The sequence below is a fragment of a genome, unplaced genomic scaffold, assembly GCF_019419815.1.
Source record: "Pyrus x bretschneideri cultivar Hongxiangsu unplaced genomic scaffold, Pyrus_bretschneideri_v1 Contig21, whole genome shotgun sequence".
Classification (NCBI taxonomy): Eukaryota; Viridiplantae; Streptophyta; class Magnoliopsida; order Rosales; family Rosaceae; genus Pyrus; species Pyrus x bretschneideri.
Window position 1 is genome coordinate 312,057 of NW_025999513.1, and position 72,089 is coordinate 384,145.

The 72,089-nt window shown below is 38.0% G+C and overlaps 4 protein-coding genes and 1 pseudogene across 9 annotated transcripts; 2 read left to right on the forward strand and 3 right to left on the reverse strand.

Moving 5' to 3' along the window:
• The first annotated feature begins 7,889 nt into the window (after window positions 1-7,889).
• Window positions 7,890-18,818, forward strand: LOC103948691. The gene is given in 5 exon segments (XM_048584228.1): window positions 7,890-8,604; window positions 15,690-15,976; window positions 16,872-17,108; window positions 18,037-18,163; window positions 18,257-18,818. Coding segments are annotated over 5 exon segments (1,581 nt in total). The 3' UTR covers window positions 18,472-18,818.
• A 2,992-nt stretch (window positions 18,819-21,810) lies between these two features.
• LOC103948692 lies at window positions 21,811-26,043 on the forward strand (annotated as a pseudogene).
• Window positions 26,044-27,688: 1,645 nt separating this feature from the next.
• Window positions 27,689-31,481, reverse strand: LOC103948693 (CRIB domain-containing protein RIC7-like). Of its 3 annotated transcripts, none has more exons than XM_048584597.1 (6): window positions 29,891-31,481; window positions 29,460-29,661; window positions 29,075-29,175; window positions 28,869-28,944; window positions 28,206-28,734; window positions 27,689-27,906 (listed from the first exon to the last, which is right to left on the reverse strand). In XM_048584597.1, exons 2-5 carry the CDS (start codon window positions 29,515-29,517, stop codon window positions 28,250-28,252), a joined length of 720 nt encoding a protein of 239 aa, XP_048440554.1. In that variant the 5' UTR covers window positions 29,518-29,661; window positions 29,891-31,481; the 3' UTR covers window positions 27,689-27,906; window positions 28,206-28,249. The 3 variants fall into 3 exon arrangements, with proteins under 3 accessions (XP_048440554.1, XP_048440553.1, XP_048440552.1); XM_048584596.1 differs by having other exon boundaries at window positions 27,689-28,071; XM_048584595.1 differs by having other exon boundaries at window positions 27,689-28,734.
• Window positions 31,482-31,626: 145 nt separating this feature from the next.
• On the reverse strand, window positions 31,627-34,409 carry LOC103948694 (glycolipid transfer protein 1). Of its 4 annotated transcripts, none has more exons than XM_009359750.3 (8): window positions 34,248-34,409; window positions 33,955-34,087; window positions 33,695-33,750; window positions 33,341-33,471; window positions 33,100-33,235; window positions 32,736-32,867; window positions 32,203-32,283; window positions 31,627-31,939 (listed from the first exon to the last, which is right to left on the reverse strand). In XM_009359750.3, exons 2-7 carry the CDS (start codon window positions 34,070-34,072, stop codon window positions 32,248-32,250), a joined length of 609 nt encoding a protein of 202 aa, XP_009358025.2. In that variant the 5' UTR covers window positions 34,073-34,087; window positions 34,248-34,409; the 3' UTR covers window positions 31,627-31,939; window positions 32,203-32,247. The 4 variants fall into 4 exon arrangements, with proteins under 4 accessions (XP_009358025.2, XP_009358026.2, XP_048440555.1 ...); XM_009359751.3 differs by having other exon boundaries at window positions 31,627-31,994; XM_048584598.1 differs by lacking the exon at window positions 31,627-31,939 and having other exon boundaries at window positions 32,039-32,283; window positions 33,955-34,082.
• Window positions 34,410-36,753: 2,344 nt separating this feature from the next.
• LOC103948695 (dCTP pyrophosphatase 1-like) lies at window positions 36,754-38,610 on the reverse strand. Its single transcript, XM_009359753.3, has 2 exons — window positions 38,254-38,610; window positions 36,754-37,093 (listed from the first exon to the last, which is right to left on the reverse strand). Exons 1-2 carry the CDS (start codon window positions 38,395-38,397, stop codon window positions 36,869-36,871), a joined length of 369 nt encoding a protein of 122 aa, XP_009358028.1. The 5' UTR covers window positions 38,398-38,610; the 3' UTR covers window positions 36,754-36,868.
• Between the last annotated feature and the right edge of the window lie 33,479 nt (window positions 38,611-72,089).

Genomic DNA, 72,089 nt, shown 5'->3' on the forward strand with positions numbered 1-72,089 from the left:
CCACTCATCGGATCTTGGGACTTCCCTTTTCTGTTTGCTTCCTTTTGCTTATATCTTCCCGGGGGCCTTACAAAAGAAGAAGTTGGGGGGTCATTTGTTTGACACCTTTATTGACACCTTCATTCGCACCTTCATTGAAATCATTTGGGGGCGGGGCTTCACTATGAAATAATCTTCCCCATTGTTGGTGCACATCGGTTCCTCACCTCGGACAATCTTTGAGGATGTTCCAAGCATGATGCAACTTAAAAGCTTGATTTTTTGGTGTAGTTTTTGTCTGGTAAATTGTCATTGCTTTGTCACCTTATGCAACAAATACATAAAAATAATTAGTTGCAAAATACTATTATGTACATGACAAATAAAATATCAACAAAGAAACTCATAATTTCTGAGGCACCCCTTCCACTAGGCATGTCAACCATGGCTCTCTCCAAGCTTCCCTTCTACAAAGTCCATGCTTTGTTGATAATCTTCTACTGATCATAAACACCACCAACTTCCCTTCGACCAGCATTGGAGTTTTCATGGAACTTAGTAACCATTTTACCCCACAAAACCTTTCTATTTTGATTCATGCCGACGACATCATCTTCGCTAACAGAAATCCATGCCAAACATAAAGCAATATCTTCATTAAAGGTCAATTAAGACCTCTAACATGCTCTTTTGCCATCTTGAAAAATTTGGAAATGAGAAGAAATGGTAGAAAGAAAAATTGGAAGAATTGTAGGAGAAAAGTGAGTTTTGTGTGGATGTTTGAACAAATACATATGTATTTATACAGTTTTTGGTTGAATTTTGAGTTAAATAATTTTTTTTTAAATTATTTTAGCCGTTGGATTTAAATTTGGACCGTTATATCTTTTTTTTACCGTTAGATTTGATTATATTTGATCTAAACCGTTGGATTCAATAAATATATAAATATAAAACCAAAAAAAATATATATATTTGAACGTGGACCATTGGATTAACCAACGGTCCAATTAAACTGATCGTTTGATGAAGAAAAGTAACTGTTGGGCTACAGTGAGACTGGCACGCAAGGGGGACAACCCCACTGTGGGTGGGTCTCGGCTAGAAAGGGTTGTGGCGCGTTTGGGCGTCTAGGTTTTGGGGTGTGGACTTCACAGCCCACTTTTCACTCTCACTCGTGGGTCCCATTTCAATTTGTGGGCTAAATTGTGGCCGATATTTAGCCTTCCTTTTAGGTTTTAGGTTTGGTTTAGGTTTTGGATTTGATTATTTAGCTTCCTTTTAACTAAAAGGACTTCATATTTAATTATAAGGACAAAACTAATCTATATCAGACCCACAACCATTTAACACACATGGAATAAACTAAAAACCCAAAACGAAATGATTTTTTTTCCACCTTTGCCCCTAACGGCAATGTTATTCTGTCAGCTAATTCTGTTAGGAATAAATTTCCCTTTATTTACAAGTATGTCATTATGTCAACCAGTTCTTTCTCTCTTTCTTTTTTCTTTTGGCTGTTTGTTCTCTCTTCAGGTTTTGGTTTTTTTTTTTCTTTCTTTTCTTGTTTTCTTCTTGTCGTCCCCCCTTCCTCCTAAGGACCTGGATTGTCTGCCCTTCCATCTCATACCTTTCCAATCCCCTTCTATTTTTGTGGTCACGGTTAGGCCACGTCAACATTTTATATTCCCATTACTTTTTGTCTTATTATTTCTTTAAAAAAATCAATATAAAATGTTGACATGACTTAACCGTGACCACAGAAATAGAAGGAAATAAGAAGGGTACGAGATGAGAAGGGTAAACAATCCAAGTCCTCCTCCTAAAAGGGAGGTAAAACTCAACGTGGGTGAAGGATTGTGGCCACCTCCTCAAACCATTTTGCACGTTTAAAGAAAATAGGAGCAATTGCTTCCCTAATTTCTTTTATTATATATATATATATATATTTTTTTTAATTATTATTATTTTATTAGTATATTACTTATTTGTAATTAGGTGGTTCAGAATCTTCATATTCTTTTGTTGATCAATTTCCACCCTTAATTTTGCTTACCACTTAGAACCCACTTTCCTAGAATGCAAGAGCCACTTCCATTGGAAATTATTCCAGTTTCATTTTCTGTTTGTGAGTCGTTGTAGATTTGCCAATGGAGTCTCGACTCTTGACGGATAAAACAATGGTCTTGTAAATTTGCTCGTAAAGCTCCAGTATTTTCATCAGCTCAGGTGTTTTCAACATCCAACACATTTTCCTTGTTATTTGCCTTTACCGGTAGTGTTGTTCGTGGCTTTGTTCTGTCCCAGCAACAATCTGAAAACAAATCAACAAAAAATGCATTAATATCGTACTAAAAATTTGATACTTTAGGTCTTCAAGTGAAAAAAAAATGATTAAATAACTACAATATTTCCCCAAGTAAACAAAATTATCAATTATAAACATTGAACACTAACTATTTCTCGAATTGGATAGGAGTACCGATACTATTTCTTAAATAGAACACTAGTACTATTATTATTTCTTAAACTGAACACTGGCACTATCATTATTTCTTAAACTGAAACTCACTATTTCTTAAACTGAGCACTAGTACTATCATTATTTCTTAAACTGAACATTCACTATTTCGTAAACTGAACACGAGTATTATCACTATTTCTTAAATTGAATACTCACTATTTTGTATACTAAACACGGGTATTATCATTATCTCTTGAACTTAACACTAATATTATTACTATTTCTTAAACTGAATAATGAGTATTTCTATGTTGAACACTAATTATTTTTAGAATTGAACACAGCTACTATCACTATTCTTAAACTCAACACTGACTATTTTTAGAACTGAAAACTGAATATTTATTAAATTGAAAACTTGTATTATCATTATTTCTTAAGCTAAATACTAACTATTTTTCGAATTGAACAAGAGGTACTATCGTTATTTCTTAAACTGAGTACTGAAGTTATCACTAATTTTTAAACCAAACACTATTTCTAGAATTGAACATGTGTATTGTCACTATTTCTTAACTGAACACTGCTATTATCACTATTTCTTAAACTGAAAATGGGTATTATCACTATTTCTGAAACTGAATACTAATACTATCATTATTTTTAAAACTGAATATTAGTACTATCACTATTTCTTAAACCGAACACTGACTATTTTTAGAACTTATCACTGATGATACTACACTATTTCTGCAACTAAACATTGACATTACCACTATTTTTACAATTGAACACTGCCACTATTTTAAAACTAAGTACTAACACCATTTGTAGAACCAAATTTGAAAGTATCAATTTTGAAGAAGCACGGAAAGAAAGCGCATGAGGAGAGGATTAATCTTTTCTTTTGGTTGGAGAACTAAAATTTCGTAAATAGTGTTAAAAAAAAAAAAAAAAACTTAATACTCTATATAATTATATGCAACAAAATAACTTAAAAGTGACGCTTTGATAAAAGAAGGGACATTATCTGTTTGTACACCAACATAAAGGTGTCGTTTGGTATGGATGGGACAACAGACCGGAACGATCGAAGCAAAAACATGGAACAAGGAGGAAAAGAGGTTATTATTTTGTGTTCCCGATGTGGACGAGTGTCAGGGGGTAAGTGAACAAAAATCACCAAAATCGCCTGTGGAAACTGTTATCTATTTAGCAAACGTGGAGAAACGCTACACTTGTTCTCCGTCCCACATACCAAACGTACCAAAGTGTGCGATTGTAACTACACCAATTTTCAGAAAGAAAATGCCTCTAAATCTCATCTTATGCAATATAGTTCTACATAGTATGTATGGATCTAATCCATTTATAAGTAGTAAAAGGCCAGTTAGTAATTAATTAAACTCCCTTGCTTTTGGGTTTGCATATATTAATTAATCCCTTGAGCACTCATCATCTTATGTGCAAATCCAAAGATATATCTTCATCAACGAGTTCAAAAAAAAACAAATTACTTTGCTTTCAAACAATTAGGCGTTCGCCTAATCAACACGGGATGAGATGATGTCTGCTATTCTGCACACTTGTGGTTTAATCAAGACTTGGATCCACAAAAATAAGCAATAACAAAGTCATCAACAACGTGATTTGAACATAAAACAGTTTGATTTCGGAAAACTCACCTCCAACAGCAGTAAATGGTGGATGAGACGCCAGAAGGCTACTTTTTGGCAGCCCGAGAAGAAGACACAGTTTCACACGAGGAGGCTACGCATTGGCAGAGCCACAGAACCAAAAGCCCTTCTCTCTCTTCGTCTAGAGCGAAACAGAGTAAATAAACGGGCTAAAGCTCCAACTAGGGGCAAAATTGGAAAACCGTCTAGTTATTTTGCTTGGACCAATTTTATTGGGCTAGTTGAATATTGAGTTTTATCCTAACTATTAAATAAAGTTATTTGATGGTTTTTTGTTTAAATTTAATGTTTTGAAACCTTTTTCATTTTTTTTTAAAATTTTATAGGTTAGAAGTCGGTTCAAACTCATCGATGATTAATCTAATATCTAATGTAACCAAATTTATTATTTAACAAATAAAAAAATATAGATGGCTCTATATGCACCCAGGTCCCAGCCGTCTGATCAGTGCTGTGCACCCAAATACTTAACACAAAGGAAGCAACTACCAAACCATGGTTCTCTGAGATGGGTCCCCACCTCCCTTTTAGATGGGATTACCTTGAAGCTTCTGTCACATATTCTAATACGTAATGTACTCCATATTTAACTGTTTTATGGCATGTTTATGTAATTGTAATAGGAATCAAAACGGGAAATTGAGTTCCAATTATAAGATACTATAATGTTTATTGAACTATTGGAAAATCAAAAGGTTGGTGGGATCTACATGAATTTTGGAATCCAACTCCAAATTTTAGAGGAATTGAATTGTTAATATCCCATCCTGAAATTTGTTTATTTATTTAATTTACATTTTGGAAAAAAAAGCGATTTCAATGGCTTTTTGGTCATATTTTAAATTTCGCTTTAGTGTTTGGAGGTAGGTTTGGAATAGATGGATAGAATTCGAACCTATGAACATTTAGGCAAAACCTATTTGCGAATTGGAATTGAAACGAAAAAGTTAGTGGAGTTATAAGTGAGGAGCATTTTGGACTTTTAGACTTACTATAAATAACAAGTTTCCAAAACAGAATTTGCCAAAATTAGACATTCCATTTCTGGAAACTGAACCCAGACAGCCTAAAACCCCACCGACCCAGAACCCAGCCCATCGATCCACCAACCCGCGCGATCTTCATGTCTTCCGACGCAAATTCTAGCCAACTTAGAATGAACATGACCGTGCTACCCCCACCTTCTTGAAACTCGTACTTCCCTTTACAAAATCCACCAAAGTACCATCCCATTGACCATTGTACGTGGCGGTTCTATGCCACGAAACCAACATGTTTTAGAGACTCTTTTCCATTTTTTGGCGAATCCGCAAAGCAGCGACCAATGCCATCCCATGATTAAAACCAAACCAACCCCGACGTCGTTGGACCACCGTAGGCGAAGAATCGACGTCGTAGAGTTTTGGATACTTATCGCCTTTATCAACAAAATTGACCGTCTTTCGTTCATTTTTAGACTTTGTCGCATGTATAAAAGTTTGTTCCACTTGTTGAGCTCTGCATGCGTATAAAATTGGTGTCCTTTGGAGGTAGATGAAAAAATGGGTGTCATTCTTATTAAGTTTTCTATCGGAGCATTGTTGGCTCATCGAGACATATGATGTCTCGGTGACGTGCACATCGTTTTGCATGACGACTCAATTGTGTTGATTCTAGAAGTGTGTTGGATCTAGGTAAGTTGATTTTAAGATTATGTGATAAGTATTTGCATATGAAATTCTCTTGTTATATTCTTTGTGTGCATAGCATGGATTTACAAATGGTTATTACCCAGTCATCAATATGCTTTATAAAATGTATATGTATGTATATTTGAAATGTTTGTGAACTTAGAGGGCTAGTAGAGGACTAATACCTTGTACACTTCCTTTCTCGTTTCATGTGTAGATATTAAATCCCTAGTATGTTACCTTTCTTTATGATTCCATGAGTGGTTTTGAAATCTTGCTTTCTTTCTTCAATAGGTTCCATGAGTGGTTCTGGAATGCTACATTTGTCATGGTCCATGACTGATTATGGGACCTACATCCTGTCGGATTTCATGAGAGGTTTAGGAACCATGTGTATAGTTTATATTCGGTTCCATGAGAGGTTCTGGAACCCTATTTTGTGTATCCTTTGTTGTTCGATTCCATAAGAGGTTCTGGAACACGAAACTTGATGATGTTGTTATAGCCCTATGATTTTAGTAAATGTATGAAACTGATGATTGGATGCATGTGTGGAGTCAAACGAGATTTATGAGTGAGGATATATATATAGGATTGCAAACTATTGATTTTAAGTCACATATATGGTTTGTCACTCACACGACCTTCGTAGCTTATCCGGATTTTGCTTTGCTCGGTGCTCCCTTCCCACGACGTATGATCGCATTGGAAAGTAACAGGTAAAGGTTAGAGAAAAGGTTTCAGGGGGTATAGCTGACATGTGTAGTGCATTCAAAAGTAGGTTTGTTCCCTTTGTTCTAATTTCGTTTTCGCTGAATATCTGATGTATATTATGTATGAATTCCATCTGACTCTATGTATTTGTTTGGACCCAAATTTACGCTATCGGCCTGAGCAATCGAGACCGTAGAATGAGTAAAATTCTGAGCCATTGGATTGGAAGAAGGTTGAGATAATTGATTAATAATTTGTCTAGATAATATTATGATTTTAATAATCACAATATTATCTGGGGAATTATTAAGAAAATTATTTCTAAAAATGTGGAGATAATTGAGGAGTCCAAAAGATTAAATGCTACCGGATTAGAAGATCAAAGGTGGCTTCAATGTCGTGCGGCTATGCATTTTCAAAAAAGGTGTTTTGGATTTGTGCATGTGGTTGGAAGAAAAGGATGTGGCATGCATGGTTGCACGGGCAAATAGGTGGTGATAGGCTTTGGCCTATCATGAGATAAGGAAATGGCCACGTGGAATGCATCCAGAGGATAAGGAAGGAAAAACATGGGCTTTTTGAAAAATGGTGATAATACCGAAGCAAATTTAGGAGATGATGGCTTTCAGTCAGTTTGAATTGAAATCAAATTCTACTAGTGAAGCCGCACCATGCATTTGCTTCTATAAATACAAGGCTGCGAACACCATTCAGAGGACCTCCAATTAAACACACAACTGCCCTGCGCAAAATTTCTCAAACATCTTGAGATTTTTTATTTTCTTTTTTCCGCCGACACATCTTCAGTTTGGATAAACAGCACTGTGAAGGCAACCGGCGAACATCTTCAGTTTGGATAAACAGCACTGTTGCCGTAGAATCAGCCGTTCCCGAAGCACCTTCAGTTTGGATAAACAGCACTGCGTCGAGGTCGACTGGTTATCTATCCAAGTCTCGGTCGAGAAGGATTTTCAAATCCTTATTGGCAGAGGTCATCTCATTAGCCTTCTCGGCGAAGTGAGGTGTTACCAGGTTACTACATTCGGCACCTTGGGAGCCGAATTTGATATTGAACTTCGTAGAACTAGCAGCCTTGTCTTCAGGCTCGAGAATCCAAAGGCCGAGATTTGTTCCTTCCTCGGCCGCAGTCGCAAGATAAAGAAGTCAACAACGCGCTCAACGCAACATCAACAAATTTTACTCCTCGGCCGAGCTCGGCCGACGAGTTGGCACGCCCCGCATTCAACCGAAGGACGTAGTTAGCTTATTAGTTACTCGGCCTGCGCGCCACGTAGGTTCTGTAATTTTTGTAGTCAACATTTTGGCACGCCCGGTGGGACCCAGTGCTAGAACTACGAAGTTCATATGATATATCAAGATTCCAATCTGGCTCAACGTAGCCGATTGTACGAGCGCCTAGAGGAATTGAAAAAACACAATGAAGAACGAAAGAGATCTTTGGAAGTGGAAAAAGTTCTTCGTGGCCATAAAGAATTGCAAAAGTCATTCGCTTACATGTTGAGAATAAAAGCTCATGTTACCCTGCAAGAGCAATGGGTAAATGAAGACAGGGATCGATTTAATGCCTGGCTAGATGGAAAATATTTTCCTTACGTTTTCGACTACAAATCAATTCCATTTGAGGAATGGTTGGTTGAAAAGACTGGGGGGCAATTTTCCGCTTCGGCCGTAATCAGACATCGGCCTAAGAAAATTGTTAATTTGGTCGAGGAACAAAGGCCACCTATCTTTTCGGCCGAGACTAAAAGTGTGGTAGGCCTAGAAGAAAATGTTCAAGTTTCTGAGCCAAAAATTGACTCAGAAAATGATTCTTTAGAGGAGTGTTCCAATGACGACCAATACCGATACACGACTTCAGACCATAAAACCACATCAATTGATATGGTAATTGGACACATGGTTTTAGATGCCGAAACTACGCCAATCAATATGATTATTGGTGATAAAGCCGATAGGGAGAAATCCCATTCGGCTAAGTTGTTCGAGTTGAAAGCCGAAATTGGCGAAATTGTTATGCCTGGGGAGCATAATAATTGTCCAACACATTTGGCGGCCGATGGTAAAAAATATTTCACCAAGTCAAAAATATTTGGAGAAAATTCTTTATTCGGCCTAGAGCAAAATCAATTTGAGAATTTTGATATTAAAAGATCTCAGCTTGGAATAAAACATCGTTGGCCTCCTCCTGATTATGGTTCGGCCACTTTTATTTCCATTTGCTAAATTATTTTCTTAACCATTCGGCCTCTCGGCCGATACTTAAGAAAATCAGGGGGGCAACAGGCATTAAGCCCTTGTAGAAAGCTAACCAATGACCACCATGTTTATTAGACACATAATAAGTGGTATGCTCGGCAAATGTCCTTGGTTTTTTAAAAAAAAATATATTTTTGCAGAAGGCCACCTGTGCTAAGTGGTAGGCCTTCACGTGGTTGGATATTTCCAAAAAAAAAAAAAAAAAAAAAAAAAAAAAAAAAGAGACAACTCTCGGCTGTCTAAGCCGAGGCCAAGAAAATCAAGAAGATGCTGATCATTCGGCCTTTCGGCCAATACTTTAAATGGGGATCGGTCGAAGAACTTCCAAATGACTTCGGCCTGCTTCCACCAAGCCTTGGTCGAGAAATATATATATATATATATATATATATATATATATATATATATAAAAGAGGTGATAGAAATATGCATGCCCGACAACATCATTCCAAGGCCAATGGGCCAAGTTTTGATTTTGTTTTTTGTGGTTTTGGATTCATATATATGTGATGATGGTCTTCGGCCACTTTAAGACCTCGGCCGACAATGAAGTTCCTCGGCCACGAAACGTATCTAGCTAATGTTCCTCGACCACTTTTATTAGTTATATATAATTAGTTATGTATATATAGGCAGGCCGAGCTCCAGGAATGGTTTTCATCGTCTTCGACCCTAGTTCTACTCGGTCTCGCCCCCACTTTATCCTCGGCCCACTTTACAAAACTATATGGCCGAATATATAAAAAAAATATATATATATATATATATATATATGTTTTGGCCGAATGGTTTGTGTTCGCAGTTCCAAGACACGAATAGTGAGATGCTCATTCGGTTAATAAAAGGAGGCCGTTGAGACTGGCATGGAGCCCATTGGTGGAAAACATATGAATTTCCTCAAAGCCGAGTGATGGTGGTTTTGATGATGTGACTTTAACCCAATGCTTCTTGAACTCGGCTCATTTCTCTCGGCCCCATATGGTTTAGCCACTTTTACAAGTCACTAACATATATATACACGAACACACATGCCGAGCTCGGCGAGATGATGCTCGGCACAGGTTTGTTTTATGTGTGTGTGTGTTTGTGTGTATGTGTGTGTCTATATATATGTATATATATATATATATATATGCTAAAGGCATGGCAGACAAATCATATCAGGCAATCAACTACCCCTATATATATATATATATATATATAAATTCCGAGTTAGATGAGAAGCGGTGGCCCATTTGGTGAAACATAATGAATTTCCGTAAGGCCGAATGATGGTTATTCGGTGGTGGTTTTGATAATATTACATGGGTGTTATTGCCAAAAAGCAAAGTTTCTTTTTCAGTGACACGATGAGATTTTGTTGGCTACGAACAATTAATTTCCTTGACCATTCGGCTTATGAGCCGAAGCTCAAGGAAACTGGGGGGCAATGTTTGGACCCAAATTTACGCTATCGGCCTGAGCAATCGAGACCGTAGAATGAGTAAAATTCTGAGCCATTGGATTGGAAGAAGGTTGAGATAATTGATTAATAATTTGTCTAGATAATATTATGATTTTAATAATCACAATATTATCTGGGGAATTATTAAGAAAATTATTTCTAAAAATGTGGAGATAATTGAGGAGTCCAAAAGATTAAATGCTACCGGATTAGAAGATCAAAGGTGGCTTCAATGTCGTGCGACTATGCATTTTCAAAAAAGGTGTTTTGGATTTGTGCATGTGGTTGGAAGAAAAGGATGTGGCATGCATGGTTGCACGGGCAAATAGGTGGTGATAGGCTTTGGCCTATCATGAGATAAGGAAATGGCCACGTGGAATGCATCCAGAGGATAAGGAAGGAAAAACATGGGCTTTTTGAAAAATGGTGATAATACCGAAGCAAATTTAGGAGATGATGGCTTTCAGTCAGTTTGAATTGAAATCAAATTCTACTAGTGAAGCCGCACCATGCATTTGCTTCTATAAATACAAGGCTGCGAACACCATTCAGAGGACCTCCAATTAAACACACAACTGCCCTGCGCAAAATTTCTCAAACATCTTGAGATTTTTTATTTTCTTTTTTCCGCCGACACATCTTCAGTTTGGATAAACAGCACTGTGAAGGCAACCGGCGAACATCTTCAGTTTGGATAAACAGCACTGTTGCCGTAGAATCAGCCGTTCCCGAAGCACCTTCAGTTTGGATAAACAGCACTGCGTCGAGGTCGACTGGTTATCTATCCAAGTCTCGGTCGAGAAGGATTTTCAAATCCTTATTGGCAGAGGTCATCTCATTAGCCTTCTCGGCGAAGTGAGGTGTTACCAGGTTACTACATTCGGCACCTTGGGAGCCGAATTTGATATTGAACTTCGTAGAACTAGCAGCCTTGTCTTCAGGCTCGAGAATCCAAAGGCCGAGATTTGTTCCTTCCTCGGCCGCAGTCGCAAGATAAAGAAGTCAACAACGCGCTCAACGCAACATCAACAAATTTTACTCCTCGGCCGAGCTCGGCCGACGAGTTGGCACGCCCCGCATTCAACCGAAGGACGTAGTTAGCTTATTAGTTACTCGGCCTGCGCGCCACGTAGGTTCTGTAATTTTTAGAGTTAACATTTTGGCACGCCCAGTGGTTACTCGGCTGTCTAAGCCGAGGCCAAGAAAATCAAGAGGATGCTGACCATTCGGCCTTTCGGCCAATACTTTAAATGGGGATCGGTCGAAGAACTTCCAAATGACTTCGGCCTGCTTCCATCAAGCCTTGGTCGAGAAATATATATATATATATATATTTATATATATATAAAAGAGGTGAAGAATAATGGTGACTCAGTCAAAGAATGTAGTACTGGTGCTCGGCTATAGCAGTTTAGTAGTTCCATTCGGCCTATACACACATTTGGGACATTTAGTCACTTGATTGAGACAAGAGGAGGAAAAGTGTCAGGCAGTCCACTTATTAATGAAGACCAGGTTGGGACCCCATAATGAGGTTCGAGATATAGAAAATGACCCACTTTTGGTGGCCATTCGGTGTATGCAAGCTACATCCTTTCTTGGTAGTAGAATGTGATAGAAATGCATGGCCGACAATTCATTTCAAACCTTGGTTTTAACGTCATTGGAAAAAACAAAAGTTTTTTTTTAGGGCCGAGCTCGGCCAACTCGTCGGCCCACTTTACAAAACTATATGGCCGAATAAAAGAAAGTTTGGCCGAATACAATGGGATATATATATATATATATATAGTTTCTACACCCAATTCTTTTTGGCCTCGGCCTCGGCCCACTTTACAAAATTATATGGCCGAATACAATTCTTTGGCCGAATAAACGAAAGTTTGGCCGAATACAATGGGACATATATATATATATATATATATATATGTATGTATGTATATGTATATGCCATTTAATGTTCAGCAGAGGTAGGGGCATTTTAAGTATTCTATTTGGTAGAATTATGAAGTGCTGTTACGCTTAGTTTCCTTAACCATTCGGCTTATGGGCCGAAGCTCGAGGAAACTGGGGGGCAATGTTTGGACCCAATTTTACATTATAGGCCCGAGTAATCTAGACCGTTGAATGAGCATAGCTCTCAACCGTTGGATGGCAGAATTGTTAAGATAATTGAAGGATATATTGTGGTTTTAATCATGATATTATCTTTATATTTCCTTGAAAAAGATGAGGTGCAGATTATATCTTCAACTTGAAAGTAAGCAGTACAGTTCAATTCGATTGGGGATTCTTAGCATTTAGACGTATGCTTGGAGTCGGTTAACCATGCGTGAAGGTTATCTTTTTGTTAATGGTGATGTCTGATGGTCACAAAAAGATAATGGTGCGGCATATTCCGAGTTGGGATGATTATTAGCACATAATTTTATGCTAATAATTAGCATATTCTTCAGGGCAAGCACGGCATGGGCTAAGGTGCTTAAATTTTGATGATGCATGCACTTGGATGCAAACATGGGCCTTAACATTGCATGGTTCCTCAGGAAGATGTTATAGAAAGAGTTTCATGTGCATGCAAATTGGTCTGATTCCATCAAAATAGCCAACGAGGATGGGTCACTGTTAAACGGCTAAATGGGATGGTTATCAAGAGTTTTTATTTGTATTAAGTACTTATCTTCGAGAGATTCAAATTGTGGCCAGCTACGGATGTTCCACGGGAAACACATATAGAACCACGTACTCGTCCTTATAAATACAAGACATTGTGCAACATTAGGGGAGACCTCCAATTAAACACACAACTGCCCTGCGCAAAATTTCTCAAACATCTTGAGATTTTTTATTTTCTTTTTTCCGCCGACACATCTTCAGTTTGGATAAACAGCACTGTGAAGGCAACCGGCGAACATCTTCAGTTTGGATAAACAGCACTGTTGCCGTAGAATCAGCCGTTCCCGAAGCACCTTCAGTTTGGATAAACAGCACTGCGTCGAGGTCGACTGGTTATCTATCCAAGTCTCGGTCGAGAAGGATTTTCAAATCCTTATTGGCAGAGGTCATCTCATTAGCCTTCTCGGCGAAGTGAGGTGTTACCAGGTTACTACATTCGGCACCTTGGGAGCCGAATTTGATATTGAACTTCGTAGAACTAGCAGCCTTGTCTTCAGGCTCGAGAATCCAAAGGCCGAGATTTGTTCCTTCCTCGGCCGCAGTCGCAAGATAAAGAAGTCAACAACGCGCTCAACGCAACATCAACAAATTTTACTCCTCGGCCGAGCTCGGCCGACGAGTTGGCACGCCCCGCATTCAACCGAAGGACGTAGTTAGCTTATTAGTTACTCGGCCTGCGCGCCACGTAGGTTCTGTAATTTTTGTAGTCAACAATATTATAGTACCGCTAGTTTCAACTGCCACGCACTATTCTACGGCGCTAGGCGGTTGGTCACCGTCCCGATTAATGCCTATGCGTTTGAAAATTAAAAAATGGCCCATAGACCTACTGAGGCACCCGCCCAGACTTGCCTAGGCATCAACTCACTTAGGCAGAAAGTTGATAACTTTCATTTGCATTTTATTTTTTTTCAATAAATTATAAGAGTCTTGCTGAATACTTAAATGAGCATACATTATATGTTTGTTCCCTATGTTTTCATTATGTTCCAATACTTCATAATATACGTGTCATTCTATTTTGTAGTTTATGATGAAATTATATATATTTTAAGTATAAACATACACTTATTTTCATGAAATATAATGGATTTAGTTAAATCCGCCTAGTCCGCCTAGGTGCCCACCTAGACCCTGCCTAGCCGCCTAGGTGTTAGGCCCCAGCTCGCCGCCCGACTAGCGTCTAGTGTTTTTTAGAACCTTGCTGCCTCGTGTTGATCCTTAACATATCTTAGGATCAAGGCGTGACATGAGTTCCCTACATCTATGTGGGAATTGAATTCTGGGTTGCTGGGGAAATCTAGAATAGATTCTTCCTCCCCATTATCCCCTCACTTATTTCTAAAATTTCAAAATTACCATTTGCATTAACCCAACACCACCAACTGGCTAGTTTAATATGAAATTTAACAATAATTAAAATAAAATAATAAATTAATTTTTGTGTGTTTAGTATTTGGTGAATAAAGGCATTTAACATTTTTTTTCTATTAATTAGTATATAAAATTTAACCAAAAAATTAGTATATAAAATAATTTATTTCAACCAAGGGTATTTTAGTAATTATATTGATTTCCATTCTGATTCAGGTGAATTAGTAAACAGTTTATATAAAATCTATACCCATTATATTCCAATTCCAGAAGGTTTTACTAAACAACTCCAACAAAATCGAATTTTGACTCATCTCTATTCCAACTCCTTATCAATTTCATTTCTCCTCAATTCAATTCCTTCTATTTGATTATAGATTAGTAAACGAGCCGTGAAAGTAATTATAAGTGTACAGTACATGAGTGTGAGAATCAACACGCTACAATTAATTGTCAATATGTCGAGTATCTTAAAGTATTATGTTTGAAGATTTTGCGTTATATTATCTATATTCAGTACATCACTTGAAACAATTTAAGCTCACTTGAGCTTTAAAGATGTTGGAACTCACATGGCACGCCAACAGCTTGAGCTTGAAAAAATGTTGAGAAATGCTAAGGAGACTTTCAAAAGATGAGACTTTCTATATAATCTCTATCATCTCGTAGTTTAACATCAATTGCCCTGCTAACATGATAAAACATTATGCAAAAAAACATGTGACAGAGAATCTAGGAGAGTCCCACTTTTTTTTATGGGCAAAATAAAACTTTAAATTAAGATAAAGAGAAACCCGGGGACACCCAAGGCCTCAACAGTCAAACAACAAAGCATTTGAAGCTTGTTTAGGAATACAACCGTCCCAAATGAAAAGGTTTTTGCAGTGATGTCCAATGGCATCTGCAGTAAAATTTGCTTCTCTAAAAATGCGGTTCCACGGGATTAGATCAAATGAGGTGGAGAGCCATCTCATATCTTCCAGAATGGCATGAATTCTCCAAGGAACAACACATTTCCCTGCAACAATCCCCTTCAACGATGATCTTCCTGAGCCCACAAATTTTGCAAGATGCAGGGTATCCCTCAAAGCCAATGCCTCAGCAGTGGTAATTTGGAAGTCTGCATTTCTTTCCATGAATGTTGGACGCGGTGAGCAATTGGTTGGATTGCGCATAGAATTTCCCATCGTATATTCGATTTGAGCAGGATTTTTTTTGTTTTTTTTTTGGACCGTTGAAATTTGCAATCGTAGGGTCAAAATTTATGAAGCTTCCAGTTCCATCCATTGTGCGTTGAATAATTTACTAGAAGACAGTACAAACGCGCGCACTCATGCTAGCCACGAATCCAATGGCGTTGTCTCAAAACAAACAAATATAAACTCTCAAAAAAGCCAAGACCTTTCCTTTCTAGTTTCTAGCGATGGCCATGGCTTCTCTGAGCTCTCTCCCTCACTCTCTACATTCCTCGCCTTCTACTTCTTCTGCAAACCATGTTATTCCAAGCAAACCACCCTGCCCAAAACGCCTCCGTTTTCGTTCGTCAAATCGCCGTCACACCAAAAGCTTTGCTCTGAGAGCAGCTGTGGACGAGGTTTCTGTTCTCGAACCGCCGCCGTCTTCCGGAAGCAAAACCACGCCCAACCCTGAACTTGTAGCGTCTTTAAAGCTCAAGCTATTGGTATGTTCTCAAGCTATTGGGCATTTTTCTTTAGCTTGCTCAATTTTTTTTTTTTACAGTTATGGATTTGATTGCATTTGGTACAGTAATTTTATTCTATTTTGGAATTTGGAGGCAAATCTAGTAGTTGGTAACTTGGTGGTGAAATCATTGTGCTTTTGTGTAACTGTTATCGGTATCTCATTACAAATTCTCTGCAGCATGCTGTTATGTTGAAACATCCACATCGATCGCATCTATGTGAAAAGAAGTGTTTAAATATCCTAACTGCACTCCAACTAATACCGAGGCCTTTTGTGATAAAACCCCACACCTGACGGATTGTGCAGGTGCCGGGTGGTAATTACCAAGGGGACAATATCAGTGTTGTTGGAAGTGGTGTCCTTCAACACAAGGATATCTCTATTTGGTGTTGTTGGGTTCCTTTGTACTTCCCTATGATTATATGAGTTTTTCGCTTTGTGTCGAGTATTGGTTTTATGATCAGAGGACAACAGCAATCATGTTTGTGCTTAACAATTGTGAGTGAAATATTTTGTAATGAGTATATGAAGGCTGATATTACTAGTATAGGATTTCAATAGAGGCTCTTGAAAAGCCTTTTTAAATTTTTGGTCACCTATGTTTGTAATTCAGTTTATTAACTCTTCTTAGAAAGTTGATTTCGCAACAAGGTTCTTGATATACGGATTCATCAGTAATTTCCTATCTGTGGAGCAAAATCAAATCATGTCCTCCAATTTACATCTCTTTTATATCACAGCTTCATCTTTAAAGTATGGCTTTAACTGTTGTCACATAAAATGGCAATGTGCACATGCGCGCTTGCGAATGTGAATTTAACTGTTCGTGCTTTCTACCATCGTTTTTTCAATTTGTGTCTAATCCGATGCAGAGTGCTGTTTCTGGGCTAAACAGAGGTCTTGCAGCATCGGGAGAGGATCTACAAAAGGCAGAAGCTGCTGCCAAGGAGATTGAAGCTGCTGGAGGTCCAGTGGATATCTCAACTGATCTTGATAAACTGCAAGGGAGATGGAAATTGATATATAGCAGTGCATTTTCTTCTCGTACTCTAGGTGGGAGCCGTCCTGGACCTCCCACCGGAAGGCTACTCCCAATTACCTTAGGCCAGGTACTCATCTACTATATTCCTGGACGCCATTGATATACTTTCACCCATTTGCATGTTTGCTAACTATGAACAGCAATTGAAATATTACACAATATATGAACACCAAATGACTTTACCTGATCCTTTTTAGAAACTCAAATGCCCCAAAGCGCAGAAAGTCTTTTAAGTTTTTAACCATTGAGTCTGCAAAACCATTGCAGATTGCATCATTAGTTTGAATTTCCTTCACCATAGCTTTAGGAAGTTGATCATTTGTACTCTTTATTAGTGTGGATCTTTTTCCGTTTACCTCCTTCCCATATCCTGTTCGCAGTGCCCAGCGAGTATGAAAACTTTTTCTTTGGTAAGGAAGAAACCTTGCAGGATAGAAAGCCATAGACTAATACAGAAACTTCACTCGGAAAAATACAGAGGCTCTACTCTCAGTAAACCATATTGTATAAATGTGCGGAGGATTTCGTGAGGAATCCGTTTGAACCTGTCTTTCTTTTGTAGTTAAACTGTCCATCGTAGCTAACGAAGTTCTGAAGTAAAACTTTGGAATAGTTCGTTTGAAATACATTAAATTTGTTCGACCTCAACTTGGGCCTAGGATTTCAAATAGCAGCAGCATATGTCTATGTATCCCTTGACAATACGCGTGCCCGCACGCACAACATACGAACAGTTGGAAGGGGGAACGTTTAAGATCTGCTATGTGAAGGTGTAGTAGATCATCTGGAACTTAAATTAACAGTTTTATGAATTAAGTAAACTCAGATAAACAACCTACGTTGTTAGAGTTTAACTGGTTAAGATCTTCTGTCTGACCCTATGTTGTTTAGTCCTTGTCATTGTCTTACATCATACCAAAATTTACCATGTATTGAATATTCGTTATTCGTTGATGATTTTGCTGCTCCGAAAGTAACATATGTTATGCAAATAGGTATTTCAACGGATTGACATCTTCAGCAAAGACTTTGATAACATAGTGGAGCTTGAACTAGGTGCTCCATGGCCCCTGCCGCCCATTGAAGCAACTGCCACTTTGGCCCACAAATTTGAACTCATAGGTACTTATGAACTCTCTTATTTGGTGTATTTTGGTTTACGTAGCAACTTATGAATGTGACATAAACCAACGAATGACCTTTTAATAATTACAGGATCTTCCAGGGTTAAGATCATTTTTGAGAAAACTACTGTGAAGACTACTGGAAACTTATCGCAGCTTCCTCCATTAGAGTTACCTAAGTTACCAGAAGGACTACGACCTCCGTCTAACCCAGGAAGTGGTGAATTTGACGTAACCTACCTTGATGCTGATATCCGCATCACCAGAGGAGATAGAGACGAGCTGAGGGTTTTTGTTGTTTCATAGTTTTCCTCGCGTCTTCTTGGTGTCGTTTGATCATATGTTGTTACTTCCAATTGTTGTATGCATGAACCGGTGGATGGAGGTTCCGGGAAATGTTCAACGAGGAACAACACTGTTTACGTGTAAATTTTGTAATCGATAAAGTGAATCGTCTTTGTCACTTGGATTGTATCTGCATTGCCCTTTCAAGTGATATCTACAGGAGTTTATAGGCACACTGGCATTCAGCAGTTTTGCTGCTGGTTTATCCAAATTTTGATGGTTGTGGCCCTTGTGGGGTGTTAGATAGGAGTTTTAGCTGAATCTTGACATGTTTAACACAACAAATAAAGACATTACTTTTATCAACATTTGAGGGGAGTATTGAATTGTGTTCTGTAGATGTGGTTGTTAAATTAGGCAACATTTTAAAGTGCATTGCTATTTTATTGAATTTTCTGCATTTGCGATTGAGGGTAATCAAAGTACAAAAACAAGATGCAGAGCTAGAAAGGCCAAAAATTAAAAGGGTGGTTGAATTTGTGTGTGACACTGGACAACAAGTGTATTTAGAGTTAATTAATACTTTTTTGGATAAATGATTAGATTAGTTACACTAAATTTATCTAACTTTCAATGAGGGGGAATAATTTTGAACCCAAGAAACAATGAGTTGAAGACAACTTGTCTCTTGGTTGAAATGCAAAATTAAACCTTTGAAATAAATGCATTTGGCTGAGTAGAAAACCTCAAGTTATGCTGTCACTCCCTTTTTATTTGGGGCTAGTTTGAGGTGGTTGTGTGTGTGTGTGTGTTTTTTTTTTTTTTTTATTTATTTATTTTTTTTTAAATTGTTTGGTGTGAGAATAAATAACTGTGAAAAAAGCAAATAAATGTTTGGTAAACTATAGTGTTAAAAGTGTTTTTAGCAAAAGAAAGATGGGGTAGAATTGTCAATATGAAAGTTTCACTAATTGATATTGTTCATCTGCCTCCAATGAAAAAAATGTTTTAAAGCTTATTCTACTTTCTACTGTTTTGAATCATGATTTCGGAAAAAGGAACTTTTTTTTTTCTTTTTTTTTTTTCATTTACCAAATATATATAAGACCTCAACTTTTCTAAGAAGTTGGCTTTAAAAGAATTTAGTCAATTTCAAACCAACCCTTAATGCCTTGAGAAAGATATGCACCTCTAAGACCAACTCCAATGGTTGGGCTAAAAGCCAAATTTTTTAGCCCAAAAAATTTAGCTTTTAGCCCAGAAATAGCTTTTCTATTCCAACCATTCTGAGCTAAAATTTTAGCCTGGAATTATTAAAGAATGAACTTAGGCTATTTTTTTTCTTAAATTAAATTAAATATATATATATATATATATATTATCGTAAATTAATTTTATAAACATTTTAATCTAAAAATATTTAAATTCCGATAAATATTGAAAAATCACTAAATTTTTCACAAAGTAAGCCTTCAACTTTCACCAATCTTTCAACCCTGGGCTAACTTTCAATTCACTAACCGTTTAACACCAAATTTTCTACATCAACGTGTGGAATAATAAGTACAATAGTTATTAAAGGCATCTAGATTAATAGAAACAATAATTAATAAGACATAAATTTAATAAAGTACATAAACCACATAAACTTAATACAACGGATAATTCATAAACCACATAATTAATAAACTACATAAACTTAATACAAACGATAATTAATAAACTTAATTAATAAAGCACATAATTCATACACTACATAAACTTAATAATCATATCCACCATCTTCACTTGGTGATGGACTTCTTACAGGACTTGGGATATAGGGTTCAGAGGATTCATCATCTTGAAACATACTCCTTTGGGCAGACTTTCACACAATTTCCTTTTGCTTACCACGTAAGAACTTCCTCCTCTCTGGAGTGTATTTGCTGAGGTCCTCCATTTTCAAACCTAACTCCCTCCCTATCCGAGATTTCCTTCATTTGCAAACGCATTCAAGCCGATTCTTCTTGGCGAACGCTATGGGTTTCGTTCAATTTTGCAATTCCGGTAGCAAAGTGTCCACTCATTGGATCTTGGGACTTACCTTTTCTCTTTGCTTCCTTTTGCTTATCTCATCCCGGGGATGCAAAAGAAGGAGATGGTGTCATTTTATCGACACCTTCATCTCCAGCATTTGTCTGTGTGGCTTCACGTTGAAATAATCTTCCCCATTGTTGGTTCGTATTAGTTCCCCACCTCGAACAATCCTTGAGGACGTTCCAAGCATGTTGCAACTTAAAAACTTCATTTTTTGGTGTTACTCTTGTCTTGTAAATTTCCATTGCTTTGTCACCCTATGCAAAAAATACATAAAAATAATTAGTTGCAAAATAATATTATGTACATGACAAATAAAATATCAAGAACAAAACTCACAATTTATGTGGCACTCCTTCCACTAGCCATGCCAACCACGGCTTTCTCCAAGCTTCCATTCCATAAAGTGCATGCTTTGTTGATAGTCTTCCACCGATCATAAACACCACTGTCGTCTCGCCTGCCGCCATTGCAATTTCTTGAAACTTTGCAATGATTTTATCCCACAAAACCTTGTTATTTTGATTTGTGTCAACTGTACCATCTTTGTTAACAGAAACCCATGCCAAGCATAAGGCAACATCTTCCTCACAGGTCCAATTACAACCTCTAATATGCTCTCTTGCCATGTTGAACAATTTGGAAATGGAAATAAATGATAGAAAGATAAATTGGAAGAATTGTAGGAGAAAATTGAGTTTTGTGTGGATGTTTGAACAAATACATACGTATTTATAGAGTTTTTGGGTGAATTTTGAGTTAAATAATTTTTTTTTAATTATTTTAGCCGTTGGATTTAAATTTGGGTCGTTAGATCTTTTTTTTACCATTAGATTTGATTATATTCGATCTCAGCCATTGGATTCAATGTATTTTAAAATAACATATTCTAAAAAAAAAAAAAATTTGAATCTGGACCGTTGGATCAACCAACGGTCCTTAAACCCCAGCCATTGGATATCAATTATAGTTGTTGGGATGATGATGCTAGTCAACAACCAGTTGACTGCGGGGCCCACCCCTGTCGGGAAAGTATTGCAGGCCCCGTGCATGGGGCACGTACGTGTGTGGGCAGGCCGAGAGTGGCCCAAGTTCCAGCGAGTCCATTCGCATGGGGGGGGGGGAGGGGGGAGTATTTGGCCCAACTTTGGTATTTGGCTTTTAGCCCAAAGATTTAGCTTGGGTTAGAATAGGTTTGAGGGGAAAATAGGAGGAGAATTTGGTATTTAACCCATTGTTGGAGATGATCTAATCAAAAATCATTTTTATGGACCCAAAAATACAAAAAAAAAAAAAAAAAAAAAATTAGATTCGCCCCTTTTGTTTATTAAAAGGAGCGTTGCGGATAGTCCCAATGTGAAACGATTTGCCACTCACAAGTCAATTTTGAAAAATAAAATAAATTAAAATAAAAAATAAAAGAAGAAAACTAGACGTTACAAATGACAACGGCTATATTTTTGTTTCAAAGTTTGAGTAGAATTCTGAAAGCCCCTCATTTTCAAATCACATTCCTTTCCAAGACTCTTCTTTTTCATCTTTCTCTTTCTCTAGCTTCCTTTCTCTCCCCAGTCTCATCGACTCTGTAAATCCAGATCAAATCTTGAATTCTTGAACCTTACAAATGGCTCCGACGCCGTCTTCTTCCAAATCAAACCACTCTCACACAACCCAGTTCAAGACTCCGCTATCCAAGCACCGCCTCCAGTTCCCGAAAGTGCACCCATCTCCGAACCCAAACTCCGCCGTAAAAGATCCACCGGCGGAGCACCCGGTCGAAGTTCTAGCCCGAATCCGAGACCACCCAGATCGAAAAGAACAACCCGCATCGGTTCTCCAGATCAATCCTCAGAGGCAGAGTATTCGTGTCCGGGCCGATTTTGGGTACAGGGATTTCACGCTCGATGGAGTTTCGTTATCGGAAGAAGACGATCTGGGGACGTTTTACAGCAAATTTGTCCAGTCAAGGATTGACAGTGTGAAATTGGGAGAAAAATGTACGATCATGATGTACGGCCCAACTGGGTCGGGCAAGAGTCACACCATGTTCGGGTGTTGCAAGCAGCCTGGGATCGTTTACAGGTCGTTGAAAGATATTCTCGGGGATGGGGAAAATGCCGGCGGTGCCGCGGTTGGGTCGTATGTGCAGGTCACTGTTTTAGAGATTTACAATGAGGAGATTTATGATTTGTTGCCGAGCAACAGCGGCGGGGGATTCGGGTATGGATGGCCAAAGGGCAATGGCTCCAATTCTAAGGTGAAAATTTTAGCTGGGTCTCTCTTTTTTTATCGAGTTCTTGATGATTTATGACTCTTCCATCAAATTTTCTCTCTGTAGAACTGTAAGTTTGGATTTGGAAATGGGTTTTCTGCAAGTTTGAATTTTTAGATTTGTTTGTGTTGGCTCACTGTAAATTTCATTAAATTGGTTGTGTTGGCTTAAATTGGAGAGAACTTATTATATCACTCTTAAGACTGTCAATTTTTAAGGATAAATTATTGTGAACTCAGTGTAAATTTGGTTAAGCTGCTTGTTGGCTAAAATCAAGGGAAATTGCTCCAGTTCTAAGGTGATTTAATTTGGATTTCGAAATGGATTTTCAGTCAAACTTTGGATTTTTAGCTTTGATTGTGTTGGCTCACTGTAAGTTTGGCTAAGTTGGTTATGTTGGCTTAAATTAGTGAGAACTAATGTACAAATCTTACGGGCTGTCCTTGTTTGAAGGTACATAGTTTCGCTGCAATTTTCTGTACTAATACTTGTGTCTGCAGCAATTTTCTGTACTAATACTTGTGTCTGCAGGTTAGGCTTGAAGTTATGGGGAAGAAGGCAAAGAATGCAACCTACATTTCTGGAAACGAAGCTGGGAAAATTTCAAAAGAGATTCAGAAAGTGGAGAAAAGAAGGATTGTTAAGAGCACCCTTTGCAACGATAGAAGTTCTCGAAGCCATTGCATGGTAGATTCCCTTGAACTTTCAACTATATGGTAATTCTTTCCGAGTATTGTTATGTCACCAGTTGGATGTGACTTGCTTTCTATTTCTGCACAGATAATCCTTGATGTCCCAACAGTGGGAGGATGCTTGATGCTTGTGGACATGGCTGGATCTGAAAATATTGAGCAAGCTGGCCAAATTGGGTTCGAGGCAAAAATGCAGGTAATTTCTCGGTGGTGGTGCTTAATCTATGCTTGCATTGTTGCAACAATTTCTTTGGCATTGTAACGATTGCTTATTTTTGCTTACATTGAATTCACAGACTGCAAAGATCAACCAGGGAAACATAGCTCTGAAAAGGGTGGTTGAATCCATTGCCAATGGTGATTCTCATGTGCCCTTCAGGGACAGCAAACTGACCATGCTTCTACAGGTAACTTCTATTCACACTGATGCCGGTTACTAAGGTTTATACGGTGCCTACCTTGTAAGAGTATGTGGATGATGGTTCTTACGTTCTTTCTGTACAGGATTCTTTTGAGGACGACAAGACAAAAATCTTAATGGTCCTGTGTGCAAGTCCAGACCCAAAGGAGATACACAAGACAATCTCCACCCTTGAATATGGTGCAAAAGCAAAATGTATTGTCCGCGGACCTCATACGCCAATCAAGGACAAAACTGGGACTGAAGATTCATCTGCAGCTATTTTAGGATCAAGGATTGCTGCCATGGATGAATTTATCCTAAAACTGCAAAGGGAGAATAAGCTCAAAGAGAAAGAGCGGAATGAAGCACACAAGGAGCTAATGGATAAAGAAGAAGAGGTTGCTGCATTGAGATCTAAACTTGAGCTTATGGAAGGGAAGGGATCAGGGGCAAAGGAGGAAGAAATCAACTTGAAGGTGAATGAAGTGGCCCAGACTCTGAAAAATGAGTTGGAAAAGAAGTTGGCAGAATGCCAGAGAATGGCGAATGAGTTTGTTGAACTCGAGAGAAGGAGAATGGAAGAAAGGATATTGCAACAGCAGCAGGAAGTTGAAATGCTGAGGCGGCGGTTGGAGGAAATTGAGCTTGAACTTTGCCGCTCAAGCTGATGGAAATGGTAAGGAAAGCGGGTCAAAGGAGCCTGATGGAATGCAGTTTGCCAAAAGGTTGTTAGGAATCTATGCCAGTGATGATGCAGGAGGAATGGTAAAGTCAATGGATTTAGACATGGATGATCAAGAAACGTTTGCTCGGGAGATCAAATATGTAGGAGTGGTTCCTGGGGTTGCTTATGCATCTGACAGCAATAATGTAAACACTGCACACATTGATTCTTTTGAGCCAAAATATGCTGACAGGGTATGCCTGAGCACTGTTTTTGAGGAAGAAGAAATGGAAGAAGAGGAAGGAGCTAACAAAAATATGGAAGCTGAAGAGGTTGAGAAAGAAGTTATAGAGGAAAAGAGAGTGTGTATGGTTGATGGATCTAGCTTCAGGAGTAATTATAATGTGGACTCCCTGACATCTTTACCTCAGGATTATCAAGATACACCAACTGTGCTTCGGCAAAGCAGAAATCCAGAGGAAGAAGATAACAATGGAAAACCAGATGATAGGCTTGTCAGAATCCGCAACATATTTACACTCTGTGGAGATTACAGAGAGATCTCTCAGCATATCCCACGTCCAGCACCTACTGTTGCATCAGTTAAATCAGAAAATGAGCAGAAACTGGCAGAACCAGAGACAAACAAAAGCCGAGTGTGTGACGAGACAGCATTGGCCTCCAAGGAAAACTACGACCCTTTAAATGAGGGCACTGACTCGGATACTGCAGAAGTGTATGTGAAATGGGAAGCTTCAAAAGAAAATCCAGGGAAGTTCATTACAACACTTAAGGTTGTAAAAAACGCAACCCTTGCTGAGCTCCGAAAGTTGATTGAAATCTATCTTGGTGCAGACAATCAAGCATTCACTTTTGTCATGCTTGGAGTTGGGGTAAGTCTCAAACCTCTTAACATGCTAGGCTACACGGTCTATTTTCTCTTACAATTGTATCCTGATAAATTTCCTATCATCCATAGAATGCAGCATGATAGGTTGCAACTTATGCAGTTCATTAGTATATTTTCTGTTTTCGATAGAATGCTCAAACATAGAATTCTTTAGCTGATTGAGGAACACGAAAAACTCCATCTAACTACTCTGTGGATACTTGACGCGCAGGACCCTAGTGGAGCATCAGGTAGCGAAGGAGAAGGAAGCAGCAACTCAGACAACAAAGCTTCCCCTACACAACAATCAATCAAATTGGTACCTGGCCTGCTTGAGACCACTGAAGGGAATGCAAAGCCCAAGTAGGCTTCTCCCATTAAGTCCCCTACCATTGAAATTGCTGGAAAACAGGCTACCAGTCACTCCGACTTCCTGCTTCTCAGTCCAAGGTGGTGATTGTACGACACCCAAAGTAGCACCAAACTTAGGTTCTACTCCATATGTTACTGTCAGAAGACAGTAGTAGTACTCAGACAGTGCAACTTTTGTAATGAAAACGCACAATATATTATATGAATGTGTTTCTTTTGATACATATTACTGTTCTGATTACATCATTTGACCAAAACTGTCGTGCCTAAGATTACGTGACCACTGAAGGTGCCTCTCTCTGACCAAAATTGACCTATACACCGCGACTCGCTAAAACCATAAAACCTATTTTTAATGAATTAAATTCATGAAAACATCATAAGAATGTACAACGGACAATTAGATGCAACAATTAAGGAGTTGGCACATCTCAACTTCTCTGCCACCTGCTGATCTATCCTATTGTGTCATGGACTCCAGCCAAGGTTCTCTGAAGACCAAAAATCGACACAGGTTGGTTGCCATTCTTGTTCATTGTTGTCGTGGACGGTGGATCCCTCTCAAGTATCGAGATGGCATCAACGTATTGCTGTATTATTCCACTTTTATAGTGTAATCTAGTTGGTGTGAGTACATGTTTTCTGACGAGTGACAGAAAGAGAAATGAACTTCTTGAATCTTGATGGAATTAAAGACTGTTTGAATGGTGGAATAGACGATCAAAAGCAACAAACAATTTTGCAGTCAACCAAAAGGCATTTAATTGCAAGCAAGCAATAGATTTGTAGCTTCAACAAGTTATATTTCTAAAGGAGAAATCAAGGAACTGAACATTAAACATAAAAGTTGATCTAATACTAGAAAGATTATTACCAGACATTGGCGTCACTTGACATTCGGACAGAATCAACCCTTTATGTGATTTTCAATCGAAGAGATGTGATGTCGATTTTTGTGAAAACACCAAGTGGAAAGATGGTTAAATTTGAGGTTAAGGTCTTGTAAACTGTCCGGGATGTCAAGGCAATTGTTGAGAGCTTTATAGAATGCCTTGGATTTCTATGACACTCCACTTTAGAAGTTTTGCCCCTCTGGTTTCAGATATTCATTAAGATGTGGAGTGGGAAAACCATTACACTTGATGTGGCACGAAAGAGCACTGTCAGAGAGATGAAGGACAAGATATTTTGCAAGGTTAGAGTGCGAGTTCGTGTTCAGAGTATTGTAGTTGCCGGTAAATGCCTTGATGATGAATGCTGTCTTTCAAGTTACAACATTCAGAAAGGCTCCACTCTCCACATGGTTTTGGGTTGGCGAACCAAATTCCCCTATCATTCATCATTCACAAGAAATTCAAGATAGAGTTGAACTTCTGTCAGGTGCTATTCGAATCTTTTCTTTTGGTTTCGATGAAGATGTATAGTGTTTACCATTGAAAGTTGTATATAAAATAATCTCCATCTCATCCTATATGTTTTGCAACAGATTTTACTGTTTTTCTTTTCTCATATTTTCAGATTACAAAATTAGATAGATAAAATCGATCCAGTCAGTTATCAGTCAAGAAATATAGTGTTCAAATAGTAATTCATACGGTCGCATATAAGAAAAAACGATCTAATTTGAATGCTCTCACTTTCCGCAACACACAGGCTTTGTGCTGTACTTTTATCATTAATTATAAGAGCATTCTGTTGTTGCTTACAAGGTTTAAGTACTTACATTTGGCTCTGGAGAAAAGGATCTTGTCAAGTTGATCTACAACCGGCAGCGTAAGAATGCCTTGATTCACAAGGAACAAAATTTTGGAAACAATCTGAGTTCTCTAGAACGAATTTTCGTTAGAACGATTAACATTCAGATATATGAAATAATTTATTCTTGATTCTTTCATGAAATCTTTTTTTACAAGAGGAGGTTTTACAAGAAGAGTTGCATAAAAATTATGCATAGCAGCACTCAAAGTCCTTCGGTGAATGAGATGAATGTCCGCCGGAGACTGAATCTGTTTTTGACATAAATTGGAGCATGGATCCCCTCTTTTATTGTGGTGTTTTTGACCTCAATTGCTTCCTCTTGTCAAACTGAATTTTGAGATGGCAGCAGAATAAAATCTTTAGGCTGGAGAAGAACCTCTTACGCGAGTTTGGAAACAACATGAACCAAGAAAAAATCCTCTGATAGAGTGAGAGAATCAAACACCGGGCTGTCGTAGACTCATTCGACTCTCAACTTTGTTTTGACGTATTCTAGACGCAGTAAGAGTGCATAAATTGGAAACCAAACTTCTCAAATCTCACTTGCAGCTTTGCAAGTCACAGCTATCAACATGACAAATGAAAAATAAAAAATGATCAATGAAGTAAGCAAGCAGAAGTCTCACATTTTTGGTTTCGAGGGTTTATGTTAAGCCCTCAATTTGTGCATTTAGTTCACGTTATTCCCGCCAGAAAACCCCTCAGAACTTTTCGCTTCTGCCAAAACGGGGTGCATTGGACTTTCGGTACTCTTGCATGATCCATGCTCCGAACCTTCCAATGAAATATCGGTCATAGAATTCTGGCCTTTTGATCTGTTTGCCCTCCTTGATGACCTCGATGACCCACCTTCAGATGACCCCTTTTTCCTCCTTTGCTTTGGTATTCCAGGACGGTCTTCTCCGGGTGATTCCGATCCAAGATTGTTAGAATTCCGGCTTTTTCTTGAATGACGGCTACTACCTTCTTTAGACTCATGAGATGGAGTACCCATTGCTCCTTCCTTGGAGCGATGGCGCCTAGAATGCTTCTTTGACCCATCAGAGCTCTTCTTGGTTTGGGAACCTTCAGATTCACCTGTGGAATGGTGCCGAGACCTTGGAATGTCATTTTGCTGCACCAATTCTTGGGCAGCAAGGCTTGTTTTATGCATATCTGCAAAAGACAGTGATCAATGTTAATGTCGCGTCAAAATTTTGACATACTATGTTGTCAGATTGTCAATCTGAATAGGCAAGGCTAATACTATGAGGTGGAAAAGATATGTAGTGTTAGAAAAACTGGCAAACCTTGGGAAGCCAGTTCTTCAACAGTCAATTTCCCCGTGGATGGGACTTCCGGCGAAGCACCTTTGAAATCATTCATCTGCAAGATGAATGTCATATAGTCACAATTTTATGTAAAATGGGAAAAATGTGCATCAAATTAAGAATGATCAACTGGTGTGCTTGGATGTTTAAGATCGAGAGACAGGGAGAGAGAGAGAGCGACTTACCCAGCTCGGAGTACTTTTTGTAGACGGACCATCCCATCCAATGTGCGCAACATGCTTAACATCTGTGGGAAATCCAATTTGTATGTCATCATCTTTCTCATCTGCAAAATTTGTAAAACTTGGTCAATCCCCTTGCCCTTTCTTTTCAATTTCTGGTAAAAGATTATTCATATCACCCTGAAGAAATTAAGCAAAAAAAAAAAAAAAAAATCCTCCAATATTTTATTTTGCACTGTTAGTTCTCTCTGACGACAGGAACTGCATGCTAATTTCACCAAGAACATCTGTTGAAATGAGACACTGCACAACTATATAACCAAAACTCATGACAAGAAACCAAATGAATTTAATTAATGTTCGAAAAATCAATTGAGATTGCACGTACCAAACATTTGCGAAATGTATCTGAGACCTTTCAAGAGGCCCTTCACCTTGGTTCCCATTTTGTTGGTTCAAGTGCTTCAGGACATGCACTTCCGAAGAAATCTTCAGGCAGGAAACTAAGTTGCAAGTGTAGTGCGCACGGACAGCAGCGCTTATTCTGAACGTCAAATGCAAAGAAAGCAACAACGTGTATGACAAGCTCCCTAATCATGAAAACCACAAAAAGGAGAGAAGAATCAATACTACCACAGCAAATTGGAAACTCCACTTCCCAAAGAATATTCATTAGTTGGTAGTTCCCACACTGTTTGCGAAAATTTCCTAATTGATCCCAATTAACGTAACACAACAATGTCGAACCCACCTCCCCGTTGATCCAAAAGTATGTAACACGAAAAATCCAAAACACAGAAAATATGTAGGGTTTGGTACCTTGAGAAGAAAGGCATTCAGCATAGTACATCAAGGTTTAGCAATGTGAAGCAGACATAATTATAAATGTTGCCAAGCCAACACAAACAACCCAACTGGGCAAAGAGAGGTCTCATCTCTTCTCCAAAAACCAATTTACAAATTCAGATTTGCAAATGTGGAATGTGGTGCCATGGGGCCTGAACTAATTTTTTCCGTGAGTCGGAAAATCCGAAAAGAATCAGAATTGAAATGAGAGCACAGGTTTTGTTGGATGATCCGGCGGCGATGCAGCGCTCGTTTCCGGTGGCAGGTCATCAAAACCTATAGCTCACCGGATTTTCGGGTGCGAAAGTGAGAGAGAGAGAAGTAGAAATGGCCAGAACCATAGGCTAAATTTGGGCGAGAGGGGGCCTGTTAACAGTTTTTCAGTGAATGCGCGGCAAAGGCGGTTGGGAAAAACAATTGTGTGGCGGTTGTGGAATTGTACTAGTTGCTCACATCTCATTTATCCTCCTCTTCCTAATTTTTGGAGTATCTTTTAATTCATCCACAACAACTCACTACAATAAATCATTTGTATAATAAAAGAATAAAATTTGCAAATTACCATGTCTTCCTAATTTTTTTTTTGAACAAACAATATTTATCTACACTGGTAAAAATTCTTCCTTGGTGAGAATCAAATCTAATACCTCTTATTTATAAGTGAAAAGGAATATCATTAGACCGTAGTGCTAAGTGACTCCTAATTTATTTATTTATAGGTACAATTGAAAAATTTGTTTTATGACATGTTTACTTGTAAAGTCATGAATTGGGAAGGTTAAGAATATAGGAGATAATGAATTACAATTGAATTAAGGGTAATACTAGGAAGACTAAATTTGTAGACAAAATTTGCAAACTAAATTATATGTCACCAATAAAAATGAGCACTGTTTATCAACGCTTAAGAGAGAATCCAATTATCAACTTGCACTTCATTTAGTTTACAAATTTAATCTCCCTAGCATTACTCTTGAATCAAATATCTACCTTATTTAATCATGACCGAAATATGTTAGGAATTTTAATACATTGTGCTCTTTTTCTTTAATCAACAGAGGCCAAAATTTGAGCTTGAGACCCATTCCGGCCCATTGTACTCTCATCCAACATAAATTTTTGTTCGTGCCCTTATGAACTCTATTTGGCGGCTCCAAATTAGGGAAGAGATCCTTTCCGGATCTCTTCCTTCAAAGTCCATGGAAGTGATTTGGGTCATTGAAATTTGATACAACGGCAAAAAATTATTATAACTTTTAAAAGTTTTAACTAATTTCTTTGTTTTTGGCCGTTTGATCAAATTTCAAGAGCTTTGGATCACTTGATCTGTGGGCTTTGGAGGAAGAGATCATAGAGGATCTCTTTCCCCAAATTAGGACATGATCAATTGCCACATTCGCATACTTAACTAGTTACCTACACTAGTCGTGAGTGAGGATCCTCGCCGGATCCTCCAATCACATTCTTTCATCATACATCGTGCGATCATTTTTCATCAGATAAAGAATTTCCAATAACTTTTTACTGCACAATGTACGATAAACGGATGTAATTTGAGGATTCGACGAAGATCCTCACTCGCTAGTCGTAAAATTTGATTAGCGAGTAGTTGTACATTTTAGATTAACGACATTGTAGATCACACATACTGACGCGAACAGGAAGCACTCACATCAACAACCACCACCTTCAAACATAAGATTAAAAGATGAATGAAAGAAAATAAATTAGGGTTGTAATACCTCTGATGGAGAAATTTCATCTAGTATAAGTGGATTCTACTCTATTAGGTCTAGTGCACAACGTGGTTAATGAAGTTTGTACAAATCTAAAGTGCAACATGTCTATACAACCTATAAGAGTACGGAAAGGTTAATACCCTTTTACGAACTAGCTCATGTCTCATTTACGAGCTAGCCCAAATGGTGAGACAACGTAGGAAGGCGAAGATAAGTCAAGAGTTCGATTCTTTATAGAAAAGAAATCCATATGCTAGGATTTCGGGAAAGGGAACACCACTACCTGCATCATCCATCAGAGGGTTGTTCTTTAGTTTCATCCAATCTCTCATGTCAACCTAAGCATACAAGAAGAAAGCAGGATAATAACTCAAGGCACGAGTGGGCAACGAGCATATAAAACCACATAACAATCAGATACTGTGTAATAAACATCTATAAGTAAGAATTAACATTAAACATAAAATCTAATATCCAAGTGCAGTGTAGGAAAAAGTTGCATTATTTTTCATATTTAAAGTTGAAGGATTGGGACATAATACGGACATGATCCATGGGTACAAGCTTCCTCTCATCAGAAAACCGTCTCAATTACGAAGCCTTCAAATCATCCATGCCCACACTAGTCTGTGTAAACAGAGTAAAGTTCGTCAGCATATATTAACATTTTGTGATGGCAAATCAGTTGATAATTTATTGTCTTCCTTTCTCGTTGTTTCTAAATAGAAAATCAACGGAATTGCAACTCAAGGAAATTATGAAACTTCCCTTCCAACTGAAGGATAACATCTCAGAACGTTGAGTTTTGCTAATCTTACAAAACCTGAGTGACCTTTTAGTATGATGAGTTTCAAAGGCAACAGTTTGGGAAATTTTCAAAAATGAGCATTTTCCTAACTCAATCTTATGTGGCTAATTGATGGAATAGAGTTTCTTTTTTCCTTCAACTTCTCCATACACATCTATTTGTCATTCTAACCAATTATTGTGGTCAATCTATGGCAACCTTCTCATAACTAAACGACGATGTTATAGAAAAAGGCTCTCACTCAATTCGGCAACAGAATGAAACATCTTACCAAAAACTTGTGATTCTCTTGAAGAAGAGGTGTAAAGGCATCGCAGAATTTCTCTATATCACCCATGACATCGCCGTTGCCTTCTATCACCTCCATGAACTTCTTTCTGTCAGGAGCAAGCTTCATGGCAATCTATAATTATAGTGACTAATAAGTCCAAATTTGAAGAGGAAAATGTTCTCGTTCGCAGGGCCCAAACAAAATAAAAAATTTAGGCAGTAAAACACTTAAAAGGAAGCACTGAACTTGCAGAACATAATCGTCTTAATACTATTTTAGGTCCAGCAGAAAAACATCAAGGGACTAAAAACAGTATGAAAACTGGTAGTGCATCAAATAATTGAAGGGATATTGGAGACATTACACTGAAAGTTGAACTAGCAATCCATCCATGCCATTTTTTCAGGGTCTTGCCATAGGAATCTGTACAAGCCTCTGACATTGCCCAATCTTGATGCTCCAGTAAGTTCCGGAACAGCTCTACCAAGAAATCCATTGCTCTGAAAATGAACAAGAATAGTATCATGCATATGAGGTATCACTATTTCAACAAAGTGCAAAATCATAAAAGCAAAAAAGCAAACGTTAATGATCATATTGATTACCTTGTCAACCAAAGAAGACCATTGGTGCAGCTGGATGACGCTTTTGCTGTTTTCGCTTCAATCTCAACTTGTACCAAACTGTACAGGAGGTTGAATGCGGCAGGATTGGATTCATATTTAGATTCCAATCTCTATACAAACAAAAAATTGTTGAGAGCGAAATTACAAATGGGCACTCAAAATCGATCAACTAAAAGATGGTCTACTTGTTAACATACATAAAACCCAAGGGACGTCGTTTGTATTGGAATGATGCATGAAAAATAGATCATTCAAGTTAATCAACATAAAGCATAATTCTACTAAACTCACAGCGCACCAATGGTGAAAATACAAGTAAAAGAACATTCTTACCGTTATGTTACCTCCGATGTCTGATTTAACAAGGGTCATAGCAGCTCCAAACTTATCTAGCATCAGAATTTGGAATTGCAATTCATAAGCAGATAAGATCAAGCCCAGAACAAAATAACCAATCTCAAATTATAAAATTTTAACAAATGGGTAGCTGGCATTATGCTTAAAAACCATGTACCAACAACAATCGTGCCTTAAAGAAAGCGAAAACCCGGTTCAATTTCTAGGATCAGAGCAAAAGAGGGGGCGAAATGAACCTATAATAGGTAAAATCTGCTTGCAGACATCCAAGAAAGGCTTGGTCAGAATCTCTCCTTGGTCGGACTTGACAGTCTTGAATCCTTCCAAAGCGGGAGCAAACACAGTGCCCTCCATCTTCTTCCCACTTCACTGCGCAATTCATATCACCAGTCAAATTCACAACACAACAAGAGGTAAAATTTACAAGCAAAGCTCAAATCTTTAAGTCACAAATAGCTTAATCGAAGCAAGATCCAGACGAACAATAAATGGGTAACTGAGATAGAGTGAGAGGAAGATCGGAGCTTACGTGGAAGTTGCTGGTAGCGGTTCGATCTAAGTGAGGCTGCAGAAATGGTGAGGATCAAAATCGAAAATCAAAATGTGGTTTGCGTTGGATTCGATTATTCCTGAAATGGGAAAACTATGGTGGAGAAATTGCAATGGGAGAATCGGATTCTTGTTCTGAGATTTGAATTGCTTTGGAAAGTGAATGTTTAAAAGAAGTGAAAGGGATTTGACAAATTGAGTGTTTGGGGGACTATCCGCGCATCAAATACGAATCCGCAGCGTCCGGGATCCGAAGACGTGTTGGATTGGCGAAAGGGGTAACCGCCAGCCGGCTCAAGCGGGTTCGTGGCCGTTATAATTTTTTTATTTTTTTTCTTTCTAATATGTTACTTTTTGTTATAAATAAACAAAAGTTAGAGAGATAACCTTTCTAAGGACATGAGCGAAGTAGGTGCAAAATATCACACTATGACTTTAGTAGCTATAACACAAAAAAAGATGCAAGATAAAAAGAGGGAGGGATATTGATATTATTTCTCTTGCTTTCTTTCGTAGTTCATTTGATAACAGACGAAATACTCTATTTATAGAGCGACTCTCGTAGTTACAACCATCAAAATACAATGATGATACTTAATACACAGTCTCTGGGCACACGTGTGAGGGACTAATTACATCATATGCATTTACTTAATAGACTAGTCTCTTGTCACACACGAGGGACTAAATGCAGCATATGCATTTACTTAATACACTAGTCTATTGTCACATCCTCATGTGCATGGCAATTTGCTCTTTCATGTTTTATCCTCTACCATGCAAGCAAGCAAAAAAAAAAGGCTGACGCATCTAGAGAAAGGATAACATTCCTAAATTTTGAATTGTTCTAGAAGCATCAGGGCCATATTGAGTCGTACGAGCGTTCTTGGGATGGAAAGGCTAAAATAGAGGAGGAACACAACAAGGGCTTTGAGGATTCTTGTCGACTAGCAAAGGGAAATGAACCGCGTCAACCATAATGGAATTATTTGACATTTTATTGTTGTGCAATGTATTAGCTAAGTATTTTATGATAATAAACATGCGTACTATGTATCCTTGTTATATGCACATAACATGCACATACCATGCACATAATATGCATAATATCATATGCACATAATATGCCATAGGCACAAGACATGCACACCTTATGTACGCAACATGTACAACATATGCACGTCATATGCATACATTGGGAAAATTTTAACATTTTTTGTGATATGTTAAAATGGTTTTAATAGGGACTAAATTTGTTTCTTTTCCTTTACTTTTCTTCAAATTTAGTAGTCATGTAATTTGTGTTAGTAAATGGAAAGGGAGAAGTTTTTTTGTTATCATTAACAATGTTGCTTTCTTACATGAAAAGGTGCACAACACAAAGCATGAACAAAGCATACTTAAGTCCCAAAACCCGATGTCATAGGTTCGAATCATATAAGATGTGATTTTGTGTCCTTGTTCACTACATTACGTCAAAATAGACTACAATAATTGAGCACAAACCCAAATTTAACCTCCTTTATGCATCTCGTAAGCATACAGTGTATAGTTTTCTGGAAAAATTGAAGCCAAAGCTAAGAAATATTTGACCCCAATCATAGAACCCATGAACTCACAAAATATAGGTAAAGCCAAGAAACCCAGTAGCCATAAAACATACGAACCCAGAAATTAACACTCATAAATATTGCACTTTGAAATCAAAACCCATAAACAAACCTTTAAAAAATTAAAAACATTATTCCCCAGATATTGTAAAGAAACCGGCATCACTCGTACTGGGCTTTGACTCATGTTGATTCATCCAATCCCACCTGCGACCTTCATGAGATCTTTGTGGATGAATTATTATCCATTACACACCAAGCTTTTGGGATTGCGAGTTGGGAATTGTATTGCGACCTAAAAGTTAGATGCGATATGAATCTTGGGTCACCAATTTGAAAACAAAGGACAGAGAGGACTGGTGAAAAGATGGCCATCGGTGAGAGAGAAATGGTTGCTGCAAGTGAGGTGGGTTGTTAAAGGGTGAGTGCATCGTTAGGGTTCTTCGCCAGAGAGAGAGAGAGAGAGAGATCAGAAAATGGGAGGTAATAACCCATTTATATACAAGGGCAATTAGGTCATTTCAAGGTGTAGAAGAATCCTATTTCTGTCCAGCGAATGTGCATGGCGTGTGCATGTTCTGTGCATATTAAAAAAACCCTATTTTTGTCTCAAGATTAAGAAAATGTCCAATTTTGTGGTATTTCCCAAAAATTATTGACATACCTGTTTTTCTTTCAACAATGAGAGAATAAAATGGTATCAAACTCGTCATGCATAAAATTTGAATTTTTGACCTCTAACATACAAGTAAAATAAATATCGCTCAATCGTAATACTAAGTGTTAGTATTGACAAACTTGTTGAATTATACATGATCTCCATCAGCCAATCAGAAAATAAGGAGAAATTAAATTAATTAGACATTCCACTCTAAATTGATTTAAACATTTTATTGAAAATTCTTAAGTTTCAAAGCTCATCATCTTAATATAAAAACAAAGTTGAGAAATACAGAAATTATCATGTGTTCTAATAATTAAGGTAATTAATTTAGAAGAATTTGGGAGGGTATTTGATGGCATTCTTGACAATCTTTTTGGAGGCAGCATCAGCAAGATCAATGCCGCATATATCCGCCAACCTGATGAGGTAAAGAAGCACATCAGAAAGCTCTTCTCCCAGATGCTCTTTATCTGATTCCTTCCAATTTGGCAACCCTCTGTCCACCTCTCCCCTCCACTGGAAGATTTCTGATAGTTCTCCTACCTCTCCCACCTACACATGCAGCATCTATCGTGTATATTATAGCAACCATGAAAATTATTTATTTGTTTTCATATTCCATTTCTATATATTTTCAACCACTCATGCATGAATGGCTTAAATTCTCTTTTTGCAATCATAGTTTTCTAAAAATGTACACTAGGTAAAAAAAAGAAGTTAAATGAAAGCTTTCCACATATTAGGGAATGAAATTTGCAACACCCAATATGCCGCCTTAGCCTACACCCCCTCGACCCGCCTACTTGGGTCTTGTATGGATATGCAGGAAGGGGTCCTGATGTGAGTCAAGGAGAGTGTTACAGCCACTACACGTTGTTAGTTGTCCCCAGTGCGTGCCAGCTTCCCTAATCAGAAGTCATCCAAATCTTTCTGAAGGAAGTGTTCAAATGGTGAAAGTTGAAAGATAAACTTTAAAAAGTACGATCTGTCTGTGGTATCCGACCTCAAAAGTTTGCAAAAGAGTATTGCATGCATTATGCATGCAAAATTGGAGCAGGGAAACCCAATTTCATATTTCAGAAACTGCTAACCCCACTCATATTTGAATGAATAAGGTTTACTGGCGTTGGCCATTCCCGAAAGATAGCTTATGTTAAAAAAAATAGCAGATATAAATTAAGGCAGTTGACCAGAGCATGTCCATTTAAACCCTAGTTTGAATTCTCATTCCCGTAAATTAAATAGTTTATAATTATCAAATAAAGAAACACCAACAAATCAATGAAATGTACAGGTCATGCACGTGTTTAGGAAATATATGTTTGCATCTACAAAGAGATGTATGTATGTATGTGGCAAAGGAACAACATATTCCAACATGTATATACGTATATGTATATATACTTATATTCTTCAATCTGTGAACTTGAACCACACAATAAAAAAATAATCATAATAATTAATATAATCGAAACTCACAATACGAAAATATAAGCATCTTATGTCCTCAAACCATTTTCCTAGAGCAAAGAAGATTGCATGACCCAAGCGTAAAAACTAATGACAGAGAAAAGTAACACAGAAATGCGTGGTTAGGCAGAGAGAGACCAATGAACTTGTTAGACATGCATCATACATAGAAACATATGCAGTGTCATGGTTACCAAAACAAATGATGATCGTAGAATTGTAATGGGAAAAGATTTAATTACCATAGCCAGGAGTAGGTTTCTGGGACTGTGGTATTTCTCCCAATCTCTAGCCTTGGCAAATTCCTCAAGCTTCTTAGAGAGGTCCTTGAGACTGATATTCTCTCTTTCTTCTTCTGCTGCATTAATCTCTTCTCCTTCTCCCATTTTTCACTCTCTCTTGGGTTTTTATTTTTTTGCAGAAGAGAGGGACTTTTTATAGCTTAAAAAAGGATGAAGGTACAAATTTTATTTTTCTCTCTTTTTAAGGAATAAGTATCTTGTATGCTAAAAAATCAAAAAATAAAAATAAAAATAAAATCAAAAAAATAAATAAAAGAAGGAAAAGGATAAAAAGTCTAAATATGCCGGCCCCCAGTCGTCCTCATGTTTATACCAGAGATTCCTCACTGTCCCTCCACTGTGCAAAATGGCCAACTTCAATGCATATAATTAGTAGAGAATATTCCATAACTACTTACCATGGATGTCATGTTTGATCAGCAACCATTACGAATGTTATTAGGGTCGGCCCTAAGAATTTTAGGGCTATAGGTGAGCTATCGAAGTGGGGTTCTAAAGTTTTTTGACCTCTGATCCTTTGTACATTGATATGTATAAAAAAAATTCGCTAAATAGATTAAATATTCTATTTCTACATCAAATATCGTTAAAAGTTAACATCAAAAGAATTATGATATTCCCTACTTTTTCTGTATTTTCATGTTATTTACAAGATATATAAAATTTTTGTAGCCCCCCGAAGTGGGAGCCCTAAACAGGCGCCTACATGAACTACCCTCAGAATCGGCCTTGGATGTTATGGCCGGTCCAGATCGTATGTACTTACGTGATGGTCATTCATTTAGTGATCCAACCACTAATTGGATTTAGGTACCTCATAAGGGATTTATTTCCCTTAATTCAAAATGCAGCAATTTTTTTTTTTTTTTCGTGCCACGATATTTTTTTACACTAAGGGGAAGAGCAGTCACTAGTAGAAAAAAAGCTTGAGCGATGAAGAAGATTTTGTCGCATAAGTGTAACTTGCACCACGGAAACACACTTAGGTTGCACAAACAATAGAGAGGTACCGATGGAAGTGTTTTTCCTCGTTTGATGACAAAAGTTCGGCTGAAGCGTCCGCCAAACTTAGGTTCGATATAGGGGTATTGGTGCGGAAGCAATGTTCTACCAAGTTTAAGTCTTGGAAAATGGTGCCTGTGTACTTGAAGAACTCCATGATGTAGGAGTTATCGGTAAGTTTTATTAAAGAATGTGTAATTGTTTTTGTTTAAAAATAATATTTTTGCGATAACTAATTTAATTTTATTGCCATTATAGGTTGTTTGGGATGTTGATGAAACCGATGAGAAGCAGCAGAAGTATGTGGACGACCCTTTTAAGATGCAGTTTTGGCAGTGGAAGTTCGATGTACATTGAGCTGCTGATGCCGATGCCCCAGAGGAAGAGTGAACTTAATTTGGTTTTTTTTTTCTTTTTTTTATTTATGAAATAATATTTATTTGAACGTTATGTTGGACTTTTTTTTTTTTTTTTAAATGTATGTTACATGTACGGCTTAAAGTTTACATTAGTTGTAATATATATTTTTGTTAATAAATTAGTTTTAATAAATATTTTGGTAATATATAATTTGGTTTGATAATTTTAATTGGATAAAAAAAATTTTACATTAGTTAGAAAGATAACGGAAAAAAAAGAAAAGAAAAAAAATAATGCAACTTGCGCGACAAATATAGTGTTTGTTGCATAAATAGTTTACATTATTAAATTATAAAGAAAACAAAAATGAGAATTGTGCAAAAAAAAAAAAATGACACTTGTGCGACAAAGTTAGAATTTGTTGCGCAAGAAGTTATATTTCGTCGCGCAAAAGTAACTTGCGTGACGAATTCTAACTTCGTCGGGCAAAGTGATTCTTCCAAAAGTAATCTTTATAACGTGACTATAGCTGCAGAGGCAGAAAACTGCAGATTTCGCCTCTGCACCTTATTTCCCTTCGTTTTTCTTCAATTTGAGATCTGTCGTTCCCATTTTCTCTCAATTTCTTCCTCCAACTAAATCTCTATCTTCTCTAGGTTGATCGAGCTATTTTGGTGTGTTTGGTAAGGTTTTTTTTTATTTTCATTTAAAAGTCTCATTCATACTAACACCATAAAAATAGTTGTGTATATGGATATTGTGTGTGACTAGCGCTCGGTGGATAACGATTTCGAGGGTATTTTCTTTGTTTTATTTTTCAAAAATATAAATTAGTTAAATTATATTGAAATTATGTTGTTATGTTTATATTAAGTTGTTAAATTATATTTATTACAATTTTGTTTTTTATGTTATAATTATGTACAATGTTGAATTGTATATGCACAAATTTGTACGTGACGTACAAATTTGTGTTGTGATGTAAAGAGTTAATTGTAATTAACTTTGTATTTGTTTTTTTTTTTAAGTAAAACTTAGTTTCCTGTTTGAGGATTAGTTGGATGCCGCGCATGGATGCGAAAGCATGGTTGCGGTCCAATTGATTCTTGAATTGTCTCATTATTTGGATAGTTTGGGAATGCAAAGTTATGACGTGTAGTTTATGGTTGAAGGATTAGGTTTCGGTCGTGGGGATTTCGGTGTCATCTATGTACGTTCTTCGGGTGGCACATAGGTATTTCATATCTATGTCGTGCACTTGAAGAACTGTACAGAGATGCTGCCGAAATTTCTACACGTCGAAATCTAATCTGAACTAGTCGTAAATTACGTGACATAATTTTGCATTCCTGAATAGGATAGGGCCTTTATCGGAGGCATAAGGTGACAAGATTATGTTGAAGTTGTTGTGATTGTTGTACTATTATTGTGGTTGCAGGAATGATAGACAGAACGTGCATACAAAACCTAAACAGATGCGCCAACAAATACTTGAATGGAGTTGAGGATTTAATTGACTTTACACATACACACAGCCAGGGTGCAACTAGAATCCGGTGTCCTTGTAGGAGGTGTAACAACAAGTTAAGGGAAAGTATTGAAAATGTTTGATTTCATTTAGTAAGGAATGAAATGGTAGAGACCTATAATATCTAGGAACCATCACGGGGAACAATTGGACAATGCTTCGTCTTTAAACATGAGAAGAGTGGGCAATGTTGAACCTAATATTGATCCTAATGAACAAGTCATGGAAATCTTAAATGACGTTTTTCCATTTACGTCAACAAATACCAATAAGGAAGTGGAAGATGACATGCCTACACTAATGGATAGTGGAGAATTCGAACAATATGAAAAACTATTAAAAAATGCCAACCAAGAGTTATACCTAGGGTGTGAGAGATTTTCGATTTTCACAGCTATTATGGAACTAATGCACGAGAAAATAAAGTATCGTATGTTTGCCGAAAGACTATAGAAAAGCCCAAAAGGTGTTGAATGGTCTGGGATTGGGTTATGAAAAAAATTCACACTTGCAAAAATAATTGTGTATTGTTCTATAAGGAGAATAAAACGTTGGATAATTGCCTTGTATGCAATGAGTCGAGGTTCAAAATGACATCTCAGAATAGATTGACGAAGATCCCACAAAAAGTCATGCATTATTTGCCTTTGAAGCCTACGTTGCAGTGATTGTATATGTCAACGCATACTGCAACCGACATGAGATGGCATAAGGAAAAATGGGTAGATGATTATGTCCATAGGCATCATGCAGATGAGGAGGCATGGAAAGAGTTTTATCGAACGTTCCTTGATTTTGCTACTAATCCTTAGAACGTTAGATTGGGACTTTTCATTGACCGATTCAATCCGTTCGGGGTTCTAAACCAACACCACAGTACTTGGCCGATTTTCGTATTTCCGTATAATTTGCCACCATGTAAATGTATGAAAAAAGAATATATGATGATGATTCTATTGATAGCTGAGGATCCTGGTAGGTCAATCGATGTATACTTATGGTCGTTGGTGGATGAGCTAAAGGATTTATGGACACACGGTGTGCGCACATACGATAAATGTTGTAGCAAGATGTTCACTTTGCAGGCAGCAATGATGTGGACTATGAACGATTTATGGGTGGAGCATTAGGGGTTATATGGCATGCCCTGTATGCAAGGAAGACATAACATCTAGTTGGCACACCGGAAAAGTTTGTTACCTTGGTCATTAAAGATGGTTACCATAGGACCACGAGTGGCGAGAGAAGGATAAAGAGTTCGACGGGAAAAAAGAGTCTCACCTCAGACCTAGAGAATGGTCCAGTGATAAGATTTTGGAACAGCTTAACCATTTGGATTTCGTTTCGTTCGGGAAAAATATTAGTAGGACTATACTTTCTACACATATGAACTAAGTCTATGTTTTTTGAGCTCCCGTATTGGTCAAAACTAAAATTGAGACACAATCTTGATGTTATGTATGTTAAGAAAAATGCATTTGACACATTGGTCGGCATAATTCTAAATATCGAGGGCAAGACAAGGGACACGATCAAAGCTAGTCTTGATTGGAACGAATGGGAATTCGATAGGGTTTATGGATGAATAGGGACAGTGCTAAAGGCAGAAGGGATCTTGCGTTTTTTTTCCATGAAACCGAATGACAAAAAAGTAATTTTAAAGTTTTTATCGTCTGTAAAGTTTCTCTATGGGTATGCTTCAAATATCACACGTTGCGTGAACGCTGACGAGGGTAAATTAGCTGGACTAAAGAGTCATGACTGCCATGTGGTTTTGCAACGCTTACTTTCTATTGGTATTCGACATCTCTTGCTAGCTGATGTAGTGAAACCAATCATGTTGTCCAGTATTTTTTCACAATTGACGTCAAGATCGTTGCGAAAGACAGACGTTAATCAGTTATGTCATGACATTGTGCAAGTTCTATGCAAGTTTAAGATGATATTTCCTTTAGCTTTCTTCATAAGTATGATCCACGTGATAGTTCACTTGCCGGATGAGGCATTGCTTGCTGGACCAGTTAACTTCAGTGGTATATAATCCTTGTCATTTTTATTAATCAATACCTTACGATTAGTAAAATTTGTATCGTATCGTTTTATTTTGGCAGGCTTCTCGAGAGACTTGAAGAAAAGTGTATGAAACAAAGCAAAGCCCGAATGATCAATTATACAAGCTTGGGTGCCATATGAGACGCTTACATTTTGTGGATGTATTTAAAGGATGTGGAGACAACTTTTAATCGTCCTCCTTGCAATAATGATGAGGGTGTGAGAAAGGAGAAACTTTCAGTTTTTGCCCAAATCGCTCGACCATTTGGAGATCTGATATAAGGCGAGTCATTTTCCAAAATGGACATAGAGGTAGCACATTGGTTTGTACTCAATAATTGTGACGAGACACAATCATACCTAGACGAGTGTGAAGATATGATGAAGCAGGCACATCCTTCACATTTGTATGCCAAGAAACACCTGTGAATTGTTTCTGCGGTGGTTTCTTGAATATGTAAGTTTGAAGTGTTTTGTATTGGACATATATATTGTACCAATTATTTTGCTGGAACTAACAAATTTAAGTGTTTGTGTAATATTAGGTGAATCAATTGAAAGCATCAAATTCCCCAACATACAATGAAGAGTTATATAACTTGGTGTTCAGACTGATTCGCGTTGAATTGTTCTTGGGTTGCCATGTTAATGACATCAAGTTTTTAGGGGTTGCACAAGATGACAAGTTGTGTACGCAAAACAACGGTGTTCATATCCCAAGTGGAGGTGAAAGTACAAACATTGAATTCTATGGCAAACTAACAAGTGTTGTGCAATTGCTTTACAAAGACCGATGCCAAGTGATCCTATTTAAGTGTCGATGGTTTGATACAAACCCAAATAGGCAGGGAAGTGTTAAAAGAGATCATGGATTACTATCAATGAACACTACCAAAACTTGGTACGATGACGACCCTTACATCTTATCAAACATGGCAAAACAAATTTCGTATCTAGATGACCCTAAAGCTGGGAGGGGTTGGAAAGTTGTTCAGAAGATGGATCATAGGAACGTGTATGCTATCGGAACAAGACCTAGTGATGACAACATCGACAATTTCGTTAACTAACGTCTAGAATCTTTGATGGAAATTGGTGCGGAAACACTCCGAGATACTAATCTTATCCAAGAACCATTTCCGATAGAAGAAGTATTTTCAAGTGAAATACCGATTCAATCAATCACAATTAACCACAGTAATCTACCGTGATACGATGGTCCATTGCGCACAAACGATGATGGTGACGTACCTATCGATGATGAGGAATGGGACACTAAAACTGATTGTAGCGACGAAAGTGAAAGTTATTATAGTTCGGATGAAGATTAATGCAATTTATTTGCAATTTTTGTTGTAAAACACATTAAATGGTTAATGCATTTTATTTTATATGTGAATTACTTTGTAAATAAATTTGTTTTATTAGTATTTTATAATAAATTTTAATCAAATTCTACAAAAAAAAAAAAACCATTTTTAAACATAATTGTGCGCCGCACAACACTTTTTCATCACGCAAGTGTTTTAATTTTGCACGGGTAGATTTGATTTTTAGACACTTGCGCGACGAATACCTAGATTTCGTCGTGTAAAGGATATTTACATGATGAAATATTTGTGCGATAAAATCTAGGTATTCTTTGCGCAAGTGTTAAAAAATTAAGGCCTTTTTTTTTTTTCGCAGAAACTTTAAAAAACATCGTGACGAAGTTTTTAACCTTGCGCGACGAAGCCTTCGTCACGTAAGCTTCTAAGTATTTATTCCCATGTATTGGCTTCCCTCCCTCACTTCTCTCTTATTCCTTTTTTTTTTCTCAATACCCTCTTTATCCTTCTTCTTTCTCTCCCGATGCGATTGCAGCCCCTCTCTCACCCTTAGTTCTTCTTCCCTGACACCCTATTTCACCCTCAAAGCCTCTCACTACCACTCTCCGTCGCTCACCTTATCTCTCCGTCCCTCTCTGTCACTTACCTCGTCTCTCCGTCCCTCTCTTAGGCTGTTGCGTCTTCATCTCCAGGAGGTAATTTCCTCTTAATTTTTTTTTCAATTTTCTTTATTTACCATGTTAATTAGGGTTTATAGATTAAGGAGTTTTTATTTTTTTTTAATTTTTTTTTCAAATTGGGAGTTAGAATTAGGGCAGTGGGGGTTAGATTTAGGGTTCATAAATTGGGGATTACATTTAGGTTTTTAAATTAGAGTTTTTAGGGTTCTTAATTGGGGTTAGATTTAGGTCTTGAATTAGGGGAACGATTTTGGGTAGTGAGGTTAGATTAGGTTTTCTTAAATTGGGGGTTAGATTTAGGGTGCTTCACTGGGTGTTAGATTAGGGTTCTTAAATTAGGGGTTAGAATTAGGACAATGGGTTGCAATTAGGGTCCTTAAATGAGGGGTTAGAATTAGGTTTCATAAATTTGGGGTTTTCTTTAATTTTAAGTTAGGGGTTAGAATTAGGGCAGTGGGGTTAATTGAATTTAAATTAGGGGTTACAATTAGGGTTCTTAAATTATTGGTATCTGAATTGAAAGCATGGGTCAGTGTTAGTGCGTATTTAATTGTTGTTATAATGCTATGTAGTCATGTTCAACATGTGGTCGACTTTACTTTCTTAACACTGAAAAAATGTATGATTGGATTAGGGTTCTTAAATTTGGGAATTTTCTTTTTATTCTAAGTTAGGGGTTAGAATTAGGGCAATGGGGTTAAGTTTAGGGTGCTTAATTTATTTGGGGGGGGGGGGGGGGGGGGGGGGGGAGGATTAGATTTAAGGTTCTTAAGTTAGCGGTTAGTTTATTTTAAATTAGGGGTTACAATTATGGGTCTTAAATTTGGGGTTAGAATTAGAATTCTTCATTTAGGGGCTAGAATAAGGGTTCTTAAATTTGGGGTTTTTTTAATTTTAAGTAAAGGGTTAGAATTGGGGTTGTGGGGTTAGATTCAGGGTACTTAGTTTACGGGGTTAGATTTAGGGTTCTTAAGTTAGGGGTTAGTTGATTTTGAATTAGGAGTTAGAAATAGGGTTTTTAAATTTGGGTTTAGAATTAGGACAGTGAGTTGGATTTAGGGTTGTAATGGTTTATTCGTTTTAAATTTAAGTAGAAGTTATTATGCATGTATTCGATAATTTTTATCTTTGCAATCTAACAAATTTATTTCCAATTTTGTAGGTGTCACAACTCATTAGAAGCCAGAAGGCGATGACGATTTCACCTTGTCCGAGAACTACACCTCGTCCAACGACTACACCTACTACTGCCGCAACTGCTCCAGCAGAGATGGATCATAGGCCGATGAATCTGATTGACCTAGTTGGTCCTCCAGTCCCATAGGCGCCGACATCTTCGACTTCTTCGGTGGCGCTACCTATTAGCGCCTGACGTGCTCACTGGCGCCCCTGCACTCCAAGGTAGATGTCGCCATCGGGATCCACAATCGATGCCTTGGGTCCACAGCCAAGTATATTATCCTAATTTACTCCCTTATTCCCATATTAACTTAGTTCTGTTATTTTAGGTTCAATTTGTTAAGTTATGTCATTTAAGGATTAAAAAGTTATTATATATATTGTTTATTGTTGTCATCGTTCCAAACCCATTATTAAACAGTTGTCATCATTGTGTAGGATAAATATATTGTTTATGTTATTTTTAGGGTTTTGGGAAATGTTTTAATTATAGGGAGGTTCTGCCGAAATTTTGGTGGAATTTGTTCTTAGTTTTAGGTTAACATTAATTTTTCATTTCTTTGCAGCCAAGAAAAACACCTAGATACCTTGTCAGCAATTGAAGACGGCGAAGGTCACCCAGGTGACCAACGATCATATCACAATTAGATACGATGAGCGACATTGGTCCACAACATTGGGCACGTCGTGCAGACCTTTGCCCTATGCGGTGGAAGTCTTGGAAGGCGATGCTGGAGGAGGTGAAGAACATGGTGTGCAATCATTTGTCAGTAAGTATCGTCGCCTTTTTAATGCTTTTCATGTAAAATTTGTATATTTATATTTATTAATGTCTTTTATTACTAATACTTTCATAATATTTGTTAAATTGCAGACAAACTACAATTTCGATAACATCAACAAGGACATGTTGGTGTACCTCAATTGGCTTTTCTCCAAACATTACAAGCAGTGGAAGAGTGACATGCACCAGTATTTCGAGATGTTTGATGATTCGCATGTCGCTCTTGAGAAGGGCTGCCCAAGGAGTTCGAGGATTGAGAAGATATTGGTTGGCTCGCGGTCTGGAGCTGAGCTGTGGTGCGTTTTAATAGGAGTCATTTGCTTTTATTTACTAATGTTTAGGTTTTTGATTTTTTAATATATACATATTTGTGTATAAGAAAGTCAAGATCATTAGATCTTCATTGGTTTAGCTTTCCATATAAGAAAGTGTGCGATTTATTTAACTTATTTTCATTTTAAAATGTCGCTAATAATAATTTTTTTTGTTTGTTTCTGTACTAACATATTCCTTATCTTTTTCTATTTCATGGGGGTTCAAAATTCCCGAATATCGACGTCTTTGCTGACGTTTATGTTCGGCCTGGGGATGAGTTGAACGAGTCCTTTCATGTAATTAATTTCTTATGCATTAAAGATTTATACTAATTATTTCAAATTGTTTGCTATTAATATTTCATGTTTTATTTCATAGGCAGCTATGGTGGAGAAGGGTCAGTCGGTCATTCAGGAGTCCGCCTCCAGCTTCCCTCAGACACGCCAATAGAGTCTGTGGATCCCCTTAAGGATGCGAGGTTTCACATTCTTACAAAGATATTGGGCCAAACTTTCGATTGGAGGCCAATGACATATTGTCGGGGGATGGGAAATGCCAGGCGGTGGGAGAGTGAAGCCTCTTCATCCTCGCAGTCAAAGGGCGAGGTTAAGGCTTTGATGTAGGAAGTCACTAGCCAGAGGATTGAGCTTGAATCGTACAAGACTCAAATGTCATTGATTGTATAGGCCCTCAGTTCCTTTGGGATCCGTCTCCCTGATTTTTTTACACCACTGTCGTCAAAGCCCCTCCACCCCGAGCATACACAGCAACTAGACCCGTCGACCTCTGACCCTGTCCCCAACCCCACCCCTTCCAGTAACAAGATTACCAAGCACCTTCGAACAACTTGCCCATAGATTATGCCTCATTTTTCGTACTTTTTTTCCCGCTTTCTTTTTAAACTTTGTATTTGTACGCACATTTTTATTTATATTATAAATAAATTGTTTTTCTATTCATTAATTTGTTTGTTTTTTGTTGTCAATTGTATGAAATATATTTTTTAATGACATTCTATTTATTAAATTCTATTTTATTTATTAAAAATTACACTTGTGCGACGAAGATATGTTGTTGTGCAAAACCACGTGCGTCTTATATGTTTCGTTGTGCAAACATTTTTGAGATGAACCATAGACGTCCCCATAAATTTCTTGTCACAAAGCACACTTGTACCCTCTTATATTGTGCGACGAAAACCTTTGTCTGTGGACCTTTCTTGCGACGAGTAGTAAAATATTGCGCAATTGTTTTATTGCGTGACGAAACTGCACTCTTCATCACGCATGGTCTTTCTTCACGACCTTTGTGCGACAAATTCTACGCAACGATTTTTGCATTGCCATTGGTTTTGTGCGAACTAGGAAATGCTTTGCGTGACATACTCCCTCATCGCGCAAAGTGTTTAATGTAGTAGTAAGTTTGACTAAGTCTACACAATAGACAACCTAATTTGGTATTAAATTCGCCATCCACGAGATTTGAACCTAAGGTTCTCTTACTTTCAAATTAAGAGAAATATCACCAGACCGTATTATTGAGTGGCCAAAATGCAGCAATTTTAATATAACAAATTAACTTGTTTGATCATTTACCCCATTTTTTTTTTTTACACCATGGAAAATTCATGAACATTGATTTGAAAGGGGCGGTTATACGTTAAGTTGTTTATATTGCGGTCTCTTTGTCTTTTTACTAACATATTAACGCCTAAGAACTATATATTTATACGATTCACTTTTCCACATGTATAATCTAGTCCTTTGGGTGTAATTGTACTTTTCATTACCGCCCCCTCTTCTGGGAACATTGATATTAAATTGTTGGTTATATTTAGTTGTCTGTTACAAAAGAACGACTTCATTGTCTTTTTACTAACTGATTAATGTTTAAGCACTTCATAATACTCAAATTATCTTCTTGTCACAATTTGTGCAATTAAGGTACCGTGAATTTAAATTGACCATATGCATCTCACGTCATTCAGAGATTAACAAGTGTTTATGAATCTTTGAATGGATCAATCTCCGCATACTGCCCAAATCAATATGCAAACAATGAATACAACCCTAGAAAAGCAAAACCTTAGTTTTATCCTCCTTTTCTTTTAGATGATTTTCCTTTTAATAGTTGCGGCATCAGGCACAAATACACTTTCTTTAATACGAGAAAGATATAATAGTTAATCGATTTTTTTAAATAATTTTGTATGTTATATTGTTAGATTGTTAATTCAAATTATTACTCAGATTTTTTATTTGTATAAGTGTGCGGTAGATACCAGAAGCATATATCACTATAGGCTTTTAGCCAAAATGATCAATGAGATTTGCATAACTCATCACTTTGATCCTTGAGATTTGAAATCAATATAATTGGTCCTTCAGTTTGCCTACAATCAATCATTTTAGTCATTCCAGAAAAAATATTCAAAAAATAAGGATAAAATGAAAAAATGCCCCCAATTTTTGTTAAATTATTTTGGCTTATTGTTTATGACACACCCCGACCTCAATTGAGGCATGCTGGCCGTCATGTGAGGATGACGTAGCCATGTGCGCTGTGCGGAAACGGTAATGATATGAAAATGCGAATAAATAAAAGCCACTAGTTATCTTACCTTAGACTAGCCTATAAGTACGAGTGAAAGTGATTAGAGTAAAGACACAAACAACCAGAGCAAAGGTATCGAAGTGCAGTCCAAAAGACTAAGTAATAATTATACAGATCATAAAAGAAACCCTACACTGGTGGTTGTCTGTCAGAACCGCCATGAAGTCCTCATGAGCCACTGACACGAACTTCTATCTAGAACCTGGAGGGGCGCAAAACAGTGGGCAAAAATAAAACTTTCAAAACCATTTATCTTTTCAAATGTAATAACCCTTCGTTGTAAAACCTGTATAAGTTTTCTAGAAATAATAGTGTAAATGATGCGATAATTATACGCACACAAATTAAACCCTCTTTTTGTCAATTGTAGTAAGTATGTAAGTAGGGATCGTTCTGGACCGGGGATTAGGAGGGATTGTTAATCACTTGGATTTGACTCAAAAACGTAAAAACAAGTTTAAAACTCTATACTAGACTCAAAGAATGCAAAACTCAAAATAAGATAGATTAAGACTAATACTTAAACAAAATATGGGGGGGGGGATTGAGGTTTGGACGAGATTAAACTAAAATGGATAGATTGCAAAGAAAACAAATTGTAAATATGAATTTAATGGAATTGAATGGATGGGAAGCTAGCTAAGGGGTTCATCTCCACACATGTTATACTTGCATACAAAATGATTTCTAATTGCTTTTCAATAAACCATGAATTCTCAACACCCCGGGTTAATTAGGTCCACTTAAATTAACCGTCAAGTTTTCCTTAAGTTAATGAATTGGATGATTGCATACGACAACCCAAAGCATTCCCCACAAGTTCCCTACATGAATTGCATAATAGAGATACAAGCGAGAATCATTAAGTTCCATGAAAACTATAAGTATTGACGAGGCATTCGTTACTATGAATTGCATGAAACTTATGCCAAGAATTTACTTAACGCGATTGTTTATAAGCAACCTCCACTACTTGTGAATATAAGTTCATAACTATTAGGTGAAACTCGCTTATATTCTAGCGTCATATTCATGCATGAAAATTAAGCGTGCACTCTCAATAAACATACATAAATAGGTTATCAATCAAATAGTTAAACAAATTGAATCCACAACTTATGAAACGCAATTGGAAGTAATCAAATCATAATGCAAGCATAAACATGTATTTTGAATCCCCCCCTTAGCCAAGGGGGGGTTTAGTTCCTCATACGTATAAGACAAAGAGAATTGAAATTAAACATTGTAATCGAGGAAAAGAAACACCTAAACATCCCAACAACTCAAACTTGAATTGTATGAACGTTTAGGCACTCTTCTCCTCCTCTTCGTTGTAGCATAAGGTCTAAGGGATGTTGTTGGTGTGTTGAATGGATTGGGGAATGTTTTAGAGGAATGGGGAGTGGTGGAAATGAAAGGGGGATGCTGGAAAATGGAAGGGAAGTGCACGGTTTTGGATTATAAGAGGAAGTATTTGTATTAGTTGTGGTGTGAGAATGGAGAGATGGAATTGTGAATGACAATTGAATGAAGTGTGTGTGGTTTTTATAGGGAGAGAATGGATGGGAGAGCATGTGAATGATAGCTAGGAGAATGATTAAAGGGGTGTTGCTAGGTTGGAAATGCATGTGGATTAGGTGGAATGTATAAGGGGTACACGGCACAAAGGAGTTGTTGGTGCTGGAATTGCATGTGTGTGCATGTGAAAGCTGGAAATGGGATGGGTACCCACGACATTGAAGGTGTTTTGTGTTGGAAATGCATGTGTTGGCTGATTTACTTGAAGGGAATGCATGTGAGTTACAACTAGGTTGGTTGGTGATGAATGCATGTGAGTTAAAGAGTGAATGGTGGCTGCAATAATGAAATGGAATGGCCGGAAAGTGGAAGGGAAAGGCACGGCAACAAGGTTTTGGTGCTTGAAATGCATGTGTTTGCATGTGAATTGAAACTAGAGTGAATGATGATGAATGCATGTGGATTAAAGAGGGAGAATGTGGTGAAATGATGAAGTGGGAAGGTGGAAATGCAAAGGGGAAATGCTGAAATGAAAGGGAAGTGCACGATAAAGGTAAGTGTTTGGTGATGGGTGCATGTGTTGGTGGTTTTGCATGGCTTTGATGGATTGTTTGATTGGGCTAGAGGTTTTCCATGGCTCAAAGGATTTGTTTGATTGGGCTAGGCCCTTTGTTTTATGTCCCAAAGAGCATACAAGGCTTCAATTTCGTCCATCCTCTTTGCTTCATGATTAAGCTATCCAATCCATGCCCAAAAATGCTCCAAATAGCCTCAAAATGCACTTTCTTGCTCCCTTTGCCATTAGGACCTAAAAACAAACGAAAATAGCTTAAACTACTAAAACAACTATGAATTAACAACATAAATGCACGAAAACAAGCTAAGTAAGTCGCCTAAATATGCTCCTATCAAATTCCCCCACACTTAGCTTTTGCTAGTCCTCGAGCAAAACAAAACGATAACAAACAAACAAAACGTCACTAAACAAGTAAACACAACCTAAACCTTCCAACAATCGTCTTAGGGATTTCCAATGCACATGACATGTTAAAAATCATCATTCCCACAGATTTTAGTCATCTTCACACTTAAATACATTCTTAATCATAGTCACCACATACTATTTCACAATTAAGCACTTAAAACCATGTTTTGAATGTAGTAACATGCCTTAGAGAATTTGCTCAATTTCTTACAAGATATGCACTCGATTTTCACTCAGATTTTCTAACTACACACCCTAATCTAGTCATATGTGAGAAGATTAATGAAAACGAACACTCACATATATATATCACAAAGAAAGCAATTTCTGGAGTTAATAAGCATGTTTAGATATGATCTCATGAATGGAATGCTACGACTTAGATGCGAGAACCAGTGACACCATATGCTCATACCAAGTTCAAACTCCACAAATTGAAACACATAACACTCAAGATTGAAGTCACGGGTTGTAATGGGGCTTGGGGCATGTGGATAACAAAGAAGGGATATGGAAAACAAAGGTTCTTAAAGAAATAGTGAGCAAAGCACTTGAATCAACTTAGAATTCACTTTTGAATGAAAACTCAACTTTTGAACAAAAAGGGAGAATTTAGACAATTTAGGGCCAGAATTGGTGTTTTGGACTCTTTCTTCAATCACTCATTCTTTCATTTTTTTTCAAGCTCTTTTTTCTTTCTTTCTTTCTTTTCTTTTATGTTTTTCTTTTCTTTTGAATCTCAAAACATACTTAAGAACAAGCATTCCTTCCCCCACACTCATTTTCTTGCATAATGTAACTCAAAAGGAATTCATTTAAGTCATGCTCACTATCTTTTAAGAACAAGGGTGTGGACTGTCCTAAACTAGGCTAGGTGAGGATAATGAGGGTTAACAAGGAATAAAGGCTTAACAAGGCTCAACGGGGTTAACTTACACAAATAATAAAGTAGGATACATGGCAATTTGGCTTTGGTGGTGGTCACTACACAACTTCTTCTTGAATATGTGTTATGCAAATCAATAACATGCTTTGAATGAAATGGGCATGAGTTCTAGCATTTGGAACTTATATGATGAAACGCCTTCTAAGTAGTAACCAAGCAAAGAATAATGAGATCATGCAACGACTTTAGAAAACAATAATGCACAGATTTTAACTCTCCAAATAACGTTCAGGCTCAAGTCTCACAAGGTTGTAGCGTTTGTTTGAGTTCCTTCCTTCAAGCATGTTACAAAAACCAATTTTTCTTTTAGGATTGCATGTGAAGTCATACATTATAACCATAACCAAGCATATACCAAGAGTATATCAAACTTTTCTCCATGTTTATAACTCTTTTTAACAGTCATGCAATTAAAAACCAAATCTTCATCATTGTGTTGGAAGGTGGCCTACTACACAAACACACAAAAACGACTCAAAACACTCTTTTTAGGCTTTTCAAAACATGTTTTTCAAATTTTTATGTGATTTTCGGAGTTATAAAACAAAACACACTAAAACACTCCAAATCAGCTTAAAAACATTTTAAAACAACAAGGAACAACACTTGAAGTTATGGGTGATAAAATCCAACGAATTTGCATCAACATACTTAGTTACCCCCCCACACTTCAATCAAACATTGTCCTCAATGTTTTAAGCCTAAATTCACACCAAACAAAAGTAAACATACAAACAGCAACTAAACATACTCAACATGGCAGAATGTATCTAACAAAGAGAAGAGTTTAGGGATGCAAATCTGGTTATGGAGTGTAAATTCCATCTTCTCCTTGGTGATTGCAGTGAGGCTTGATCATGAGCTTTTCTACAGGCTACTCTTGAACTGAGTTGGAGGATTCTGACACATGGCAGGCAAGCACGAGGTGGAGGTGATGACCTGTTTCTTTGTTCAATCTTTCCAATTCGTATTGAAGAGGGTTAGATGATAACTCAGCATATGCAGTTGTTGCGTTTGCTGACTATCCACAAGATTGATGTTTCCTCGTCACTCGTCTTAGCTGTTCTCCAAGCCGATGTGGTCCCTTCTCTGGAAGTGTATCAACCTTTGAAGATGACTACTCGAGAGCAATGCTAGGTAAGCAACCAGGGAATAGATTCCAGGTAGTTGGTTCCAGATCAGAAGACTGACTCCAAGTGCCGGTTGATTGCTCACTTTACTTTGCCATACGAGTAATAACAAGGACAAAGGAAAGGACAGGGAAAGATCATGATATGAGATACCTTTGCTTTCGCCCTTGATGATATGAGATACTTTTGCTTTTGCAGAAGCAGTGAATGAATCAGCACATATATTTGTTGCGCTTGTCTCCACATGCTTCGATCCACCGTTTCCTCTTGCCTCATCTGTACTCCAGGCATCTGGTATCTTCTTTGGGGGATACATCAATGGTTGAAAATGTGTTCTCAAGAGAAGAAGAAAACTGAGCATGTTTGAGAGGGTTGGTTGCAGTTACATTTTCGGCCAAGAAGGGAAGTCATGCGTTTTTGGGTGTATGCCTTGCCATGAATGTTGATGTATATAGGAATTGTAATGGCAAGTGGCAGTGCGGATGCGGCAATGTCCTCCACGCGTCTTCTGAAAAGCCGAGAGCTTTTGACAAAGTTGCACACGTTTTCTGAAAAGTCGGGAGCTTTTGACAAAGTTGCACACGCTTGTCGGCAAAAGTGTGCAGCTGCTTTCTCGCCCTCCACGCGTCTTCAACTTTGTCAGAAATCTTTTGACAAAGTTGCATGCTTTATCTGAAAAGCCGGGATTGCGTCTGAAGAGCTGACGATCTTTACGCCGGAAAATCCGGCTTTGAAGAGTGGTGTCTTTTCATTTCTGAATCTGTGATTGTGTCACCTCTCCTTTAATAGAGGTGATCGATCACCTCTAGCATGCACACTTTGAAGATTGCCCAAAAATCGTCTCCGGCCCGTCGAGATTTTACTCCATCCAACCCTTCTCTTTTAACTTCTTGAACAATGGCTAGCTCATCTAACCCATCGAACATTTGCTTAGATTTGAGTCTCAGCAGTGATCCAGTCGCGCCGCGTCAGGGTAAGGTATGGTGCCCGTCTTTCTTATCTTCTCATGGCCCTCTTACAGGTGAAGACTCTGTGATGACGGATGCAACAACAGCTACGATAGTAGCTCAGAACCTCCTCACTCATAAAGATAGTCAGCTGCTTTGAGGACGGTCCGATGAGTTGGCCGTTCAAGAGTCCTTAGCTCTCAGTGTTCAGTGCGCTGGCTCTGTGTCCAACATGGGCCAACGCCTACTTGCTCGCTCCCGTCAGGTTGAATCATTGATGGCGGAGGTGGAAAGTCTTAAGCAAGAGATCAAACAGCTTAAGTACGAGAATAGGAGTTTGCACGTGCTTGCCAATAATTATTCGACAGGCATGAAGAGGAAGCTTGATGAGCTGTAAGAATCTGAAGGTCGAATTCAAAATGACCGTCAAAGGCTTATGGCTTTCTTCCAGAGGCACCTCTTTCCTGCATCATCTAGCGTTCCACCAAGGATTGGGGCCTTGAATGATCTATCTTCGGTGCCTCCCGCTCCTATGCCTCTCGCTCCGATGCCTCCCGCTCCTATGCCTCTCGCTCCGATGCCTCCTGCTCCAATGCCTCCCGCTCCTATGCCTCTCGCTCCGATGCCTCCTGCTCCAATGCCTCCCGCTTCTAGAGTGTTGCCACGAAGTGGGGTTTCACGTACACAACCTTTGTGAAGGCTCCATCTTTCTCTTTCTTTGTTAGATACATTTGTAATTTCTCGAAAATCAATGAACAAGCTTTGTTTTATTCACTGTATTGGGTTGCCTCCCAAGTAGCGCTTTCTTTTACGTCTTGCAGCCGGACGAGACCTTCTTAGGCTCAATTGGAACCCACAGCATGGAATTGATCTTTGAATGGGGGGTGATACTTGAGATGATCCGGTAATGGTTTAAATTCTAGAGTGGGTGCCTGGATCATTAACAACATATTAGTATAAAACAAAATTGAAATTCGAGGAGGTGGCTTACCTGTGTGCTCCGACATAAACTCAAGAATAAACACCCATTCGAAAGTTGTAGGACTAGAAAATTCAGCTAGATTTGGTGTTTTGAGAGTTATGACTTGTCCTGTGTTATGAAATTCAACTTCTTTGCGAATTGTTGTCTCAAGTATATCCTCTTTGATGAATTCTTGATATTCCATACTTTGCACCTTTGGAAGGGCTTCAAAGATGTCTTTTTCACTTTCTTCTTCCTTGGAATTCATGAACCTGCAAGGAATAGGGACATTGGTTGGAATGGGGTTAGAAAGAATTAAATTTGGAACAACCTTACCTGAATTGGATGGCATAGGAGCAATAGGTGCCTGCGGCAAAGGTGTTTCCACCCTTGCCGTGTGTTGGGTGTGTTCCTCTTCCTCAAATTGCAATTTTTCATCTTCCTTGTGATTTGATTTTGATGGTTGAGGGTCCGTTCCAACCTCCTTGCCACTTCTTAACGTGATAGCATTGGCAGTTTCAAATCCTTCCTTCGGATTTGCAATGGTTGAAATAGGGAGTTTGCCTTGGTCTTGAAATTGTCTTACGAACTCCGCTATCTCCCCAATTTGCTTTTCCAAGTTGTCCAACCTTTTGTCTTGATTTTGCATTGCTTTGTTTTGATCTTCTTGCCCCTGAGACAAATTGGTGAGTAACTCACTAACCGTATCATTATACAAAGACTTACTTGAATTTGTTTGGGCAGGTTATGGTGGCTGCATAGGTGTTGTATAGAACTCCTCATATGGCTGCCAATATTCTCCTTGTTGAGCCTCCTCGACTTGGTTTTGTAAGCCCTGCACCAAAGAAATTAATTCATCAAGAGCTTGATTATAATCTATTGACAAACCTGAGTTTGGTTGGGCATATTGTATATGAGGTTGTGGTGGATGCATAGATGTTGAATAGAACTCCTCATAGGGCTGCCAATATCCTTCTTGTTGAATATGTTGAGGTTCCCACCACATAGAGTTTGAATGATCACTCCAATCTGAATTGTAAGTATTGGAAAACACGTCATTCCTTGATTGATTATGATCAAATGTACCAACTCCTTGCATTTGGTACTCTTCCATAAGCTGTGACAAAAGAGAAACACTATCAAGTGCCATGTCTTGCTTCTAAAATCAACAAAATAAAACTAAAAATATATACACACAAACGAAAATAAAACAATCCAAGAGATTAGCAAAGTTGCTAATCCCCGGCAACGGCGCCAAAATTTGATGCGATAATTATACGCACACAAATTAAACCCTCTTTTTGTCAATTGTAGTAAGTATGTAAGTAGGGATCGTTTTGGACCGGGGATTATGAGGGATTGTTAATCACTTGGATTTGACTCAAAAACGTAAAAACAAGTTTAAAACTCTATACTAGACTCAAAGAATGCAAAACTCAAAATAAGATAGATTAAGACTAAGACTTAAACAAAATATGGGGGGGGGGGATTGAGGTTTGGACGAGATTAAACTAAAATGGATAGATTGCAAAGAAAACAAATTGTAAATACAAATTTAATGGAATTGAATGGATGGGAAGCTAGCTAAGGGGTTCATCTCCACACATGTTATACTTGCATACAAAATGATTTCTAATTGCTTTTCAATAAACCATGAATTCTCAACACCCCGGGTTAATTAGGTCCGCTTAAATTAACCGTCAAGTTTTCCTTAAGTTAATGAATTAGATGATTGCATACGACAACCCAAAGCATTCCCCACAAGTTCCCTACATGAATTGCATAATAGAGATACAAGCGAGAATCATTAAGTTCCATGAAAACTATAAGTGTTGACGAGGCATTCGTTACTATGAATTGCATGAAACTTATGCCAAGAATTTACTTAACGCGATTGTTTATAAGCAACCTCCACTACTTGTGAATATAAGTTCATAACTATTAGGTGAAACTCACTTATATTCTAGCGTCATATTCATGCATGAAAATTAAGCGTGCACTCTCAATAAACATACATAAATAGGTTATCAATCAAATAGTTAAACAAATTGAATCCACAACTTACGAAACGCAATTGGAAGTAATCAAATCATAATGCAAGCATAAACATGTATTTCGAATCCCCCCCTTAGCCAAGGGGGGGTTTAGTTCCTCATACGTACAAGACAAAGAGAATTGAAATTAAACATTGTAATCGAGGAAAAGAAACACCTAAACATCCCAACAACTCAAACTTGAATTGTATGAACGTTTAGGCACTCTTCTCCTCTTCTTCGTTGTAGCATAAGGTCTAAGGGATGTTGTTGGTGTGTTGAATGGATTGGGGAATGTTTTAGAGGAATGGGGAGTGGTGGAAATGAAAGGGGGATGCTGGAAAATGGAAGGGAAGTGCACGGTTTTGGATTCTAAGGGGAAGTATTTGTATTAGTTGTGGTGTGAGAATGGAGAGATGGAATTGTGAATGACAATTGAATGAAGTGTGTGTGGTTTTTATAGGGAGAGAATGGATGGGAGAGCATGTGAATGATAGCTAGGAGAATGATTAAAGGGGTGTTGCTAGGTTGGAAATGCATGTGGATTAGGTGAAATGTATAAGGGGTACACGGCACAAAGGAGTTGTTGGTGCTGGAATTGCATGTGTGTGCATGTGAAAGCTGGAAATGGGATGGGTACCCACGGCATTGAAGGTGTTTTGTGTTGGAAATGCATGTGTTGGCTGATTTACTTGAAGGGAATGCATGTGAGTTACAACTAGGTTGGTTGGTGATGAATGCATGTGAGTTAAAGAGTGAATGGTGGCTGCAATAATGAAATGGAATGGCTGGAAAGTGGAAGGGAAAGGCACAGCAACAAGGTTTTGGTGCTTGAAATGCATGTGTTTGCATGTGAATTGAAAATAGAGTGAATGATGATGAATGCATGTGGATTAAAGAGGGAGAATGTGGTGAAATGATGAAGTGGGAAGGTGGAAATGCAAAGGGGAAATGCTGAAATGAAAGGGAAGTGCACGGCAAAGGTAAGTGTTTGGTGATGGGTGCATGTGTTGGTGGTTTTGCATAGCTTTGATGGATTGTTTGATTGGGCTAGAGGTTTTCCATGGCTCAAAGGATTTGTTTGATTGGGCTAGGCCCTTTGTTTTATGTCCCAAAGAGCATACAAGGCTTCAATTTCGTCCATCCTCTTTGCTTCATGATTAAGCTATCCAATCCATGCCCAAAAATGCTCCAAATAGCCTCAAAATGCACTTTCTTACTCCCTTTGCCATTAGGACCTAAAAACAAACGAAAATAGCTTAAACTACTAAAACAACTATGAATTAACAACATAAATGAACGAAAACAAGCTAAGTAAGTCGCCTAAATATGCTCCTATCAGTAAACATATATGAAAACTATACTCAAGAATAACTGAACCATGTGTATGCCATGACAATTATCTCAACCATGAATAAGTAAGCCATGTGAATTGCACAAATATAAAGTGACATATCAGCTGGAGTCACCTAACGTGACCTCTACAGCTGAATCAATAACTTAACAATCAAATCAAATCCTGCACACGATTTAGAACCACCTATGTGGTCTGTATGACTGGCTAGGTGTAAATAAGTACGCTCAAGTCTTACGATCACGTGAAGGCTGTGTGAAGTATTGCAAGTCACCTACGAGTCGGAACCACCTAATGGGGTCTGTACGATAGGGTGGCACCTGCCTTGGATCCAAGGTGAGTGTGTGGTGCGATAGGTGAACGATCACATGAAGGTTAGGCCTTACCCTCGAGCGGAGCACTAACACCGGGGTTTAGGATATAATTCACTGAAAGAAACTCATCATAATCATACACACTACCATCATAACTATCACTATATACTCACCTGAAGCTTAGTTGAGTATCCATGGCGTCAAGCAGTAATATGCACAGCTATATTATAACATATACTAATATGTAATGCATAGGACATGGTATTTAAAATGTAAAAACCATTTAAATGGTTTTTGGGAAACATAAGGCATATATAACCAAAAGCCTACTCACTGGTATGTAGCCGGGTCGTAACCCCCAAGTCTTGCCTGACTACGCTCGTCCTCTGGAAACGTTTCACCTATATGTGAAACAACTAATTTAACGTTATTTTAAAGCACATAACCATCACTATGAAATAACTTCTCATACATTGCTCAATTGGGGTGTTTGAATAAACCATCGTGGCCTACTCAACACCACAAGCATCCTCATATTTTTTGAATAATTTTCTGACGTTCCACGCACCCTCACGTGCCGACCAAGGCACGGCCACACGCGCTGCCACGTGCCTGGCAAGTTGGACAGAATCTTTAACGCCGTTAAAGAATATTCCTTTAAATAATGGAATATACTGCTAAATATACCTGATGCCGTTAGGTATATTCTGTCAAACTTGATGTAATATTCGTCTTCTTCTCCAGTGGTTCACTGGATTCCATTGCTGGCCGCCGACTGTGTTAACGGAAATTGGAAAAGCTTAAAACCTTAACATCTTCATCATTTCTCAACCAAATTTCAAGAAATTTATATGGATTTAAAGCTTTCAACAAGGGGAACACATCCATGCTTGTTAAAACACCAAAATCCAACGGAAAATGGTTAGAAAAATCCTTGAAAAACCGGTTATTCTTGCATACCCACTACCGAGCTTATTTCGACATCCAAACTTAGCCAAAACTTGTCTAACGTGCCATGGAAGTTGAGTAATTACCTTACTAAGCCTCAAAACTAACTAAAACCTTCGCCATCACGTCGGAGAAAATTGCACCCCTTGCTGGAGCTCGGGTATCTTGAGTTCTACCAGTCCTTTCCTCAAACCAAGGGTATGGCTCGACTCGTGAAGTCGAAAGAAGCACGATGATGCTAACCTTACACTCGATCTGTGAAGTTTTGAAAGGATTTTGGGAGCTATGAGCTCAGGTTGTATGGAAAGAGAGAGTTCGAGAACGGGAGAGTGTGTGAAAGAAGATGGGCACGTGTGGTGTATGCGTGTGTGACCGTGTCCGGATTGGGCAATTTTAAATTGCCATAATTTCTATTAGGCTACAACTTAGGGCCACCAATTTGGTCCTAAACAACCTTACAATTTTAATTGGATCCTAAGAGATAGGAAATAATTTAATTGGTCCATTATCTTGGCCCTTTTTCTATTTTCTTAGTCCGTTTATACATTCATAACACATCGCTCCAGGGAAAAATTGTCATTTCCACACTTCCAAAGATAAAATATATTATAATTTGGGACGGGTCATCACAACCTACCCCCCTTAAGAAAATTTCGTCCCTGAAATTTCATACAATAATATAACAAGCCACTAATATCCATAAAACAAGCGTGGATACACATCTCACATATGATGCTCTGTCTCCCAGGTGGCTTTTTCCACCGAGTGGTTGTTCCACAAAACTTTCACCATGCACACAGTTTTGTTCCTTAGAACCTTATTCTTCCAATCTAAAATCGTTATTGGCTCCTCGTCATATGTCAAATCTAAATTAATTTCTAATGCTTGAGTAGGTAATACATGTGATAGATCAAAAACATAATGGCGAAGCATGGAAACATGAAAGACATCGTGCACTTTCGCCAGTTCTGGAGGTAACTCAAGTCTGTAGGCAACTTCACTGACTTGCTCGATGATCTAGTAAGGTTCGATGTAGCGAGGACTTAGCTTACCCTTCTTACCAAACCGCACTACGCCTTTCCATGGGGATAATTTCAAAAATACCCAATCTCCCACATTATACACCCTATATGTGGCGTGTCTATCAGCAAGGCTCTTTTGTGGATCTTGGGCCGCTTTCAGGTTAGATTTAATTACCTGAATATTCTAAGTAATCTCGCCCACAATCTATGGGCCCACTAATACCCTCTTACTAACTTTTGACCAATAAAAAGGGGTTCGACAAGATTTACCATATAACACCTTGAAAGGTGACATCCCGATGCTAGAATGGTAACTATTATTATAAGCAAACTCCATTAAATCTAAACGCTTATGCCAAGCGTCACCAAACTGTAGTATTGAAGATCCCAACATATCCTATAATGTCTGGATAGTCCTCTCAGATTGTCCATCAGTCTAAGGGTGATGTGCTGTACTATAAAGTAATCTCGAACCAAGTGCCTCCTGAAATGCCACCCAAAACTTAGAAGTAAACCTAGGATCCTGATCAGAAATGATACTAATTGGAATCCCGTGGTATTTACAATTCTTGAGATAAACAACTCAGCTAATCGGCTTAAGGAATAGTACTCCTGAACTGGTATGAAGTGTGCTACTGACTTAGTAAGCCAATCTACTATCACCCAAATGCCATCATAACCATTCCGTGTACGAGGAAGCTTGTACACGAAATCTATAGTAATATTTTCCCATTTCCACTAGGGAACGGGAAGTGGCTGTATCAACCCAAAAGTCTCTTCCTTTTAGCTTTAACCTGCTGGCAAATTGCACATCTACTCACATACTCGGCAATCTCCATTTTCATGCTAGGCCAACACTAGAAAGGTCGAATGGTATGATACATTTTAGTATTTCTAGGATGCATTGCATAAGCTAAAACATGTGCCTCATCAAGAATATCTTTCTTTAGCTTAGCAATATTCAGCACGTACATCCGTTTCTCCTGCATAAGCATGCCATCAGATTCCTGCACTCTGAGGCCTTTCTTTTTCCCTTGTGACATTGCTTGAATTAACTTTTGAATTTCTTCGTCATTCACCTGAGCCCTGAGTATACGATTAATCAAAATCGGCCTGACCTGAAAGTTAGCAAGTAAAGCTTCATCCCGATCTTCCGCCCCCAATTTCACTCCAATGGATCTCAAGTCTGTGAGAAGAAAAACACGACAAGCATATAAAGCATTAACTCGACCTCGGGATTTTCTGCTAGGTGCGTTTGCCACTACATTTGCACGACCAGGGTGATACTCAATTGTGCAATCATAATCGCTGAGCAACTCTATCCACCTCCGTTGTTGGAGATTAAGATCTTTCTGGGTGAAAAGATACTAAAGACTCTTATGATCTGTAAAGATCTTACACTTTTCTCCATATAAATAATGCCTCCAAATCTTCAAGGCAAAGATAATAGCTGCTAACTCGAGATCATGCATCAGATAATTCATCTCATGAGGCTTCAACAGTCGTGAAGCATAAGCAATCATGCTTCCATGCTGCATTAGCACACAACCTAAACCATTCAAGGAAGCATCATTACAAATCTCAAAGTTACCACCATCATCTGAGAGTGCCAAAACAGGTGCATGAGTGAGACAATACTTAAGCTGCAGGAAACTTCATTCACAATTATCGTCCCACTCAAATTTAACATCTTTCCTCGTCAACTTTTTCAGTTGTAAAGCTATAAATGAGAAATCTTTAACAAACCGTCTATAATAACCTGCCAAGCCCATAAAACTTCGTGCTCCAATGACGGTTCGTGGTTGCTCCCAATTTTCAACGGCAGCTACTTTCTGAGGGTTCACGTGAATACCCTGGGCCGACATTACATGCCCCAAAAATTCCACTTGATCTAACCAAAATTGGCATTTGCTAAATTTAGCAAACAATTAGTGTTCTCTCAATTTCTTCAAAACTAAAGTGAGATGTCGAACGTGTTCTACCTTAGACTTGGAATACACCAAAATTTCATCAATGAAAACGATAACAAACCTATTGAGGTATGGCTTGAATACCCGATTCATCAAATCCATAAAAGCTGCAGGTGCATTAGTTAATCCCAGTGGCATTACGAGGAACTCGTAATGACCGTACCAAGTCCTAAAAGCCATCTTAGGAACATCTTCACTTCTGATTTTAATTGACAGTACCCAGACCTCAAATCAATCTTGGAAAACACGCAAGCACCTCAAAGCTGATTAAATAAATCATCTATACGTGGTAACAGATAACGGCTTTTAATCGTTACCTGATTTAGCTGTCGATAATCAATAAATAGCATCAAAGTCCCGTCTTTCTTCTGGACAAATAAAACTGGAGCTCCCCAAGGTGAAGTACTAGGCTGAATAAAACCTTTATCAAGCAATTCTTGCAGCTGGGCTTTTAATTCCCTCAACTCAGCAAGAGCCATTCGATAACGAGTTAAGGAAATAGGATCAGTACCTGGAAGTAAATCAATGGTGAACTCGACTTCTTTATCTGGTGGTAATCCAGGCAAATCCTTGGGAAACACATCAGGGAAATGTCTAACTACTTGAACATCCTCTACTCGAACAGAAGTATCATCATTCAATACCACATGAGCCAAATACCCCTGACAACCTTTCCTCAACACTTTCTAGCTCTCACGACAGAGATATTGTTGTGTCTCAGTCCACCTCGCTCGCCCACAAATGTAACCACATGCAAGCTTGGTTGATAAAAATTAACCGTTTTCTCATAACAATTCAACTGAGCACGATTGTAGTGTAACCAATCCATGCATAGAATCACATCAAAATCAACAATATCCAATGGAACAAGATTAGCTGGCAACATGACATCTTCTACTAAAATAGGGCATGCATGATATACCCAGCTAACATAACATGTCTCACCTCTAGGTATCGAAAACTCTAACTCGTAACCGAAAAATGTGGGGTGTGGTTGTGTCATCTGAGCAAACGTATGAGAAATAACAGAATGTGTAACCCCAGAATCAACTAATACTCTAGCAAAATAGCCTAGAATATTTAACGTACCCATAATCAGATCAGGATTGTTCTGAGCATCCTGTAAAGTAATATGATGAACACGGCCATGTGCCTGCTGTCGTCCTCCACAACCTCTGTTACCTTGGTTTCCACGTCCCTACGTACCTCATCCCTGAACAGGCTAGTTAAGCTGTCTCGATGATCCGGCACTGCTGGAAGCAACTTCAACATTCTGGGATGGTTCCCCGGAATACCACTGTGATCCACCAGCTGGATATGGCGGATATGGTGCGTAACCTCCCAAATATTGAGCGTAACCGCTCTGTTGATACAAATCATATGGGTACTAATACGGTCTTCTAGAATATAGGGTTATATTCCCCTGATAATGATATGCTCCACCATAACCTGTTTGGTTATAACCATTAGACCCTGGAATCTGCTGGATAGGAATTGGTGGTGGCAAGGCAGATGGTTGGGATTTCTACTAGTTCTGTGGGCATTGAATTGCCCGGTGTCCCATGGCCATAAGTAAAACATCTTCTGTTACCTTGCCTGCACTCCCCAAAATGTTGACCGTTACATCTACGGCAAAATGGACCACTAGAACTACTAGAACCTTTATGTCCATGAAAGTGGGAACCACTTGAATGGTAGCCCCTCCGCGGCGCAGTGGCACTCAAACCCGCACTAGAAGAACTAGAACTAGTACCACCTCTCTTAAAACTCTGTGTCTTGTGAGGTCCCAGAGATGACTGACCTTTATCTTTACTATCATTTTTCTTTTGGCTATTATCTTTTTCTTCCTCTACATTACTGTCACTAGCATATTTTCAGGATCTTCTATTCTCAGTAAAATCTCATAAAACTCTTAGTATGTGGTGCAGGGAGTCGTGGTCGCCATAGAACACCATTTCTTTTAGTACCCAACTTAAATCGTTGAAGCATTTCTACAGGATTCTCAGCAACCTCTGGACAACATCGAGACAAATCAGTAAACTTCCGATAATACTCATTAGCTGACATCTTCCCTTGCTTTAAACGCGTAAATTCTTGCTTCTTACTATCTATATACGCTTAGGGTACAAATCTCTTCCGAAATAACTGCCTAAAAATCTTCTAGTCTGCAGCTTCCTCTAGTGTCAACTGAAAAGATTCTTGCCTCCACCAGGATGCAAGCTCCACACCTAAAAACCAGGTAGTCGTCTCAACCCACCTATCATCAGGGAAATTTCCCTGCCTCTGCATCACTTGATAAGTTTTCTCGACATGTTTGAGCCAATGCTCAGCTCCCTCGGGCCCCTCAGTATCAACGAAGTTACTCAACTTCAAATTATATACCGTCTTCAAGGGAGTCCTCTGGGGATGACGAAACGAGGATTGAATGGCATTACTAATAGCTTCCCCAAGTTGAGTAATATCGAGGAAATTAGACTTAGACGAAGTGCGGGGCTCTCTACAAGGCGGCATAGTTCTGACATAAGACATCAAATAATTAGAATACTCACAAAATATACAAGACTGCCAAACCGAGGCTCTGATACCAACTTGACACACCCCGACCTCAATCGAGGCATACTAGCCGTTACGTGAGGGTGATGTAACCATGCGCGTTGTGCGGAAGCGGTAATGATATGAAAATGCGAATAAATAAAAACCACTAGCTATCTTACTTTAGACTTGCCTATAAGTACTAGTGAAAGTGATTAAAGTAAAGACATAAACAACCAAAGCATAGGTATCGAAGTGCAGTCCAGAAGACTAAGTAATAATTATACAGATCATAAAAGAAACCCTACACTGGTGGATGTCTGTCAGAACCGCCGTGACGTCCTCATGAGCCATCGACACGAACTTCTATCTAGAACTTAGAGGGGTGCAAAACAGAAAGCGTGAGTGGGCAAAAACAAAACTTTCAAAACCATTTATCTTTTCAAATGTAATAACCCCTCGCTGTAAAACCCGTATAAGTTTCCCAGAAATAATAGTGTAAACATATATGAAAACTATACTCAAGAATAACCGAACCATGTGTATGCCATGATAATTATCTCAACCATGAATAAGTAAGCCAGGTGAATTGCACTAATATAAAGTGACATATCAGTCGGAATCACCTAACGTGCATTATACGGCTGAATCAATAACTCAACAATCAAATCAAATTCCACACACGAGTCGGAACCACCTATGTGGTCTGTACGACATGCTATGTGTAAATAAGTATGCTCAAGTGCTACAATCACGTGAAGGCTGTGCGAAGTATCGCAAGTCACCTACGAGTCGGAACCACCTAATGTGGTATGTACGACAGGCTGGCACCTGCCTTAGATCCAAGGTGAGCGTGTGGTGCGGGAAGTGAACGATCATGTGAAGGCTAGGCCCTACCTCGGGAGGAGCACTAACACCGGGGTGCAGGATATAATTCACTAAAAGAAATTCATCATAATCATACACACTACCATCACAACTATCACTATATACTCACCTAAAGCTTACCTGAGTGTCCACGGCGTCGAGCAGTAATACGCACAGCTATATTATAACATATACTAATATATAATGCATATGACATGGTATTTAAAATGTAAAAACCATTTAAATGGTTTCTGGGAAACATAAGGCATATATATATATATATATATATATATATATATATATATCAAACCAAAAGCCCACTCACTGGTATGTAGTCGAGTCGTAACCCCCAAGTCTTGCCTGACTGCACTCGTCCTCTGGAAACATCTCACCTATATGTGAAACAACTAATTTAACGTTATTTTAAAGCACATAACCATCACTATGAAATAACTTCTCATACGTTGTTCAACTGAGGTGTTTGAATAAACCATCATGGCCTACTCAACACCATGAGCATCCCCATATTTTAAGAATAATTTTCTGACATTCCACGCGACCTTACATGCCAGCCAAGGCACGGCCAAACGCGCGGCCACGTGCCTACCAAGTTGGACGGAATCTTTAACGCCGTTAAAGAATATTTCATTAAATAATGAAATATACTGCTAAATATACCTGACGCCGTGAGGTATATTCCATCAAACTTGACGGAATATTCGCCTTCTTCTCGGGTGGTTTATCGAATTCCGTTGCCCGTCGCCGACTGTGTCACCGGAAACTAGAAAAGCTTAAAAGCTTAACATCTTCATCATTTCTCAACCAAATTTGATGAAATTTATATGGATTTAAACCTCTTAACAAGGAGAACACATCCACACCTATTAAAACTCCAAAATCCAACAGAAAATGGCCGGAAAAATCCTTGAAAAACTGGCTATTCCTGCATACCCACTACTGAGCTTATTTCGACATCCAAACTTAACCAAAACTAGTCTAACATGCCAGGGAAGTTGAGTAATTACCTTACTAAGCCTCAAAACTAACTAAAACCTTCGCGATCACGTCAGAAAAAATTGCACCCCTTGCTGGAGCTTGGGTATCTCTAGTTCTACCAGTCCTTTTCCTTAAACCAAGGGTACGACTCGACTCGTGAGGTCGAAAGAAGCACGATGATGCTAACCTTACACTCGATGTGTAAAGTTTTGAAAGGATTTTGGGAGCTGTGAGGTCAAGTTGTATGGAAAAAAAGAGTTCAACAATGAGAAAGCGTGTGAAGGAAATAAGGTATGTGTGTGTGACCTTGTCCGGATTGGGCAATTTTAAATTGCCATAATTTCTATTGGGCTACAACTTAGGGCCACCAATTTGGTCCTAAACAGCCCTACAATTTTAATTGGATCCAAAGAGATAGGAAATAAGGTAATTGGCCCATTATCTTGGTCATTTTTCTATTTTCTTAGTCCGTTTATACATTCATAACACATCGCTCCAGGGCAAAATTGTCATTTCCACACTTCCAGAGATAAAATATATTATAATTCGGGACGGGTGGTCACAGTTTACTAGATTGAGGGTATTTTTATCATTTGACTCTTATTTAACATAATTTTTCACCGAAGGCCTAAAATGATTGATGGTAGACAATCTCAGGAACCACTTTTATTGAATTCAAATCTCAGGGACCAAAGTGAGGAGTAATACAAATCTCAGGGACCATTTTGACTAAAAAACCATCACTATATAGCAAATGCTTACACAAATTGTTAATGCAAAGTATTTTCACGTACAAGTGCAACCTTGAGAATAATCATTAATTCAGTAGAAAATGTGAGTAAAATCCAAATAAAGTCGAAAAATACAAGAATATACGATATGGATTAGAAATAAATAAATTACAAAAGTTAAGATAGAAAGGTGGAAATCAATTAGCTAGGGTGTGGACATGAAAGATGCACAAAGATAAACTTAATAACGATATATTCAATGCCACCTTCAAGATACGATAAGATAAAAATGAGCAAAGGGTTCGCACAATAATGCTTGATTTTTTTTTTTTTATGTAAAAATTCTCAGGCAGAAATATTTCAGAATATGTTCTTGCGCTAGGGTTTAGTCGGTGATCATTTTGGACTTTGACATCCATCTTAACTGGGTGATGTTAACTGCTGCTGGGCAGGAGTTTCATAAATCCTATCCAGTCCTTCTCAAAACGAAACATTTTCTAAAGAAACTCAAATAAACAATAGGGCATATTGGCATATTGGCATATTATGGTATTTTATGGCCAAACAATGTACTGCCTACCCTGGAAGGCGTTGAACTTAAAAAACATTCAACATCTAATGCTCGCACACCAAGTTAAACAACTACTAGACTCAAACAACTTACATACTGTTAGAGAATAACAACGTATGCGAAGCTAACATGCTCTCCCTCATACAATAAAAGTCGAAGCTAGAGTTTTACTAATTAAACTAAACTACCCTCTCCAAAGTCGTCTCGGCTTTAGTATAAGGTGGAGGAAAAGTTCGGGTCCAGATATGGAGTCCACGTCAAGGTCTTCGAACCCCAGTTCGAGGGTCTAGGGTAACGATCTGAGATTCTGAAATCGAGTCTTATTATGTCTATGGTCTCAAATAGTTCGAGTAAAGAATTTCCTTTTGGAGAGAAAGATACAGAGGGAAATGCAAAGCTTAGATATCAATGAGTCACCCTTTTCCCTTTTATTGAATATCGCGGCACTACTATTCCACCATTACCATCACCCAACAAGTTAATTAAGGAAAACATTTGGACCTAAATTTGAAATGTTATCTAAGCATCACACACCTTTGCTTCTTCTTCTTTCTTCTACTACTTTTTAAGTTTTTTTTTTTTCAGAGGTGCATGAAGACTAAACTATATTCTATTGAATAAGGAAGTGTTATTGACACTCCAAAAATCTCATTCTACACTCCTCACAAGTGTATTTTTCTTTCCAAATATAGAAAGTTTGCAGTGTAGAATGAGATTTTTGGAGTGTCAATAATAATTCCCATTGAATATTGTCATATATTCTTCAGACGCGTATCAACAGTTTCCTCCATGCATACTGTACAAGTTCAATGGAAGTGGTAGCCATGTTGAATGCAGTGGCCTACTTGAAGTTGCAGTGGGAATTCAACCCAGGAGATATTTAGAGAAAAAAACAGAAAATTCTTCCCGAAAATATAAAGAGAAGAAATAAAGTGGGCGTGATGATATATAGTGAGTTTTAGAGAACATGAAAGATATTGTCATGGTGCAATGTCATCAAGTATAACCAGACATGATCGTGGCCAAATGAATGTCAACAGTGATACACATGAAAATCAAATTTGATTTTCTTTTTTGGTTTTTTTTTTTTTTTTTTTTTTTTTTTTTGGTACATTATTTCATGTGAATCCCTCTTCCTCTCTCTCCTACGTACCACACTTCCTCTACATAAATTCTTGATATAACGATTAAACAGACCATAATATAAAAAGATACACTCCAAATGATGAAACATTACTACTTAAATAGTGATAGGAGATTGTCTGTTTTCTATTATAAAGTTATGAATTTTATTTATCTAACTAATTATAATACTTGTAGCAAAAAACTGAGAGCCAACAAAGGAACCTCAATGGTCTCGATTGTTAAGGATAGTGAAGTACTACCCTATCACAATGCACTCAAGGCACCAGATTAATACTTATCTTAGCCGTTAAGTATTGGTAGTTATAGTTTGTTATGTAATAATAATGATTCAACAATGGGTGGATATTTTTATGTGTATATCAATTGTAAAGTGTACGATGAGAATTCGTTCTTCTCATTCTCAATCTCTCTCTGCAATCTCTCTCTCTCTCTCTCTCTCTCTCTCTCTCTCTCTCTCTCTCTCTCTCTCTCTCTCTCCCTCTCTCTAAGTTTTTATTTTTAATTTTTATTTATTTATTTTAATCTTTACAAAAACATGAACTTCTATATGGTATTAGAGTCAGGTAATTTCACGTGTGAAGTCCAATAGCCACGTATGCTCCACTTCATCCGATTTCTGTTATTCATGTGTTAGACTTGAAAATTCGCTAGACGTGAGGAGGTGTAATGAAAGTAATAATCCTACATCAGGGAAATAAAGAACCTTGCATGTGCTTATAAGTAGTTGGATTACTCCCGATATTATCAATTAGTTTTATAGTGAAACTTCAACTTGCTTTATTGATTTCAAGGTTTCTAGTCCAAATTTGAGGTAGTCAAACTTGCCTAAGTGGAGTAACCTGCAAAATATGAACGGAAATGGTTATCCGAGGCACATCGGCATAGTGGCTATCAACGATGCTCCGATGATGAAGTCACTACAGGTTGAAGGATGGAGATGGGGTTTAGGGCAACAATATGACTT

Excerpts from the sequence above, each read along its gene's own strand:
- LOC103948693 (XM_048584597.1), bottom strand. The coding sequence starts at position 29,517 with ATGGGAACCAAGGTGAAGGGCCTCTTGAAAGGTCTCAGATACATTTCG. Across the intron at positions 29,176-29,459 it reads ATACATTTCGCAAATGTTTG|ATGAGAAAGATGATGACATA; the intron begins GTACGTGCAATC and ends CAAATTTTGCAG. Across the intron at positions 28,945-29,074 it reads CAAAAAGTACTCCGAGCTGG|ATGAATGATTTCAAAGGTGC; the intron begins GTAAGTCGCTCT and ends TTCATCTTGCAG.
- LOC103948694 (XM_009359750.3), bottom strand. The coding sequence starts at position 34,072 with ATGGAGGGCACTGTGTTTGCTCCCGCTTTGGAAGGATTCAAGACTGTC. Across the intron at positions 33,751-33,954 it reads GCAGATTTTACCTATTATAG|ATAAGTTTGGAGCTGCTATG; the intron begins GTTCATTTCGCC and ends TTCTGATGCTAG. Across the intron at positions 32,284-32,735 it reads AAGAGAATCACAAGTTTTTG|ACTAGTGTGGGCATGGATGA; the intron begins GTAAGATGTTTC and ends CTGTTTACACAG.
- LOC103948695 (XM_009359753.3), bottom strand. The coding sequence starts at position 38,397 with ATGGGAGAAGGAGAAGAGATTAATGCAGCAGAAGAAGAAAGAGAGAAT. Across the intron at positions 37,094-38,253 it reads GAAACCTACTCCTGGCTATG|GTGGGAGAGGTAGGAGAACT; the intron begins GTAATTAAATCT and ends CTGCATGTGTAG.